The sequence below is a fragment of the Phalacrocorax aristotelis genome, chromosome W (genome assembly GCF_949628215.1).
Source record: "Phalacrocorax aristotelis chromosome W, bGulAri2.1, whole genome shotgun sequence".
In the NCBI taxonomy this organism is placed as follows: Eukaryota; Metazoa; Chordata; class Aves; order Suliformes; family Phalacrocoracidae; genus Phalacrocorax; species Phalacrocorax aristotelis.
Window position 1 is genome coordinate 7430242 of NC_134310.1, and position 71735 is coordinate 7501976.

At 48.7% G+C, this 71735-nt stretch overlaps 1 protein-coding gene across 1 annotated transcript; it reads right to left on the bottom strand.

The window, feature by feature from the left end:
• Positions 1-21699: 21699 nt before the first annotated feature.
• RFX2 (regulatory factor X2) lies at positions 21700-50813 on the bottom strand. Its single transcript, XM_075077000.1, has 18 exons — positions 50728-50813; positions 49891-50003; positions 47165-47254; positions 46091-46170; positions 45112-45376; positions 40722-40796; positions 35453-35634; positions 33001-33120; positions 31757-31872; positions 30727-30845; positions 30292-30404; positions 28670-28821; positions 27617-27714; positions 26810-26959; positions 26217-26425; positions 25737-25890; positions 24012-24054; positions 21700-23857 (listed from the first exon to the last, which is right to left on the bottom strand). The coding sequence occupies exons 1-18, from the start codon at positions 50732-50734 to the stop codon at positions 23748-23750; spliced, it is 2196 nt and encodes a 731-aa protein (XP_074933101.1). The 5' UTR covers positions 50735-50813; the 3' UTR covers positions 21700-23747.
• Between the last annotated feature and the right edge of the window lie 20922 nt (positions 50814-71735).

Sequence of the window (71735 nt, forward strand, 5' to 3'; positions counted from 1 at the left end):
CAAATGCCCTGTGGGGCTGGCTGCAGCAGTGGAATCAAAGCAACTGGCAGCGCAGAGGCAAAGCCATCTGGGCTGCCACATTGTGGCAAGATATTGCTGCCCGGGTAGAGAACCTGGCTGTAAAGGTACGGCATGTGGATGCTCACGTCCCCAAGAGTCGGGCCACTGAAGAACATCGGAACGACCAGCAGGTAGATCAGGCTGCCAAGATTGAAGTGGCTGAGGTGGATCTGGACTGGCAACATAAGGGTGAACTATTTCTAGCTCGGTGGGCCCATGACACGTCAGGACATCAAGGGAGAGATGCAACATACAGGTGGGCTTGTGATCGAGGGGTGGACTTGGCCATGGACGCTATTGCGCAGGTTATCCACAAATGTGACACGTGCGCTGCAATCAAGCAAGCGAAGCGGGTAAAGCCTCTGTGGTATGGGAGACGATGGCTGAAGTATAAATACGGGGAGGCCTGGCAGATTGACTATATCACACTCCCACAAACCCGCCAAGGCAAGCGCCATGCGCTCACCATGGTAGAAGCAACCACGGGCTGGCTGGAAACATCTCCTGTCCCCCACACCACTGCCCGGAACACTCTCCTGGCTCTCAGACAACAAGTCCTGTGGCGACATGGCACCCCAGAGAGAACTGAGTCAGACAAGGGGACTCATTTCCAGAATAGCCTCATAGACACCTGGGCCAAAGAGCACGGCATTGAGTGGGTGTGTCACATCCCCTGTCACACACCAGCCTCTGGGAAAATTGAACGGTACAATGGACTCTTAAAAACGACACTGAGAGCAATGCGGGGGTGGGACATTCAAGCACTGGGATACACATTCAGCAAAAGCCACGTGGTTAGTCAACACGAGGGGATCTGCCAACCGAGCTGGCCCTGCCCAGTCAGAAATCCTACATACTGTGGAAGGGGACAGAGTCCCTGCAGTGCACGCAAAAAGTATGCTGGGCAAAAGAGTCTGGGTCCTTCCTGCCTCAGGCAAAGGCAAACCCACGCGTGGGATTGCTTTTGCTCGAGGACCTGGGTGCACTTGGTGGGTGATGCGGGAGGATGGAGAAATCCGATGGGTGCCTCAAGGGGATTTGATTTTGGGCGAAAACAGGCAATGAACTGAATGCCACAATGTGAACTGCTATATAATATTGTGTGTCACCTCCGTGTTGTATCAATGACATCAGAGTACGAGCCTCCCAACCCATGGAAGATCAACTGTGAAACAAGCCGTGCAGCAGTGATGGAAGGATGACCGACTCGGTATGCAGCAACCCAACGCCACACACACCACCTCTCCCACCCCCAAAGACTGATACGGCGGATGGAGCCCAGAGTCATGGACTGGGTGAACTCCATGGACGTTTAAATGGACATCTTACAGGGAAGGTCCATGAAGTAAGGGAATGATGTCGGTGTATTATGTTAAAGGATGGGGAGGGGAAGGGTGGTGGTTGGTACGGTTGTATTGCATCGTATGGGACCTGGGCATGGTGTAAATGGTATGGAATAAGGGGTGGAGAATGTGCTGGTTTTGGCTGAGAAGGGGTTAATTCTCCTCACTGTGGGGGGGCGGCTACCCTTCCAGCTTCCCATGCTCTGCCGCAGGGCGGGGGGCTGGGAGGGGCAGGGCCATGGTGGGGGCGGGTGACCCCGACTGGCCAACGGCATGTTCATGCCATACCATGTGACACCAGGAGCAGTATATGAAGGGGGAGCAGTTGGCGGCTCAGGAGCGGCGTGGCGTTGGGTCGGTGGGCAGTGAGCGGCTGCGGCACGTGCGGTTCGTTTGAGCGGTTCGTTCCCCCTCTCCCCTCCCCTCCCCCCTCCCCCGGGGCTTTGCGCCTCTCGTTGTTCTCCTTTACATTGCATTTCTGTTGTTGTTTCTTTGAATTTTCATTATTAAACTGCTCTTATCCCAACCCACGAGCGTTACCCTTCTGATTCTCTCCCCCATCTACCGGTGGGGGAGTGAGCGAGCGACTGGGTGGGGTTGAGCTGCCGGCTAAACCACGACACCCCTGCAAACCGGCCGCTGTGCTGTGGTGAACCTGCCTCCCTGCAGACACCGGATCCCTGGCCAAAAGTGCTTTAACTGGACTGCAGTGGGCAGATCCTGCACCTCCCCCGGACACTGTGAGGCTGCAGCATCTGCCTGACACCTCCTTTCAATGACTAAAGAAGAAATGGGACCACAACAATTATTGTACAGGCCTGAGCATTTGATACGTGTTTATTGCTCTTCCCAGCTAAAGCTGGGAATTCTGTGCATGTCGGGTTTAGGTGGTTATCCAAGCTCCTTGCACGGTGCTGCAGAGCTCCATAGCATCTCATTTGCCTGTCCGTGGTAAGCAGAAGGTCACCGGGTTCGGTCGGTAGCGGCTGCAAAGAAGAGCCAATGCGCCAGCTGAAGTTAAGATCACGCTCAGTGGGAGCAGGGGAGTTTAAGGCTTGATTGCTCCGTTGTTTTTTTAGACCATCTAATCTCAACGGCAGGATCTGAAGTGCAGACTCTGACCCAGGGTGTATTCCTAGTCGTTATTTACAGATAAAACCAGCTTTCTCACTTGTCTCCTGCTACTTCGATATGAGACATTTACAGACAAACATCACCCCGACAGACAACAGCACGGGACAGTAAGAGGGAAAGATGTGCCACTACACACACCTTCTTTTCACTTTCCACTAGCAATATTTTTCCAAGTGTCACAGCTACCTTAGTACCATTTGGAACGAGTAAATAATATCTTTGGATAGAATATGCTCTGCTATGCAAATGTACACGAGGCCCCTGGAAAAGCTCACATCAAATACTTCATCATTAGAAACAATAATCATAATAATAATAATCATAATAATAAAAGCTATTTATGACACGGCCTTTATTCACAGAAAGATTTGTCGCAGGGCTTTGTTTTTGCAGTTTGGCTCGGTGACAGATACCCCCCCACCCCTCTGCCCTGTAGTCCGCATCAGCCCACACCCCCAGGGCACAGAAAGGGAGAATAAAGCCCTGCTGGGGCAGAAGCTCCACCAGCTCAGCCCCGTCGGAGCCGCCACCTCAATGACCCTGCAGGAGAAGGCGATGCAATACAGCAAGGGGAAACGCCACCGTAGTGTTGAGCATACCCGGGGCCCGCGAGAGCCCCTCGCTGCTACATGGGATGGGCTGGTTTATTTCATCCGAGTCTGCGCAACAGGCACGGCTGTGCCGGCTGGCCCCGAGCGGGGGGGAAGCGGGCACGCCGGCCCACCCTAAGGCACTGCAGCCGCACACCCTCACCCACCTCCGGGCGCAGCCCCGCAGGCCGCTGCACCCTACCTTTAGCAGGACATCAAGCAAGAATTTGACAAAACCCAGGACGCAGGACCAGTTCCCCTCTGCCTGGCTATCCTGGTGAGGGTGGGGGTTGCCCGGGCAATTGCCCAAGGGCATCAGAGCGCAGGGGTGCAACGAACACGCTTTGCGACCAGCCGCCGCTTCCTCGGAGCGCTTTGGTACCTTGTGTTGGCCTGACGGTGTCCCAGGAGCATTTGTGGTTCGGCAACGAAAAAACCCAGCGGGGGAGACACGGGAGCAGGTGGGAACACTGGTCCCGTAGTCCCAGAGCGAGCACGTGTCAGTCCCAGAGCACGTACGTGTCAGTCCCGAAGCGTGCGCGTGCACCGCTGCGCTGGGACCAGAGGGATGTGCAGCCCGGAGCCCTCTCCCAGGCGGGTACAAGAGAGACCAACTGTCCCGCGCTCCCTGGCATGAGTGCTCTGGCAAAGTCAGAGCCAGGACAGCTTGTCTTGAAAGGCTGGAGGAGAAGGGTCAGGTATTTTTCCTTCTTCTTGGGCACTGATTGGTTCAAGTTTGTATCACAGTGAAGTCTGAGCAGTGGGGAAGAAACCCAAACCACCTTCCCTGAGAGAGAAAGCGTTGATTGCCCGCCTCGCTCAGGCTGGAGAGGACAGCCGCTCACAGCCAGGCACGTCCGATCCGCTGCTGACCACGGAGGTGTCCATCGCTCGGTAGCAGACTCTGGACCTTTGCCGTCCAGCCAGCAGTCATGCCACAGGAAAGCAGGCGGACAAACCAGCCCCGTCCCACCGCCCGCCCGCGACACCACCAGAGCCCATCCCCAAACACAAGTAAACAGAAGGAGAAACTAAGAGGCACTAATAACGCAGATATGGGGAGACTCAGGCTTGCGACCATCAAGCCTGGCTCCAGACGACTTCGTCCAGCTGGAGAAAAGCCGAGTCCCTGTTTCAGATCTCCTGCAGCGAGTAGCCAGGGTCGCTGCGTTCCCGTTTCACCAGCGGCTCCCCCATGCTCCGGGATTCTGTGTCCACCTCGCTGCCCAGGTCACTCATGTCATCTGTAAGGGACAGGTCTCGGCATGAGAACGGCGACCGGAGGGGAAGAGGTCCTTTCTCCTAACAGAGCAGGGTGGAGGGGCCAGCACGAGGTTCCCCCTCCCACAGTGATTCAACCCTGACCCAGCAGGATTCCCCTTGAGGGAGAGGAGGTACCTTTGTCCAGCGGTGTTGGAGACAGAGGTGTGAGGTCACCAAACTGAAAGACAAAGGCATTACAAGGTGAGTGAGGCTTATGGAGACCAGACCTGAAGTTGGCATCTATTTCCAAGCAATTTTAACAAGCAGCCTAAGTGCTCCAGAGGAAGCACGAGCATCAGCAGTGCCGGCGGTGAAAAGCAGAAAGCAAAACCAACCACATATTTTGGGGAAAAGTCTGCCGCTGGCATTGAAGCCTCTGGGCAAACACCACACGCAACAATCCAAGGCAGGATGGAGCTGTGGAATGAAGGGAGAAATGTTTCTGTCTGCCATGTCAGGGCCAAGTGCTGCCACAGACTGAAGGATGGTGCCTTTTCTCCAGCCCTCTGCATCTCTCCGGCAGCTGCTCAGGCATGCCAGCTATTCCCCTCTCCTGGGGCTCTACCATCGCTCCACCCTGTGCAACTCTGTGCAAAGCCTTCGCATTTGCGTCACGGAAGTGCTTTGCCTTGCAAGGCCGCCGTGTCAATTGTAACCAGAGAGCTGGGGATATATTGGGTTCTGGAGACGTGTTGTCTCCCTCTGTGACGAGGTCTGAAACACTAAATTGCTATAACAGTAGTGTTGAAAAGTCATGCAAAGTTGGGCAGTGGAAGGCACTGAGGAGAGCAGGAGTTTAAAAGTGAGCAATGGAAATGGAAGGACACGATTCATCCTCTCTTGCTGGGAAGATCCAGCCTCCTCCTGGAGAACAGAAATATTGCAAGAGTTGAAAGAAGGCAAAACCTGACGGATGAAAGCCTGCCACAGCTGGGTCTTGCTGGAAGCCACTCTCTGCCTTTCATGTTCCTTGAATATCAATAAAGACAGAGGTTTAGCAGGGAATAGCGGGAACTTACAGCGCTGCTGACTTGGGGCAACAGCATGGGCCTAAAGGGGGTGGGGGGGAAGCGACAGGCAGGCAGTTGATTTGCCTGGCTCCCCTACATGAGCTCCAGGGAAGGAAGAAAACAGGTATGAGCTTCAAGGAGCAAATGAGATCAGTTTCAAACTAACAGTAGTTTCTATATTGCTATCACAAGTTGATGAGGGCCTTTTAAATCTAGGCATTTTTCAGAGGGAAAGAGTAGAAGTGACCTCAGCTAGGCAGGACAGGACCTGCCTGCAAGCCAGGCACCGGATTTACTGGCTGATTGGTTAAAAGAAAACTCCAATCCCCACACACCCCCCAACACAAACAACCCACCGTTTCTCTTCTTCAAGTCAAAGACAGAGAGAGGGGCTGACTGTGCGTGTAACTGGAGCTTGCAGAGGCCTGAGCAAGTTCCGTGAACAGTACCACCGAAAGCTGCAGGGAAAGTACCTTTTGGACCTTTCTTTGCTTGGTTTAGTTTTTTTGATGGGTCTTTGCCCTGGCAGGAATCCCGCCGTCAGGGTTGGTGCCCACAGGTAATGGAGAGAAGTAGGGAGATCCTTTTCCTCCCTCCTCCAGGCCGCCAAAGGCCAGCCGATGCTCAACTGCCCCCAAACCCACCAGCTCAGCTATTAGCAAGCCAGGATGGAAGGGGCTCAAGGAGCTGGATTCTTGTGCCAGGCACTCAAAAAGCTCCGTACCTGCTTTGGCAATGATGGCTACAAAAACACGTTCAGGGCACAGCGCTGTTTGTGAAACACACGTGTTCCAACCTCTTAAAGAGCTGCGTAGTGTGGGTTTGTTTCTAGGGAATTAACAATTCTCACCTCTCCCATTAGAGCAGTCGGCCTCTCCCCTGTTGCCTGCGCAACACGATGCTCTACCAGATAAAACATATATTCATCATAGAGCAGGCGAATCAGGTGGAAGGAACCAAAGCTGGCAGCACTGCGCAAGGTGAGGTCCCGGATAACCATGGAGCTGGAAAACGGCCGGAAAACAAAATATTTGGGTTGTGTTTTATACGTGCATCACGGCTGATGTGAATTCTGGACCCTGAAGGCACTGTGGGACACAGTGCTCTGTTCCTACCTCGAACCCAAGAGTATCAAAGCACTTTCAGAAATTAGTCCTATCCCCATCCTGAAAGGATGCAGGAGACACAACGCTCTGTTCAGATACCAGAGCAGAGCAATAATTAACCAGAGTTGCACGGGAATAAAGAACTTGGCCTTGGCTTTCCAAGGAGCTATTGACGTGCCCTGAGCCCGATGCAGAAATATCTCCAAAGTGAGAAAGAAAATGTACCTATAGAAAGACCATTTCAGCAAGACCTGTCTGGCTGCCTTGGGGAAGCTGGGAGTGCCCTTGTGATGCTTCAGGACTTGAGTAACAACATTATCCAGCCAGCTAGCCCACTGGTCCAGAGAACTCTGCTGCTGCAGAGTGAGCTTGAAATCCCGCTCCAGCTTCTGTACCATGCCTTCCTCGCACTGGCACACCCACGAGGCTTGCTCCTGCTCGGGAAGAAGGGCTGACAGTTACTCACGCCAAGCCTGCACGGTTGGTCCATCCCAACCTAGGAATTCAGCTGCATTTCTAGTAGACAAGGACCCCAGACCAGCTCTGAATCATGTCTCCTCCGAGCTGCCCTGACCACAATATTATTATGAGAACTATATTTTTGTTGGTAGCACTGCTTCTTACAGAAGCTCCTTAGTACCTTCTCCACTACTCACAGTGAGATGGCAGACTTACCCGGGAAAGTAACACCCAAACTGTTCAATTGTCCATTTAATTGCCTTTTAGTTCTGGCAATAAGATGCTGGTTACCAGCAGACAACCTCATTAGAGACTCCCAGTTCTAGACAACACGACCGAGGAGCAGATACCGTAAGTTACCTGCACGTTGGTGAAGTCGACCCGATTGAGATCGCCGAGCATCTGGTTTATCTGGGAAGTGTTCTGCAGCACCGCACGGGCGGCCTGAGCCAGGCGGTTCAGCGATGCGTAGCTCTGTAACGTCTGCGCAAAGGCACTCACTACCCCCACCTGCAACACAGCAACGCAGGGCTCCGCGAGCAGGAGGCCACGGGGCTGGAAGGCAAACTCTTCTCAATGCTGAGCTCAAGCACACCGTGCGCATCAGCTGGGATCACCTGCACAGTCCCACCCACGCTGCTGCCCAAAGCATAGCCGAGTGCTCCAGAGCACCACTTTTGCACCACCTATCGTGTCTCGCAAAGCAGCCTCTGCATTTCTTTTCTTTAAACTAAGAGGTTTCCCCACTCTGCCCCCAGCACAGACCGGCAAGGTGAGAACCGGCTGCAAGAACCCATGGCTTCAGGAGAGGGGCAGTAGGAGCCTTAGGTCCAATCTCTGCAACGCCATTCAGTCCATGGGGTGTCCTGCAATTTTTAGTAGGACAGCTTCATGCCATGCAGAGATTTTCTTCCAGAAAGCTTATCTGCAATCCCGGGACATGGGAACGGCTCAACGGACAGAGCACCATCAGCCTCTGGTACAAAGGGATTGCCCTGCCTGTCCTCCCACTCCTTGCCGATTTGCGTGGATAATTATTCATTATATGGTGCTAGTCTGGAGTACATGTGGCCAAACCCCAGCAGTGATTTCCAGTCCCTGCGGAAAACTGCAACGCGCACACACTCAGTTCCTACCCCGGACCTGCCCCGTGCTCCCTCTGCTTACCTTGGCCCGGACAATCTCGGGGGGAAGTTCACTCATTGCGTTCATCAGCCACCCTTCCAAACTCTTGGCAAAATTACCAACTGCTTGTGTAAGCGTGCCTGCAAAGAAGTCTGCAGAGTTAGAAAAGCTGCTCCATGTCGTCTTGGGACACCACTTTCTAGCTGAGAGCTGCTGTGGAAAGCACAGCCGCTGATCTGGGTAGCTGCGAGCTCAAGTTAGCGTCAGGGAAACCAGCTGCGTCCTGAGATGCACTCAAACTTTTCTTCTTATTCTCTAATGTTGTAACTCAAACTTTTCTTACCCTTACTCTTCTGCTCATTTTTATTCTTACTCTGACTCTCATTTTCTTAGTCTTCTTCTTTCTTATCCTTTTCTTATCCATATTGCTCTCAGCGTTTTCCAAAGCACTCCTCAAGACAGAATGAAAGGGGTTCGGAAGTTTGCCCAACGTGACACCAATTAAAGAAGAAACTGAGAAGCAGAGCTGGAGTGGGTGCCGGAGCGCAGGCTCTCCGTCTCGGGAGCCGACTTTTGCATTTACTCTCTGGTTGGGAGCTGAAGAAATAAGTTCTTCTGCTCCTTCTTCACTCCAGCAAGAACCAGAAGTGTCTGTGCTTCCAGGAGACAATTCCAAATTCCTTTGCACGTTGTGTTTTTATATTCAGAATTACTCAGACGTAAGACAAACCACAGCACTACTTAACTTGCACTGTGGCACCAAAAAAAAAAAAAAAACCACCAAAAACCCCAGACAAAAGCCCAAAGCCACCCAAGCACAACACAAGCCCCCAAGTTTTTTACACTGATTTGGCAGAACAAGTCCATAGCTGAGGTCCTAGGACAGTTTGGTCAGAGGGAGGCAGTGAAAAGCGGCACATACGGTGGCATTCTCTCTAGCAGCGGGCTGGATCAAGCCGCTGGCAAACAGAACAGGCAGATAAACGCTGTTTCATAGAATCATAGAATAGTTTGGCTTGGAAAGGACTTTTAGAGGCCACCTAGTCCAACCCCCCCTGCCATGAGCAGGGACACCTTCCACCCGATCAGGTGGGAGGGAGGGGAGACGAGGTATTGGGGGAGTGGCAGGGCGGTGTTGGTGGGTGGCAGTGGGGGTATGGCAGGGATGTGGAGGAGATGGGGGGAGTGGGTGGTGGTTGAGTAGGGGTGGTGTGCTTTCGGGGTTGGTTGGGGCAGAAGGGGATGTCGTAGGTTTGCTGGTATCTGTTGTGTTGGTTTCTGTTTCCATGAAAAGCTGTTCCTGCAAATGGCTGTGTGCCTGCGTGGGAGGGGGAGGGAGCACAGGGGCCACCGGGAAAGGGCACCCAAGGGGTACAGAAGCCCTGCTGAGCCCCAAATCACAGCCAGCCAGCCCCAAAGGGCACCAAGACACAGCCAGGGCCGACTCACTGCCCACAGGGCAGGCAATGGCAGGGGGGACAGCACGGACACAGGCTTCCCCGGGCAAAGCAGCCCTTTGGTGGGGGAGCCACGACAGACAGCTCCTTGCAGGACTCACGGACACAGCCCCACGCAGAAAGCAGCACGGGGACCCTGGGACAGGGACACAGCTCGGGGGCTGGGGAGGGCACAGACACGCCCCAACAAGGCCTGCAAGGCCTCCGTCTTGAGCACGACCAGCGTCCCCTCCAGCAGGGACAGGGCTCGCTGCAAAGGCCCTCAAAGCCAATCAAGGCAATCACACCCTTCCTCACTCCCACCTCACTCGGCTCCAGAGACTGGCTTTGCCTCCCTCACCCACCAAAATAACCCAAATCACCCCCAGAATGGGGAGGGAGGGAGCTGCAGGCCAGCCAGGGAACCCCCTCCCCTTCTCTGCCTCCACTGTGGGCAGCTGCAACACCAAATAGGATTGGGGGAGGTTTGGGGGTGAGAGGGTTTGGGAATAATAAAAAAAACACTCACTGCAGCAGCCAGAAAGTGCCTGGAAGATTCATCCCTCTTTATTGCCTATTTCCCATCCAAGAGCCACAACGTGGGCCAGTGCAGCCAACTACGACTTCGGGGAGCCACCTCAGCTTTGCGGGTAGGGCTTGCAGAAGGTGCGGGGTGAGGTCCCGTCAGAGCAGCCCCAGCACCGGTGGTCGTAGGGGATAAGCCCCTTCCTTCGGGCATTGCCGTGATGCCACTGGGGTGCTGGGAGCCCCTCTGGAGACTGCACAGGCGCGCTCTCGGTGACACCAGCATGGTATGGTGCAGCTCCCTGGGTCACTGCTGCTCAGCATCTCGTCTCACATGCTGACCTGCTCTGAGCATCGTCATCAACCGATAACTGCCGTCCCCTGCACCAGCTGCACCACCACTGCCCGCAGCTCTCAGGGCCCACACAGAGTTATTCTGATCGAGTGAAGTGGAAACGAAAAGAAAGAAAAATCCCCAAACGCAAAGGTAAATGAGCCTCAGTGCCGGAGGGTGAGCTTTCCTCTCCCCGTGCTGCTGCTGAAGCCCTTGGTGCCATCAGGGCCATTGGGAGGCGAAGCACCCCACCCCGCAGGCCAAGGGGCTCAGGCACCCGATTTCCTGCCAGGGAATTTCTGGGAGGAGGTGTGGCATGCAGAGCAGGCCTGCTGCCCCTGGGTGCCCACGTATCCACCCCGCTCCCCCAGCCGCAGCCATGGGGCCACTCCCTCCTGGAGCGGAAGCCGTGGCAGCCACCGGTGCCCAAGCCCATCCCGAGTGGGGGGAAGACTTTCCTGGTAAGGAGCGATCTTGTAAAGGTGTTGCTGAAGTCCCTGGGCTGGAAGGTGCTGCATGGGCAGGTGGGTGCCGAGGGTTCCGTGTTCAGGAGCAGGGACGGTGACACTGGAGCATTGCCTGACTCCGGAGAGCGGTAGAGCAGGGAGCCCCCAATGCCATAGGGGAAGATCGTGGCCGCCGCCTGCACCTTCCAATCGCACTGGTGAACCAGCTTCTTCGCCACCTCCCTCTTGTTCTGAGGTTCCTTCTTGGAGACCTTCCAGCAGAGCCAGACCACCCTGATGCTCTCACCGCACCGGTGGCTTCGGCGGCCGAGGTGCTCAAAGGCCCTGCGGGCGCTCCCCAGCCTATCGTACTCCACCAGGGCACAGCGCTTTCTCAGCAGCTCGGGGAAGAGCGACGTGTATTTCCGCACATCCGAGGGCAGCTTGCGGCCCGGCCGCAGGATGCGGATGGATACAATGGCACCATAGGGGCTGAACATACTCACGATGGTCCCCATGAAGTTATTCTGGATCGGCGGCAGCAGCTCCCAGGCCAGCAGCAGTTTGCTGGGGGAGAAGCTCCGCAGGCACTCGGGCAGGGGGACCCGCCGCCTCACTTTGGTGCCCTCCTTGTTCACTTCCAGCAGCTCCGAGAACTGCAGGGCGTAGAGTGTGAGCCGCCAGTCACGCGTCAGGTATTTCATCTGTGGGAGAAAGGGAGCCACTGCGTCCCCATGAGTGTCCCCAGGCAGGGACCACCCTCAATCCATCATCCAGGCAGGCTGAAGTCACGGCAAGGCACCATCCCCCTTTCACAGGAGCAGATGTGGGTCTGCAGCAGGTGGTCTCCAGTGCCCCTGGATTGCAGCAACAAGCTGCCGCTTCCCAGTACCTCACACCACCAGCACTTCACTGCGCTTCTTTGGTTAAGGGATGGTCTCTCCCAAAGCAGCGCGGGGGGACAACGGGCAGAAGAGGCAAATCCAGCACTGAGGACTGTTCACTGCTTCCCCAGCTACCCTCCCTGGTTGCAGAACTGCTGCAGCACATCGAGGGCAGGGAGCAGAGCCCAGCTCTGCACCACCAGCACTTCCCTGGGACACAGACAGCCTGAGGGGAGCCTGGACCTCCCCACACACCCCTCCAGAGACAGACAGAGCACACCCAGACACCCTCCACCCAAAGGCCCTTTCCCACCCCGGCTGGCAGGTGCCATGGACTGCCTACCTTCTTGAAGGATGTCAGCAGTTTGATGCTGACGAAGCCCATCTTCTTCTTTTGGACATGTTTCAGAAGGAAAGCATCCTTGGCCAGGTTCTCATCAGAAAGGTAGAACTCCACCTGGGACACAATCCTGCGGACCAGCTGCGGGTCGGGGGTGGAGGAGCTGCAGTCCAACAGATCAGCCCCCCAAACATCACTTACATCAGAGAAGCTCCTGGCAGAGCAGCAGAGACAGGGGTGTGAGCTGGTGGCCTTTGGGACGCACAGCACTGCCTGGTCTCAGCTACAACAGTGCAGATGGCAGAGACACCGCACAGACCCAGGGCCATCAGCTACAGGGGAGCAACGCCAGCCTGCACCCCGCGTGCCTCCCGATGCTGGGAGCACCAGTGCCAGACCGTGAACCCCAATCCATCCCAGACAAGGGACACATTCCCCTGGGGACAAACACGAGGCAAGAGCAGGGCTCAGCCCCCCCACTCATCCCAGCGGCCACGTACCCGTTGAAGCTTCTTAAGAAGTCCTCCTGGCTGAGCAGGGCGAGCGAGCGGCTCTGCGGTGGAAGGAGATGCCGCTCCGGGAAGGAACTCCTTTGTTCCAGCTGAGGGGTGCTGCAGCTGGGCTGGGAAGCGAGCCCTGAGGCCACCCCAGAACTACCTGATGACATTGCCCTTCACCTGGGATATTACAAAGGAGAAGCACAGTGCTAGGAGGCTTCCCAACTGCAGCCAGCCCCAGGGCAGAGCCCTGCTCTGGGCTGCAGCCCCCAGCCCAGGGATGGGGGAGCAGACGCAGCTCGTTGCTGTGCCCTTACCTGCTTAGCAGTGCTGAGAAAGGCAGAAAGAGCTGGCTTTACCTCCTAGAGACCTGCAAGCAGCAGGCCCCAAACCTCCCCTCCTCCAAACTAAGGCTCCTAAAAGACAAAGTGAAATGAAGAGAGGTAAAACCCTTAGAGCACCCAAGCTGCTGGCTTATAAAGGCAGCCACTCAGAATGAGCTGCAGCAGGCAGTTATGGGCCTGCCCCCTCTGAGACCCAGCAGGCTCCAGGTGAAACCTGTCTGCTGGTTAAACAGCCCCAGCTTAGCCCCGGGAGCAGCCATGATTGCTAAGCCAGGCCAGGTGGGCAGGGGAGGGGCAGAGCCACTGGCACTAGTACCGGTACCCAGTGGTGCCCGGTGGTGCCCAGCAGGGTGGTGAACTGCTGCCATGAGGCATCTTGATCTGTGCCTCAGTTTCTGTGTCTTGTGCAGAGGCAGTAAGAGTGACCTGGAGGTGGAAGGAGGGTTGATTCCAGGGCACTCTTTGGGCTCCTGGTGCTGCCAGAGTGACAGGCAAAGGTCTTTCTTCCTGCAGCAATGTTCCTCATCCCAAGGAGAGGGAGCAGAAGAGCCCCAAGAATGGGCTGAAGCCCAGGGAAGGGCACAGGCCCCCTGGGAGGGGGTGACACTGTGGGGCAGGATGGCCCATAGCTTCAGTATGAGATGGGGAAGGAGGCCCGCGATGAAACTCATCCTTGATGCTTGACCCACCACCATGGGCAGCGTGGAGATGGGGACATGGCTGTCAGAGCAGCGGGGGCTTGGACAGGCAGGGCGGCCGTGCCAGGTCGGGGGCGATGCCAGGGCATGGTGGGCTGCCCAGGCGGCCGAGAACCGGAGCTGCCCATCTGTGCAGGCATGGGCTTTAGCCGATGTTGCTCTGTGCCCTGTGGCCACAAGGACCAGCCAAGGGCTCGCCACGCGTCCACCCTGAGCTCTCAGAACAGCCTGTCACCAGACTGGCAGCACCTCCCATGCGGGCAGCCTGGTCCCCGGCTGCAGCACTGCAGTCTCCCCTGCCCAAACACCCTGCCCCAGCCATGCAGGGCTGCTGCCGATGAATCCCCGGGCTGTGCCGCACTCTCCAGCTCAAAGCTCGTCCTTCTGGGATGAGTCCCGGGGACCGGCAATGCCAAGCCTCTTCTGGGGTGTCACAAGCCCCCCGTTTTCCCTGGGGGCGGTGCACTTGCTGTCACTCCCGTACCACCTCCTGCCACTCTCTCCTGGTTGGGAAGCGTGTGTCGGTGAGACGGTGGGTGGAAGAGAATGTCCTGGGGTGAGAGGTGGCCTGCCTGGCAGGGGAGCTGCCAACAGCCACAGTCCCTGAAGGGTGGTGGCACTTGGTGGCAGGGGACAACGAGGGCACACCTCACCTGAACTTGCAAAGGGTGGCAGGACACTACAGGGCCGAACTCCACCCCACCCCCAACCACGTTGCCTCTAGACTGGAAGTACCTGCTGCTGCCAACCAGCCTTTGCCCACGCGCGGGCACGGCCTGTCCCTGGCAGGCAGCAAGGGGCCGCGCAGGCAGCCCCGCTTCCCCCGCCCTTCGCTGGGGTCCCATTGCCGAGCCCGGCAGCTCCCCGGCCTGCCAGCCCAGCCCCGCAGCAACGCTCGCGCCGGAGTCTCTGCAGGGATTTGCCCCCCGGGGAGGGGCGATGGAGCCAGCAGCGAGCCGAACGGGGCCGGGGGCGCCTTCTAACGGCAGCATTCTGAGCTGCGCTTCGCTTTCCACCTGCAGCCGGGTACGCTCGGGGTCAGGAGGGGCTGCTCTGCTCCCCAGGGGGAAATAAGGCCCTCGTTCCCGCCCTGAGAGCTGGTATCCGAAGGAAGGTTCAGGCTGGTCCAGCCGTCCCCGCAAGACGGGATAATCCAGAGGGGGAGTGAAGCGAGCAAGGACACAGAGGGAGAGGCTGACGGTAAAGCTTCCCATTCCCAGGGGGTGAGAGCAGGAATGACCTGTCAGCCGGCACACCCCTGTCTCGCTGCTCCCATCCTCCACACCTAGTCTGGAAGCATAATTAGAAAATGCTTCTTGTGGCCCCGTGCAGAGCAGCAGCCTGACCTTTCAGACGCTTCTCCCCTCCGTGAACTTTGGTGTAACGGGCATATTACCCCTTGTGCTGCTTTAGGCTGAGAAGGGGTTAATTCTCTCACTGTGGGGGGTTGGCTACCCTTCCAGCTTTCTGAGCTCTGCCTCGTGGCGGGGGACTGGGAGGGGCAGGGCCATGGTGGGGGTGGCTGACCCCAACTGGCCAACGGCACGTTCATGCCATACCATGTGACACCAGGAGCAGTATATGAAGGGGGAGCAGTTGGCGGCTCAGGAGCGGCGCGGCGTTGGGTCGGTGGGCAGTGAGCGGCTGCGGCACGTGCGGTTCGTTTGAGCGGTTCGTTCCCCCTCTCCCCTCCCTTCCCCCCTCCCCCGGGGCTTTGCGCCTCTCGTTGTTCTCCTTTACATTGCATTTCTGTTCTTGTTTCTTTGAATTTTCATTATTAAACTGCTCTTATCCCAACCCACGAGCGTTACCCTTCTGATTCTCTCCCCCATCTACCGGTGGGGGAGTGAGCGAGCGACTGGGTGGGGTTGAGCTGCCGGCTAAACCACAACAGTCTTTTTGGCGCCCAACGTGGGGCTCAAGGGTTAGAGATAATAACAGCTGCTGGTCACAGCACCATGTTGTTCTTTTTGCAGTTGGTGTTAAAGATCGGTGTTGGTTTGTTTAGTCTGCTGTGTTCTGCTGTGATTAGTAACATTTTTCCTATGAGATTTCTTACACAAACATTCATTTTCAGCTTTATCGGGTATTTGGGTGTTTTTTGCTGAAACGGTTACTGTACTTGGGATACCACCTTGTTGAGGCACTTAGCAATTATACCTCCTCCTCGGAGAGACTTTATATGGAGGAAATACAGAGCCGCACCTTTGCAACTTTGTGCTATGATGTCCGTGCCTTTGTTACAACAACCTTTTTGTATCTTGACCATCCTTGGGTGGTTAAGGTGCACTTATTGTTAGTTTTTGGGCACGTTGTTTTGGTTTGGACTAAGCAACTGAAGAATATCACCCAGAAATCTGCCCCAAGGCTTGATAGTTACGAGTGGCAGGGCGTGTGGGATAGCATGGGCAAATACCTAGGGCAGTGGGCACCCCCAGTGTTTTGGAGTTTCACCCCCGAGCAAGTGCAGAATCCTAAACAACTAGTAGAATATTTGGAGAAAGTATGTTGTTACGCTGGGAACTCCAGAGAGACACAGCTAACTGCAAGGTGCTGGGGCCTGGCCCATGCATACCGAGCCCTGCCCAACAGTAGTCAGTGCCCCCAGGGGGAAGAGAATGTCTCTGGGTTGAAATGCAAAGTGACTGGCACTGTAGTCACTCCAGCCCTGAGGACAGGCACTGCAGCCACTCAAACCCCCACGACAAGTACCGGAGCTGGCTCAGAGAATCAACCCGTACCAGTATCAGTTGCCCCCATACACAAGATGAAATATTGGAAGCGGACATCAACTCATTTAAAACGGGATGATGAAGAACCAGGGCCGTCACGGGGAGAGGAGGAAGAAGTCATAAATGAAATAGAGACCACCCGATCCCTGTCCTTCAGCCAGTTGCGAGATATGCAAAAAGATTATAGCCATCGTTGAGGTGAGCACATTGTCACCTGGCTGCTCCGATGCTGGCATAATGGGGCCAGTAGCCTGGAACTAGAGGCAAAAGAAGCCAGACAACTGGGATCCCTTTCTGGGGAAGGGGGCGTTGACAAAGCAACTGGGAAAAAACCACAAGCCCTCAGCCTCTGGAGGCGACTCCTGCCCGGAGTGAAGGAAAGGTATCCCTTTAAAGAAGATGTTACATATCGCCCAGGAAAATGGACAACTGTGGAGAAAGGCATCCAGTATCTAAGGGAATTAGCTGTGTTTGAGGTGATTTATGGTGACCTGGACGATCAACGGTCCTCCAAAGATCCAGATGAAGCCGAGTGCACACGACCCACGTGGCGCAAGTTTGTACGGAGCGCACCATCTTCGCATGCAAACTCATTGGCAGTGATGTCCTGGAAAGGTGACGAGACACCAACGGTGGCGGAGGTGATTGATAGACTCCGGAATTATGAAACAAATCTCTCTTCCTCGCTCGTCTCTGCTGTGGAGAAACTATCCCAAGAGGTCCAGCAACTCAAAGAAGATCTGTCCTACTCCCCACCTCGACAGGGTAGTGTCTCAGCTGTTAGGAATAAGCGTCCTTTGGCTCAAAGGAGGGGATACACACCACGGGCCACCCTATGGTTCTACCTGCGTGACCACGGAGAGGACATGATGAGGTGGGATGGCAAGCCTACCTCGACCCTACAGGCACGAGTGCGTGAACTGCAAGGAAGAACAGGCACTCAGGGAGGCTCTTCCAGGAAAGCTGCTGCTCCAGTTTCCATTGAGCAAGTCCCCAGACAGAGGAGTAGAAGCGCTGGTTTTACTTCTAAGCGTAATAGAGGGACTCCTGATTCACATTTGCAAGAGGTGAGTTGTGACTGCCACGATCAGGACCAGAGGGGCCCTGCCTCCTGCCGGGTGGAGGAAAGGGATAACTGGGCTTACTGGACTGTGTGGATGCGATGGCCTGGCACGTCCGACCCACAGGAGCATAAAGCTTTAGTGGACACCGGCACACAGTGCACCTTAAAGCCATCAAACTAGAAAGGGGCAGAACCCATCAGCATTGCTGGAGTGACAGGGGGATCCCAAGAGCTAACTGTATTGGAGGCCAAAGTGAGCCTAACTGGCAATGAGTGGCAGAAGCACCCCATTGTGACTGGCCCCGAGGCTCCGTGCATCCTTGGCATAGACCATCTCAGGAGAGGGTATGTCAAGGACCCAAAAGGGTACAGGTGGGCTTTTGGTGTAGCTGCCTTGGAGATGAAGGAAACTAAACAGCTGTCTACCTTGCCTGGCCTCTCAAAGGACCCTTCTGTTGTGGGGTTGCTGAAGGTTAAAGAACAACAGGTGCCAATCGCCACCACAGCAGTGCACCGGTGGCAATATCGCACCAACAAAGACTCTCTCATCCCCATCCATGAACTCATTCACCAACTGAGGAGCCAAGGAGTCATCAGTAAGACCCACTCACCCTTTAACAGTCCCATGTGGCCAGTGCAGAAGTCTAATGGAGAGTGGAGGTTAACAGTAGACTATCGTGGCCTGAATGAAGTCACTCCAGCGTTGAGTGCTGCTGTGCCAGACATGCTAGAACTTCAATACGAACTGGAGTCCAAGGCGGCCAAGTGGTATGCCACAACCGATATTGCTAACGCATTCTTCTCAATCCCTCTGGCAGCAGAGTGCAGGCCACAGTTTGCTTTCACATGGGCGGGCGTCCAGTACACCTGGAATCGACTGCCCCAGGGGTGGAAACACAGTCCTACCATTTGCCATGGACTGATTCAGACTGTACTGGAACAGGGAGAAGCCCCAGAACACCTTCAATACATTGATGACATCATTGTGTGGGGCAACACAGCGGAAGAAGTTTTTGAGAAAGGAGAGAAAATAGTCCAAATCCTTCTGAAAGCTGGTTTTGCCATAAAACAAAGTAAGGTGAAAGGGACCCGCACGAGAAATCCAGTTCTTAGGAATCAAATGGCAAGATGGTCGTCGTCAGATTCCAATGGACGTGATCAACAAAATAGCAGCCATGTCTCCACCAACTAGCAAAAAGGAGACGGAAGCTTTCTTGGGCGTTGTGGGTTTTTGGAGAATGCATATTCCACACTACAGTCTGATCGTAAGCCCTCTCTATCAAGTGACCCGGAAGAAGAATGATTTCAAATGGGGCCCTGAGCAACGACAAGCCTTTGAACAGATTAAACGAGAAATAGTTCATGCAGTAGCCCCTGGGCCAGTCTGGGCAGGACAAGATGTAAAAAATGTGCTCTACACTGCAGCCGGGGAGAATGGCCCTACCTGGAGCCTCTGGCAGAAAGCACATGGGGAGACCCGGGGTCGACCCCTAGGGTTTTGGAGTCGGGGATACAGAGGGTCCGAAGCCCGCTATACTCCAACTGAAAAAGAGATATTGGCAGCATATGAAGGGGTCCGAGCTGCTTCAGAAGTGGTTGGTACTGAGGCCCAGCTGCTCCTGGCACCCCGACTGCCAGTGCTGGGCTGGATGTTCAGAGGGAACCTCCCCTCTACACACCATGCAACTGATGCTACGCGGAGTAAATGGGTCGCGCTGATCACCCAGCGGGCTCGAGTAGGAAACCCCGGTCGCCCAGGAATCTTGGAAGTGATTATGGACTGGCCAGAAGGCAAAGACTTTGGAATATCACCAGAGGAGGAGGTGACACGTGCTGAAGAAGCCCCACTCTCTAACAAACTGCCAGATGAGGAGAGGCAGTATGCCCTGTTCACCGATGGGTCCTGTCACCATGTGGGAAAGCACTGGAGATGGAAGGCTGCTGTATGGAGTCCTACACGACAAGTAGCAGAAACTGCTGAAGGAGAAGGTGAATCGAGCCACTTTGCAGAGGTAAAGGCCATCCAGCTGGCCTTGGACATTGCTGAATGGGAAAAGTGGCCAGTGCTCTATCTTTATACTGTCTCCTGGATGGTGGCAAATGCCCTGTGGGGCTGGCTGCAGCAGTGGAATCAAAGCAACTGGCAGCGCAGAGGCAAAGCCATCTGGGCTGCCACATTGTGGCAAGATATTGCTGCCCGGGTAGAGAACCTGGCTGTAAAGGTACGGCATGTGGATGCTCACGTCCCCAAGAGTCGGGCCACTGAAGAACATCGGAACGACCAGCAGGTAGATCAGGCTGCCAAGATTGAAGTGGCTGAGGTGGATCTGGACTGGCAACATAAGGGTGAACTATTTCTAGCTTGGTGGGCCCATGACACGTCAGGACATCAAGGGAGAGATGCAACATACAGGTGGGCTTGTGATCGAGGGGTGGACTTGGCCATGGACGCTATTGCGCAGGTTATCCACAAATGTGACACGTGCGCTGCAATCAAGCAAGCGAAGCGGGTAAAGCCTCTGTGGTATGGGAGACGATGGCTGAAGTATAAATACGGGGAGGCCTGGCAGATTGACTATATCACACTCCCACAAACCCGCCAAGGCAAGTGCCATGCGCTCACCATGGTAGAAGCAACCACGGGCTGGCTGGAAACATCTCCTGTCCCCCACACCACTGCCCGGAACACTCTCCTGGCTCTCAGACAACAAGTCCTGTGGCGACATGGCACCCCAGAGAGAACTGAGTCAGACAAGGGGACTCATTTCCAGAATAGCCTCATAGACACCTGGGCCAAAGAGCACGGCATTGAGTGGGTGTGTCACATCCCCTGTCACACACCAGCCTCTGGGAAAATTGAACGGTACAATGGACTCTTAAAAACGACACTGAGAGCAATGCGGGGGTGGGACATTCAAGCACTGGGATACACATTCAGCAAAAGCCACGTGGTTAGTCAACACGAGGGGATCTGCCAACCGAGCTGGCCCTGCCCAGTCAGAAATCCTACATACTGTGGAAGGGGACAGAGTCCCTGCAGTGCACGCAAAAAGTATGCTGGGCAAAAGAGTCTGGGTCCTTCCTGCCTCAGGCAAAGGCAAACCCACGCGTGGGATTGCTTTTGCTCGAGGACCTGGGTGCACTTGGTGGGTGATGCGGGAGGATGGAGAAATCCGATGGGTGCCTCAAGGGGATTTGATTTTGGGCGAAAACAGGCAATGAACTGAATGCCACAATGTGAACTGCTATATAATATTGTGTGTCACCTCCGTGTTGTATCAATGACATCAGAGTACGAGCCTCCCAACCCATGGAAGATCAACTGTGAAACAAGCCGTGCAGCAGTGATGGAAGGATGACCGACTCGGTATGCAGCAACCCAACGCCACACACACCACCTCTCCCACCCCCAAAGACTGATACGGCGGATGGAGCCCAGAGTCATGGACTGGGTGAACTCCATGGACGTTTAAATGGACATCTTACAGGGAAGGTCCATGAAGTAAGGGAATGATGTCGGTGTATTATGTTAAAGGATGGGTAGGGGAAGGGTGGTGGTTGGTACGGTTGTATTGCATCGTATGGGACCTGGGCATGGTGTAAATGGTATGGAATAAGGGGTGGAGAATGTGCTGGTTTTGGCTGAGAAGGGGTTAATTCTCCTCACTGTGGGGGGGCGGCTACCCTTCCAGCTTCCCATGCTCTGCCGCAGGGCGGGGGGCTGGGAGGGGCAGGGCCATGGTGGGGGCGGGTGACCCCGACTGGCCAACGGCATGTTCATGCCATACCATGTGACACCAGGAGCAGTATATGAAGGGGGAGCAGTTGGCGGCTCAGGAGCGGCGTGGCGTTGGGTCGGTGGGCAGTGAGCGGCTGCGGCACGTGCGGTTCGTTTGAGCGGTTCGTTCCCCCTCTCCCCTCCCCTCCCCCCTCCCCCGGGGCTTTGCGCCTCTCGTTGTTCTCCTTTACATTGCATTTCTGTTGTTGTTTCTTTGAATTTTCATTATTAAACTGCTCTTATCCCAACCCACGAGCGTTACCCTTCTGATTCTCTCCCCCATCTACCGGTGGGGGAGTGAGCGAGCGACTGGGTGGGGTTGAGCTGCCGGCTAAACCACGACACCCCTGCAAACCGGCCGCTGTGCTGTGGTGAACCTGCCTCCCTGCAGACACCGGATCCCTGGCCAAAAGTGCTTTAACTGGACTGCAGTGGGCAGATCCTGCACCTCCCCCAGACACTGTGAGGCTGCAGCATCTGCCTGACACCTCCTTTCAATGACTAAAGAAGAAATGGGACCACAACAATTATTGTACAGGCCTGAGCATTTGATACGTGTTTATTGCTCTTCCCAGCTAAAGCTGGGAATTCTGTGCATGTCGGGTTTAGGTGGTTATCCAAGCTCCTTGCACGGTGCTGCAGAGCTCCAGAGCATCTCGTTTGCCTGTCCGTGGTAAGCAGAAGGTCACCGGGTTCGGTCGGTAGCGGCTGCAAAGAAGAGCCAATGCGCCAGCTGAAGTTAAGATCACGCTCAGTGGGAGCAGGGGAGTTTAAGGCTTGATTGCTCCGTTGTTTTTTTAGACCATCTAATCTCAACGGCAGGATCTGAAGTGCAGACTCTGACCCAGGGTGTATTCCTAGTCGTTATTTACAGATAAAACCAGCTTTCTCACTTGTCTCCTGCTACTTCGATATGAGACATTTACAGACAAACATCACCCCGACAGACAACAGCACGGGACAGTAAGAGGGAAAGATGTGCCACTACACACACCTTCTTTTCACTTTCCACTAGCAATATTTTTCCAAGTGTCACAGCTACCTTAGTACCATTTGGAACGAGTAAATAATATCTTTGGATAGAATATGCTCTGCTATGCAAATGTACACGAGGCCCCTGGAAAAGCTCACATCAAATACTTCATCATTAGAAACAATAATCATAATAATAATAATCATAATAATAAAAGCTATTTATGACACGGCCTTTATTCACAGAAAGATTTGTCGCAGGGCTTTGTTTTTGCAGTTTGGCTCGGTGACAGATACCCCCCCACCCCTCTGCCCTGTAGTCCGCATCAGCCCACACCCCCAGGGCACAGAAAGGGAGAATAAAGCCCTGCTGGGGCAGAAGCTCCACCAGCTCAGCCCCGTCGGAGCCGCCACCTCAATGACCCTGCAGGAGAAGGCGATGCAATACAGCAAGGGGAAACGCCACCGTAGTGTTGAGCATACCCGGGGCCCGCGAGAGCCCCTCGCTGCTACATGGGATGGGCTGGTTTATTTCATCCGAGTCTGCGCAACAGGCACGGCTGTGCCGGCTGGCCCCGAGCGGGGGGGAAGCGGGCACGCCGGCCCACCCTAAGGCACTGCAGCCGCACACCCTCACCCACCTCCGGGCGCAGCCCCGCAGGCCGCTGCACCCTACCTTTAGCAGGACATCAAGCAAGAATTTGACAAAACCCAGGACGCAGGACCAGTTCCCCTCTGCCTGGCTATCCTGGTGAGGGTGGGGGTTGCCCGGGCAATTGCCCAAGGGCATCAGAGCGCAGGGGTGCAACGAACACGCTTTGCGACCAGCCGCCGCTTCCTCGGAGCGCTTTGGTACCTTGTGTTGGCCTGACGGTGTCCCAGGAGCATTTGTGGTTCGGCAACGAAAAAACCCAGCGGGGGAGACACGGGAGCAGGTGGGAACACTGGTCCCGTAGTCCCAGAGCGAGCACGTGTCAGTCCCAGAGCACGTACGTGTCAGTCCCGAAGCGTGCGCGTGCACCGCTGCGCTGGGACCAGAGGGATGTGCAGCCCGGAGCCCTCTCCCAGGCGGGTACAAGAGAGACCAACTGTCCCGTGCTCCCTGGCATGAGTGCTCTGGCAAAGTCAGAGCCAGGACAGCTTGTCTTGAAAGGCTGGAGGAGAAGGGTCAGGTATTTTTCCTTCTTCTTGGGCACTGATTGGTTCAAGTTTGTATCACAGTGAAGTCTGAGCAGTGGGGAAGAAACCCAAACCACCTTCCCTGAGAGAGAAAGCGTTGATTGCCCGCCTCGCTCAGGCTGGAGAGGACAGCCGCTCACAGCCAGGCACGTCCGATCCGCTGCTGACCACGGAGGTGTCCATCGCTCGGTAGCAGACTCTGGACCTTTGCCGTCCAGCCAGCAGTCATGCCACAGGAAAGCAGGCGGACAAACCAGCCCCGTCCCACCGCCCGCCCGCGACACCACCAGAGCCCATCCCCAAACACAAGTAAACAGAAGGAGAAACTAAGAGGCACTAATAACGCAGATATGGGGAGACTCAGGCTTGCGACCATCAAGCCTGGCTCCAGACGACTTCGTCCAGCTGGAGAAAAGCCGAGTCCCTGTTTCAGATCTCCTGCAGCGAGTAGCCAGGGTCGCTGCGTTCCCGTTTCACCAGCGGCTCCCCCATGCTCCGGGATTCTGTGTCCACCTCGCTGCCCAGGTCACTCATGTCATCTGTAAGGGACAGGTCTCGGCATGAGAACGGCGACCGGAGGGGAAGAGGTCCTTTCTCCTAACAGAGCAGGGTGGAGGGGCCAGCACGAGGTTCCCCCTCCCACAGTGATTCAACCCTGACCCAGCAGGATTCCCCTTGAGGGAGAGGAGGTACCTTTGTCCAGCGGTGTTGGAGACAGAGGTGTGAGGTCACCAAACTGAAAGACAAAGGCATTACAAGGTGAGTGAGGCTTATGGAGACCAGACCTGAAGTTGGCATCTATTTCCAAGCAATTTTAACAAGCAGCCTAAGTGCTCCAGAGGAAGCACGAGCATCAGCAGTGCCGGCGGTGAAAAGCAGAAAGCAAAACCAACCACATATTTTGGGGAAAAGTCTGCCGCTGGCATTGAAGCCTCTGGGCAAACACCACACGCAACAATCCAAGGCAGGATGGAGCTGTGGAATGAAGGGAGAAATGTTTCTGTCTGCCATGTCAGGGCCAAGTGCTGCCACAGACTGAAGGATGGTGCCTTTTCTCCAGCCCTCTGCATCTCTCGGGCAGCTGCTCAGGCATGCCAGCTATTCCCCTCTCCTGGGGCTCTACCATCGCTCCACCCTGTGCAACTCTGTGCAAAGCCTTCGCATTTGCGTCACGGAAGTGCTTTGCCTTGCAAGGCTGCCGTGTCAATTGTAACCAGAGAGCTGGGGATATATTGGGTTCTGGAGACGTGTTGTCTCCCTCTGTGACGAGGTCTGAAACACTAAATTGCTATAACAGTAGTGTTGAAAAGTCATGCAAAGTTGGGCAGTGGAAGGCACTGAGGAGAGCAGGAGTTTAAAAGTGAGCAATGGAAATGGAAGGACACGATTCATCCTCTCTTGCTGGGAAGATCCAGCCTCCTCCTGGAGAACAGAAATATTGCAAGAGTTGAAAGAAGGCAAAACCTGACGGATGAAAGCCTGCCACAGCTGGGTCTTGCTGGAAGCCACTCTCTGCCTTTCATGTTCCTTGAATACCAATAAAGACAGAGGTTTAGCAGGGAATAGCGGGAACTTACAGCGCTGCTGACTTGGGGCAACAGCATGGGCCTAAAGGGGGTGGGGGGGAAGGGACAGGCAGGCAGTTGATTTGCCTGGCTCCCCTACATGAGCTCCAGGGAAGGAAGAAAACAGGTATGAGCTTCAAGGAGCAAATGAGATCAGTTTCAAACTAACAGTAGTTTCTATATTGCTATCACAAGTTGATGAGGGCCTTTTAAATCTAGGCATTTTTCAGAGGGAAAGAGTAGAAGTGACCTCAGCTAGGCAGGACAGGACCTGCCTGCAAGCCAGGCACCGGATTTACTGGCTGATTGGTTAAAAGAAAACTCCAATCCCCACACACCCCCCAACACAAACAACCCACCGTTTCTCTTCTTCAAGTCAAAGACAGAGAGAGGGGCTGACTGTGCGTGAAACTGGAGCTTGCAGAGGCCTGAGCATGTTCCGTGAACAGTACCACCGAAAGCTGCAGGGAAAGTACCTTTTGGACCTTTCTTTGCTTGGTTTAGTTTTTTTGATGGGTCTTTGCCCTGGCAGGAATCCCGCCATCAGGGTTGGTGCCCACAGGTAACGGAGAGAAGTAGGGAGATCCTTTTCCTCCCTCCTCCAGGCCGCCAAAGGCCAGCTGATGCTCAACTGCCCCCAAACCCACCAGCTCAGCTATTAGCAAGCCAGGATGGAAGGGGCTCAAGGAGCTGGATTCTTGTGCCAGGCACTCAAAAAGCTCAGTACCTGCTTCGGCAATGATGGCTACAAAAACACGTTCAGGGCACAGCGCTGTTTGTGAAACACACGAGTTCCAACCTCTTAAAGAGCTGCGTAGTGTGGGTTTGTTTCTAGGGAATTAACAATTCTCACCTCTCCCATTACAGCAATCGGCGTCTCCCCTGTTGCCTGCGCAACACGATGCTCTACCAGATAAAACATATATTCATCATAGAGCAGGCGAATCAGGTGGAAGGAACCAAAGCTGGCAGCACTGCGCAAGGTGAGGTCCCGGATAACCATGGAGCTGGAAAACGGCCGGAAAACAAAATATTTGGGTTGTGTTTTATACGTGCATCACGGCTGATGTGAATTCTGGACCCTGAAGGCACTGTGGGACACAGTGCTCTGTTCCTACCTCGAACCCAAGAGTATCAAAGCACTTTCAGAAATTAGTCCTATCCCCATCCTGAAAGGATGCAGGAGACACAACGCTCCCTTCTGTACCAGGGCAGAGCAATAATTAACCAGAGTTGCACAGGAGTAAAGAACTTGGCCTTGGCTTTCCAAGGAGCTATTGACGTGCCCTGAGCCCAATGCAGAAATATCTCCAAAGTGAGAAAGAAAATGTACCTATAGAAAGACCATTTCAGCAAGAACTGTCTGGCTGCCTTGGGGAAGCTGGGAGTGCCCTCGTGATGCTTCAGGACTTGAGTAACAACATTATCCAGCCAGCTAGCCCACTGGTCCAGAGAACTCTGCTGCTGCAGAGTGAGCTTGAAATCCCGCTCCAGCTTCTGTACCATGCCTTCCTCGCACTGGCACACCCACGAGGCTTGCTCCTGCTCGGGAAGAAGGGCTGACAGTTACTCACGCCAAGCCTGCACGGTTGGTCCATCCCAACCTAGGAATTCAGCTGCATTTCTAGTAGACAAGGACCCCAGACCAGCTCTGAATCATGTCTCCTCCGAGCTGCCCTGACCACAATATTATTATGAGAACTATATTATTGTTGGTAGCACTGCTTCTTACAGAAGCTCCTTAGTACCTTCTCCACTACTCACAGTGAGATGGCAGACTTACCGGGAAAGTAACACCCAAACTGTGCAATTGTCCATTTAATTGCCTTTTAGTTCTGGCAATAAGATGCTGGTTACCAGCAGACAACCTCATTAGAGACACCCAGTTCTAGACAACACGACCGAGGAGCAGATACCGTAAGTTACCTGCACGTTGGTGAAGTCGACCCGATTGAGATCGCTGAGCATCTGGTTTATCTGGGAAGTGTTCTGCAGCACCGCACGGGCGGCCTGAGCCAGGTGATTCAGTGATGTGTATCTCCGTAACGTCTGCGCAAAGGCACTCACTACCCCCACCTGCAACACAGCAACGCAGGGCTCCGCGAGCAGGAGGCCACGGGGCTGGAAGGCAAACTCTTCTCAATGCTGAGCTCAAGCACACCGTGCGCATCAGCTGGGATCACCTGCACAGTCCCACCCACGCTGCTGCCCAAAGCATACCCGAGTGCTCCAGAGCACCACTTTTGCACCACCTATCGTGTCTCGCAAAGCAGCCTCTGCATTTCTTTTCTTTAAACTAAGAGGTTTCCCCACTCTGCCCCCAGCACAGACCGGCAAGGTGAGAACCGGCTGCAAGAACCCATGGCTTCAGGAGAGGGGCAGTAGGAGCCTTAGGTCCAATCTCTGCAACGCCATTCAGTCCATGGGGTGTCCTGCAATTTTTAGTAGGACAGCTTCATGCCATGCAGAGATTTTCTTCCAGAGAGCTTATCTGCAATCCCGGGACATGGGAACGGCTCAACGGACAGAGCACCATCAGCCTCTGGTACAAAGGGATTGCCCTGCCTGTCCTCCCACTCCTTGCCGATTTGCGTGGATAATTATTCATTATATGGTGCTAGTCTGGAGTACATGTGGCCAAACCCCAGCAGTGATTTCCAGTCCCTGCGGAAAACTGCAACGCGCACACACTCAGTTCCTACCCCGGACCTGCCCCGTGCTCCCTCTGCTTACCTTGGCCCGGACAATCTCGGGGGGAAATTCACTCATTGCGTTCATCAGCCACCCTTCCAAACTCTTGGCAAAATTACGAATTGCTTGTGTAAGCGTGCCTGCAAAGAAGTCTGCAGAGTTAGAAAAGCTGCTCCATGTCATCTTGGGACACCACTTTCTAGCTGAGAGCTGCTGTGGAAAGCACAGCCGCTGATCTGGGTAGCTGTGAGCTCAACTTAGCGTCAGGGAAACCAGCTGCGTCCTGAGATGCACTCAAACTTTTCTTCTTATTCTCTAATGTTGTTACTCAAACTTTTCTTACCCTTACTCTTCTTCTCATTTTTATTCTTACTCTGATTCTCATTTTCTTATTCTTATTCTTTCTTATCCTTTTCTTATCCATAGTCCTTCTGAGCATTTTTTAAAGGGTGAAATATGCTCTGTAAAGATACCCATGTGCCCCAGCATGGAGAATGACAACAGCAGCCCAGAGGGACGTGGCTTTCCAGAGCTGTCGTGGAGGCCTCGGGGAGGCTGACGCACGCGCTTCGCTGAGGAGGAGCCCAATGAGACAGAAAACCCTCAGTATCCCATCGCTAAACTCCCAAACAAAAGTTGACCCCAGATTTCCAGGAGGTGCAGTAGGGGACAGGATGGTTCTACACAAACAAAGATACGATCTCCAAGGAAACACCTCGCAAGGATTAGCCGCGCTTCACTGTGCATTAAGCTTATGCCTTTACCTTGACTCCGAGCCAACGTCAGAAGTGATACGCAATCAACCAAACTTTAAAAAGCATGGAATTTCCAGGGGTCACAAAGTACCATTGACGTAGAGCAACGCGGCAGGAGAACTTCTGCTGTTGCCATCATATTTTAGCTTGCATTCAAACCAAAACCCTCTACTTCAGCTTTTACAATGGAAACCCTCGTGGCAAGCGGTAGCCAGACCGAGTGAGTCACGGATCGCTGCTTCTCACACGCAACATCCCGTGACTCAGCCCAGCGAGGAGCAGGAGCCGAGCCGAGGTTGGGACCACCCGTGTCCTCCCAGCCACGCCGCAGGGTACTCACTGGGCACCGGCCTGAGCACGTCTGGGATGAGAATCTCCACCAGGGCCTGGTACAGGATGTGATCACAGTCTCTCATCCATTTGAGGATGGGTTCGTATTTGCACAGAGTGATCAGCTTATCTCCTGGGAGGGTCCCTTCGTGTTCTTCGTTGCTGTGGGAGGATGAGGAGGGAGGCAGCGTTAGCAGCAGGTTTGCCTTCAGGGCATTCACCCTTCCTCTTGATTTCTAACCCCGGTTTTCAGCAGAAAAAAAAATAGCCTTAAGCACTGCCAGAGCATCAAAGCAGAGCTGCTATGACACTATGGTGGGAACTGGGAATTTGCACTGGACTTTCCCCTTGCGTTACATCAAAACCATTAAAGCCAAGCCTTGGACACAGTATAAAGCGACACTTACAGCCTCTGCCCAAGTGGTTTTTGTAAATGAACCCCACAAGCATACTCCTCGGACACTCACACAGAGAAACCGGTCACCAAGTACCTAAACTTTCTCTTAAGTGGAACCATATTCTGCACTTTATCATGCTTTCAGTTTGCCACTTGCATAATACTTCGGGTTTATATTTGTAGATAAATAAATCAGGGGGAGGGAGTGCTTTGTTTACCTATCGGGATTATTGGCAGTGGTATGGAGAGGAATTAGAGTGCACAGCCTTAGCAAGAGAGGCTAGTTCAGACAGAGCCCTGCAGAAATGCTGCCTCCAGTATCCAGCGAGCCTCTCAGTACCTAGCACGGCTCTCTCTGTGGTGTTCAAATTTGCTTTGGAGATCTGCCCGTAAGTAAAAGAGATTTTGAAACAATTAAACCAAGGTACAGTGATTCGTTGTGGGAAGACATCCATTGGGTAACATCTACTGAGGACAACAGGGCCATATTCTACAGATTATTACGGGGTATTTGCTTATTACTCAAATTGTTCCCATTTTGCTTCTGAAAATGTCAGTATCAGAAGCCCTTATATAATCTGTAGAAGTGGACCGTTCAGACTTTTAATACGCATTTTAACAAGAAACCTTCACCTTTCTATTTGCACTTATTTCCATCCCCCTGTCTCTCGGCAGCAGATTCCCAACGTGCAAACGATGACCAAAAGGCAGGAACAACAAGCCAGGCAGGAGTACCAAGATCAGAGCAGCTTCGCCTGCCATTACCTGCCTCAAAACATGGGGCACTTGAAAGATTTGGATAGCCATCCAAAGAAGTGAGTCAGTTGAGGTGTCACTAAAGCCTCCGAGTCCGAGATGTCACGGAGACCGATACCTAATGACATGGGACCGCTACTGTTGGCTCCTGCTGGCCATTTACGAAAGCATCATCCCGTTCTCATCCGTCCAAACGCTCTCTGCGTTTCTGATCAGCACTTGTTACAGGAGGTATAAGGCACAGAGAGGTACCTAATCGGAGCAGATGCTTTCCTCAGAGGTCTGAGCTTTGGGCGGTCAGTACAATATTGAACACTTCTGACACTCCTTGTAACGCCTCTGCAGGGAAGTGAATACTTTCGACTCCTACAAAGCACTCAGAATGCCTAACGGGGCAGAAAAGGCTTCAGGCACTTTTAACAGATAAATTACCACCAAAAAAAGGATCATTCAAAAATAATCAAAGCACAGCAGTGTACCTGGATGGCAGGGCGGTGGAGCCATCGCTAGATGGTGTTTTAGGACTCCAGAAGGATTGCCACAGTTTCTCAATATAATGAAATTGAAGATTCATTACAACATCCAAAGTCGCCTAACAACAAAGAACGCAACTCATTAGCTGCCCTCCTAGCACCTTGACACACAGTGTAGGCATAGATTTCATGTGCTGCCATTTAGATTAAATAATTTACAAGAAGAATAACAGAAAGGGCATTGTTTTAATAATCAACATAACATAAAACAGATCCCACAATGAAAGAATAACATAGGCACAGTATTTCAGCTGTAATACCTAGCAAATCAAGCATCCCCTATTATAGTCTAGCTTTTCCCAAGAGCAGGATACGAGATGAGCACATGAATTACCTCCCACATCGATTAATAAAGCAATTAGAAATATTCTAAAGAATCACCTCACAGTGTCGCCTGTAAAGAAGCTGCAGGATTTTCACATCATTCACGGTGACCCCTTCTTGTAAGAGGGTGTTACCTAGATCAGGGGCCGGGAACTCAGGAAAGGCATGGGTTACATCTAGGGGATAAAAAAAGGTGGGGAAACACAGTGAGAGTTAGGCAGGACTCAGTGACGCTGGACTACTGATGAGTGCAAGGCGCTGCTGTCTTTCATGTTTCAGCTGGGGATGAAACAGGAGAAAAGAGGCCAATAATCTAGTGCTTTCCCCATTCACGCTGCTATGCTGGGCAAAAAGCAAACAATCGCAGCCTGCTTTATTTACTGTTGAAAGGAAAATGTTTTCTTTCTCTTTGTAATGAAAGAAACAAGAATACGTTGTCCTCATCTACTGCGCCTCCCATTATATTTTCTCTGGAGCCTGAAAAATGTCTCCCTGGTATTTTGAGCATACAATGGAAAATATAATTGGACAGAGACATATCAGCAGCAGTTGTACTTCAGGGGAGGCTCGGAGCTGGCCAGGGTTTGGTACCTCTGCTGGAGAGGACGGAGACACATAGATCCACGACCAGCAAAGCCAGAGAGCCTGTCTCCTAAGGAGAAGATCCCTATGGATCATCTGCATCGGATACATATTGCAGCCTTTGCAATGAAGAGACTCGCTCTTCTCCCTCCGGCTGCCTGCCTTAGCAAGGCTCTTCAGGACCTCCACGCCTTCCATCCAACTGGGACAAAACCTGATGGATTTTAATTTTAAACATACTTAGAGGGAACCAACAGGCCTGAGGGCACAAGGGAAAAGTCTTCCTGTGGGTGTGGGAGTCAGTAAATAAACTTAGCAAGTGTGATGTTACAAGAGCTTATTTCAATATATCCTATATAGTATCTATATCATATACAATACTGTAGACTTATTAGCCAAGCAAACAAATGCAGAACAGCTGGAGCTTGCTGGGCAAGACCTTCCTTCCTCTTAAAGTTATAAGCCTAGACGTGAGGTATCTAACACATGAAAGCAGCCTCCTCACCTATGAATTGCTGATGATGTTGACTTTGAGCAGCAACCGATTGCTCCGGCGTAGTGTGCGGGTTACCATTGGACCCACTGTCTGCCGTGCCATCCGTCTTCTGCACTGGTCTATACCTAAATTTAGAGCGTGGCTTGGGATTTACAGAGGCACAAGCAAACACGTAGACATTATTTGCAACACAGTCATGCAGACTTTTGCGTTTCTCATGTCATACAGGAGGTTAACATTCAAGGGCAGCATTTTGAGGGTTGACTCTTTATAGCATCTAGTCAAGTGGAGGGGCAAAATGAGAAACTCCTTTTGGAAAGCACTCCTCAAGACAGAATGAAAGGGGTTCGGAAGTTTGCCCAACGTGACACCAATTAAAGAAGAAACTGAGAAGCAGAGCTGGAGTGGGTGCCGGAGCGCAGGCTCTCCGTCTCGGGAGCCGACTTTTGCATTTACTCTCTGGTTGGGAGCTGAAGAAATAAGTTCTTCTGCTCCTTCTTCACTCCAGCAAGAACCAGAAGTGTCTGTGCTTCCAGGAGACAATTCCAAATTCCTTTGCACATGGTGTTTTTATATTCAGAATTGCTCAGACGTAAGACAAACCACAGCACTACTTAACTTGCACTGTGGCACAAAAAAAAAAAAAAAAAAAAAAAAACCAAACAAAACCCCAAAGCCACCCAAGCACAACACAAGCCCCCAAGTTCTTCACACTGATTTGGCAGAACAAGTCCATAGCTGAGGTCCTAGGACAGTTTGGTCAGAGGGAGGCAGTGAAAAGCGGCACATACGGTGGCATTCTCTCTAGCAGCGGGCTGGATCGAGCCGCTGGCAAACAGAACAGGCAGATAAACGCTGTTTCATAGATCATAGAATAGTTTGGCTTGAAAAGGACATTTAGGGGCCCCCTAGTCCAACCCCACTCCCATAAGCAGGGGCATCTTCCACCTGATCAGGTTCCTCAGAGCCCTGTCTAACCTGCCCTGGAATGCTTGCAGAGATGGGGCATCTCTGAGAATTGTTTTTGCACCCTTCCACGACTCAGAGCAGCCAGTGACTTGCAGCCCCCTCTTCCACAGCTCAGCTCTGGCACTTCAGCAGCACTTGGCTCTTAACAGTCCCGACACGCTCCCTTTGCTCCCAAGCCAAGCCACCTCCCAAGACAGGGTCTGCAGCTTTCTTTGGGGAGGACCCTTGCCAGCAGCAGTGTCAGGGGCAGCGCTAGCAAGCTCCAAGACGCTGGGAGCACCTACCTTTGCTTCTGATGGATGGGCTGCTGCCTCATTGCCATGTACTGGGTGTCCTCCTGCAAACGGTTCAGCGGAGACTCTGGTTTTAGACGGATCCCGTAATAATGATATTTGGAGTTTCCCCTGGAAGTATTAGCATTGAAATTGCTCAGTGTAAGCCAGTCAATGGAAGGGACATCGTAGCCCTGCAATTTACTCTTAGGCTTGTTTTGACAATACACCCTACTTCTTACAGCACACGTCGGTTTGCTGCCAAGCACTATTTGAATGGCTGAATTAATGAACTACGGAATGCCATCATCCCCTATAAAATTTAAAACCACATGTCGCAAAGTTCAGTGACATCTACATTTAAAACCCAGCAAGGTTTGTTCCAAGTAACCCATGGTAATTGGAGAAAAAGAGACAAGTGTCACAATACAAACTGTTACTAAACAGAATGACAGAAAGACCTCAGGGGGCACTTTGCTGTTTGATCAGGGCTTAAGGATTTGTTTTTTCCATAAAAACAAGCTTCCATCTTTATGTAGACTTGAATAAAACAAGCCTGACTGAATAGTCAAATGTGATAAGAAAAATGTCTTTCTGTCTCCAGCACTTTCACAGCAATGGCAACAGGCTTTGATGTGGCTTTGGTCTTGGAATTGCTTATTTCTGTAGTTTTGTGAAAACGAAAAGCTTTCTGCAAGCAGAAGAGGCTGTAATTCTTTTTCCTTTGGTGGTGAGCAAAGCTGCTGTGATGCTCCTTAGGTGAATACTGTTCCCTCACATGAGACAGATGTGTCAGTTCAAGTTTTTCCACCAAACTGGAATTTTTTAATCCCCAAACATCTGCATTTGGGAGCGAGAAGGACAATTATGCAGCCACGGATACATGACGACAGCACGTCCAGCTTGGCTTTAGCCAGTTTGCTGCTAACAACGCCTGAGCTGAGTCCTCAGTGGGAGGGGAGACTGAGCTAGGGGAGCAGCACCAGCGCCTCTAGGGCCCTCTTATGGGGGCTGCGTAAAATTCATTTGCTGTGTCACTATGACAGGGTCTGGAGGCACCTTATATCCAATAATGCTTCCCATTGGAAAATTCCATAAAGAAATTTAAGAGAGGAATATTTGTCAAAGAATTAACCCGTTCTTCCTCAATGGGGGAATTTTCTCTTTTCAAGGGGACGGTTGAATCGTTCAGCCTTTTGCACTGTACCAAAGGGGTTTTACACACACTGAGCGCTCAGGGATGACGTACGTGTTGGCCACGTCTTAAGTGATTTTAAATGCCTGCAAATTAAATAACAGCTGCATTTATAATTTAAATGAATTAATAAGAAAATAATGGTGGACAGCTATTTCCATATTTATTGAGGTTTCCTGTATCCTTCCCAGCCTGCACATTTGCAATTATAAATGGGGTTTTTGCTTGTTGGTTTTTTTTTCTTTAATACTTGGTGGGATCAAATAATTTCTCTCCTCCAAAGAAATTACTTCAGAGGTCTTGCACTTGAACCAATCTACAGAAATCCAAACTGTCCCCTGCTCTTCCTGTGACCGTTGCCTCCACATTCCAGCTGTGGAATGCCCAGGACACATCTGGTTTTGTTCTCGTTTAGAAGCCAAAATATCTAAGCTTGAATTTTATGATAAAATCTTACACAATCAGAGCAATCACTGTTTCTCTAGTGTATTAGCTACTTTTTTAAAAAATAGAAGCCTGGATAAAATGCAAACTCAGCTATGCAAGCTGTGCAGATACTTCAGATGCTCCCTTGAAGGACACGTATGTAATTACAGCAAGTACACTTTCTTATGTTATGCTTTTCTTGTAACATCCCATGGATCTTTGAAGTTTTAAAAGAAAAAAAACCTGTCACAAGATTCAGCCTGCCATTTCGGGAATTTAAGAAATAAGCCATTTACATCAGTACAGCTTGTCTGCATCAAAGATGTGGGCACAGGTTCTGCTCTCAGCCGTGTTGGAAGAACTGTACTAGACCCAAAGGGAGAAACTGTTTCACTGCAGCAGAATTCTGGGCTCTGCAGCTGACAGCAGCAATCACGAAGACGAGTTACTTCATCTTTTTGAGATAGTGATGGAATGAGAAGAAGCCTAGGTTCAAATAAAATATTCTTAGACTCCTTAGGAAATGGACTTAGACCAAATTCCGCTGTGTGGCTGGAGAAGGCACTGTCACCAGAGACCTGGAGCGTGTCTGGAATTAACTGTATTGTCAAGCCTCTCACACCACCAATTCATGGTGAGAAAGCAGCTTTGCCTCACAACACATGGAAATTATTTCTCTACCTCAGAACAGCAATTTTTTTTCTCCACAAGGTCACGGTTGGTTGTTTCTGTAGATCTCGGAAGACCCGTCCCTGCTAAATGAAGCTCGGCAGGTCTCGGTACATGTGAGAGGAGTTGTTGGAGCTTTTTTGTTTTTTTTTTAAAAAATCAATTCATACAGACCTGGTTCCCAAGCGGCGAGTCCTCAGCCCCATGAACACCGACCGGATCAGTTTTCCAAAGGAAGCGGCATTCACTGGATCCAGTTTGTGATCCTGGCAGTGCCGCAGGTAATGGTTGTAGAGAGAGCTCCTGGGAAGGCTGACGCCTTCCGCCGTCTCATAGTTGTCCAACAACCACTGGAGCTTTACGTATGGAAAACATAAATAAATAAAGAACACATGAAAGTCTAAAGAGGGCTGGAACGGGATGCGTAGGACAACGTCAACGCTTAAATGCCAGGAGAGACCATCTGACATTAAGAGTTTAAGAGAACTTAATGCTGGGTGTTTAATTTATATAAGTTAATTTATATAACTTATGCCAGTTGCATTTTTATAAAAGTTAAAGGACCCCCAGCCCAAAGGTAATAACCCAACAAAAATGCTGTCAGATTTTGCAAGAGCATTAAGACACAGTCCGCCTGCCATCTCAGTGTCCGCCTTGGATTCAGATTAATTCCTGCAGAGCCAAAATAAAGCTGTACGAACTCATGTTTTCCAAGAATAAAGATGTTAAGATGCTGTCTAAGAGAGATAAATTTTAGGGGAACCAAATATGCTGCAAAGTCTTTATTAATTTGAAGATTGGTGTGTCTGCAACTGTTCCCTTAACAATAAAACTAATGGTCACCAAAGCAACCTTAAAAATCTGAGGAGTTCCATCTATTTTTCAAAATTTACTGTCTGAACTTCTGACATTTCTGTTGATTAAAGTTTGAAATTAGATATAAATTAGTTATACCTAGCTGGTCTGAAAGGGCAGGCCCGGCACACAATGTCAGCACAGGAATTAAAATGCAAAAAGACAAAACCCCCAGTCTCCTTTAACTGCCTAAATGACTTCGGCATCAATAACGTAAGTGTTACATTAAGTGAATTTCTGAAGGAACCAGATGTACAATTGGACGAATATCAATAGCTTTGGTAAGAGCCCTTTCATTGTCATTACAGACATTTGGGATTAACATTTTCAAGACCACCCTCTCCACCAAGAGCTCCATCCCCACATGCACAGGAGGCACAGCTCCACCAGAAGCAGCTGCATTCACACAAGATCAGAGGCAAAGCAGACTCAGGTTGTGAATGCCAAAATATTAGCCACACCATCTCCTTACAACAAAGAGTTCAAGCACATATTGTAATTAAGCACAGGCTTAGTCTAGAAATCAGCAGGATTTAACCGTGCACATGGATGTATGAGTTGGCCTATGCTTAGGTCCTCTCCACTCGTACTCCAGTATCTGGCTCTTTTCTGTTTTCTCTTGGTGAAACTTTGGGGTCCCAATTCACCACTGTACTCGAGTTTTTTATCAGTAACTCTGTGAAAATACAACCTGAAATGTGCAGTGACATCTCTGACACCTCACTCCATTGAGTTATTTTCTGTTTATGTATTTCACATCCAACTTTGCTCTCACACAAAGGCTTTTCAGCACCTATGAATGCATCATTGGATATGTATCATTCACATATCCAAATTTAAACTTCTGCTACATAAAATGAGCTGAATCCAAAGCTGTAGAGTTAAAACTCTTTCATTCATTTGAAATTCATTCAGGTTTGATCCAAAGCAACCACAAGTTCAAATGACTGGACCCATCAGTTTTGGTGGCCTCTGTATCAGAGCAAGGGCTGCTACAGCTGGAAGAAGAAAAACCTCCTGGCCATTTTCCCCTCTGTCCCGCTTTTCACAGAGCTGCTTGTCACCTTCCCACCTCCCTGCAGTTACACATCACCTAGGGAGGAACCAGGAGCTCCCTGCTCAACCCCACAGATCTTTTGCAATTAAAGTTTCATCAAAACCTATGTATTGTCTTGAAAAGTCTCTCTTCTAGAGCGAGTGCCTGTCGGTTCTGGTCCCTCGCATAGTTAAGTCCTGAGCCATTGTGTGTGGTGAGTACATGCTCCTCCACCTCCCGCCTTTCTCCACGAGCAGGAGATTCATCTTTCATTAGGTCATTACATTCCTCCCCTGGCCCAGGGAGAATTACTCCCTTTAACAGTTTTTCTACTTTTCTGTTCAGTCTTGTTTCAGGTGTTTCCACCTAAACACCATTGGGGGTTAGATCTTTGCCTCGGGGGAAAAGCTCCATCAGCACCTTCACCCACAGGGAAGAAGTCCAATGGTTTCGGGGGGGGGGGGGGGGGGGGGAGGTGTTATTTGGGGTGGGGTTTTTGTTTCTTTTTTGTTTTACAGGCAGTGAGGAAAGAATACATTTTCCCCCTACTCCTGTGAGTGCTGTGGATATCTAGGAGCCGCAGGGCCTCAGGCAGGTTATAGCATCCAAGTACTTCCTTACATGCCTAGCTCTAGGCGTTCGTGCACAAAAATCGTAGTTATTTTCCTCCAATTTCTTTGCATCATCTGCAAGCTCATAATTGGCAAAGAAGTAACGCTCTGACCCAGCGACTCTGGAGTACACTTGTGAGCCGAGCTTTTTAAGTAACAGTAATAGATTGACATGGTTTCATTAGAACCACCACGTGTCGCTGGGGTATTAACGCAGCTTAGGCTTCCAAATTTCATGTTTCAAGTGCACTTAAATAACCTTTCAGAGTTTTTGAAACTAAATTAAGTTGTCAAGTGTGGCTCCATTTCACATTGACTTTGTTTAAACAGCATTATGTAAAAAATTCCCTCTTGACTGAGGTACCTTTAGTTGTTGGTTTTTTTCTTTAAAAAAAAAAAAAAGAAGATCCCTGGCATGGCACATCTGCTGATGGCAAGAAAACAAACCGTTATCCTAAGAATTTACAGATTTGCAAAATGTGAAATTCAAAACAAGGGACAGAACACTTAATAATAAACTCTGCAACCTTAAGACTAAAAGCAATTCAGTCACAACTAAGTGCAATCAGCATTATCTCACAACTTCCTCAGCTGCAAGCTTTTGTCAAGCTCATATTTTGCTTTCAGCCTTGACAAATCACAGTCACCTGATGCTTCACTTTCTGGTTCTCATGTGCCAGCCTGACACTATCATGTGTCAGTCACACAGCATTTGGGATAGCTAATCCTCTGTCTGGGTTTTTGTTTTGGTTTTAACATAAGGAGGTGGGAACTGCAACCTTGCGGAGAGCGGAAACCCTTGTAACAGAGCACATGCATTGGGCTGCCTTGTACACTGTGGTTGGGAGCAACCTCTGGCAGTCTCCCGACTCCAGGTGGGAGATGCCCCATCCCTGGAACCATTCCAGGCCAGGCTGGACGGGGCTCTGAGCAACCTGACCTAGCGGAAGATGTCCCTGATCACTGCAGGGGGGCTGGACTAGGTGACTTTTAAAGCTCCCTTCCAAGTCAAACCATCTGATGATGATTCTATGATTCCAGTCCAGCCTCCTACTCAAATGAGAGCTCACTTCCACAGGAGGTCAGGTGCCTCAGCCCAGTTGAATGGCTCATTCAGTCAAATCCTGAGGACCTCCCTGGGCAGAGGCAGCACAGCCTCCCTGGGCAACGGCACCAACTCTCGTCCAGCTCTGGAACAAGATTGCCTGATCCGGCTCTGCAACGTGCTACATTTCCTAAAGGCACTGCTTGTACCACCACCTCGTCGTTATTCCCATACGTCTGTAGACATCGCTCCACGCTCCGGGAAGGCAGAGCATGAACACTGGAGGTGCACGGGGCAGCAAGGGTTCCACAAGTTTCCTTGGCTCAGCTCATGCTCTGAACCTTGGCAGAGGGAATTACCCACCCCGGCCCTGGAGCTGCCCAGGGCAGCACATTACTCGTGCCTGGACCGACATCTTCAGCAGAGACAAGTGGGGAGCTGATGTGAACACAAATACTCAGGAAGTAGTTCTATTGCTTTAGAATTTGTAAGAGAACTTAGGCCTTATGACAAATGATGAACCCTGATCTGAGAAGAGAGATGTTCTTTACTTCTACCCTGCAAGACAAGGGCAGGGAAGATCAGATCAGAGGCTGGATCGGGCCCCAACTCCATCCTGCACAGCCTGTGGTCAGATGAAATCTCTTTTCTATCTTTGCTTTCTTTCCTCTGCCCTTTTCCTGCCTTGTTTTGAACTTCCTTCAATACCACACCATAACCCACCCCCTCCTGCTCTGCTCTGTCCCTTTCTCCACTGAAACAAGAAAAATTCTGCAGGGCAACATTATCCCTAGACAAATCTTCATGGCACTCGGGGCGCAGCATGGGTGCGGGAGCACGGCCACAGCCTGGGATGGGGCGGATGCACAGAGATGCTCAGAACAGGAACTACCAGCCTGATTCTGCAGGTTTGTGTTTCCCCAACTCCAACAAGGAACCTTCAATTTCTGGAAGCTGAAATAAGGATCAAACTCATCCAGGAGACCTGGCTTAGAGTTCGACATCAGCTTAAGAGAATCAGACCATGAGGTTTAATGTTCTTTTCATTTTCTCAGACTATTTCTCTAGAGTGAAGAGGACAAAGATTTTTTTGCAGAACCCGAGAATGACAAAAGATCTGCCCCTTAAATACAAAGCAAAAGGAAATCTGTTAGAATAAAGAAGTACCACTTTGAGCACTGCTGCTTCTCAGTGCAGAACATGCTTCAGCCTAATCCAAAACATGATGAAGTCAAGGTGAGTCCAATGACTTCAACAGGACTTGAATTAGACCCTTCAAATCCCACACACATGTGCTCACTGTGAAGCGTTACTGCACGGGAGCCATAAACCATGATGCCAAAGGCCCAGTAGAATAGCAGGAACTTCACACAAAGCAGGGAAATCGTTGGCATAGTGAGGAGAGAGAGGTCTAGCAAGTGGATTTAGCATAACATTGTAACAGGAATGGTCTTCCTGAGGCACAGAAAGAGGCAATAAAGGCATTCACAAGAGCAGGGTTTTGGCACATGCTATCTAAGGGATATCTGTCATGATTCAGGCCAAGTTATTGCTGTAGAAATGCAAGACATTTTCCAGTCATCTTTCAGTTCCAGTGAAAGGAAAGAACTTCCTCAAATGTGTTTATCTAATTTCCAGCAATATCCATTGCCAGGCAGAAGAAATAAATAAACACAGGGTAGAGGCAGTTAACAGAATCCAGAGCATCTCATAAACAAACATTAACATCATGGCACTTTTTTGCAGATTCTTGTTTCTTGGGAATGGGCTGCTTTGGGCAGCACAGCTGAATCACAGGCTGCATGGAGTGGCTCGTGCTATCGAATACACCAAAGGGCTACAAATAATGCCCCTACCAAAGCAGGAAAAAGGTTGTAAATTCCAATTGTAACTTACATGGCTGTTGAGCAAACTGCTTTTGTGTGATGTAATCCCTTCATTTTTTTGTAGGTTTTCAATCGCCATTTCAAGCTAAATAAAATGTACAGGGCGGGGGGGGGGGGGGGGGGGGGGAGAAAAAAAAATAAAAAAGAAAAAGAAAGGAAATCAGATAGTTAGCAACAGCCACGATTATTATTTCTTTATTAATCTTTGAATGATTAATGCTTTACATCAACAGGCTTGTGAAAAAGAGGCAAACAGATGAGGCACAGTCCTTATAGGATGAAGCTGCAGAGATGTTACTGTATGGCATGCAAACTACCACCACAGCAAGAAACCCTATTAGGGTGAAAGAGTGAGACCAGGGAGCCCTTAATCTTTTGCTATATGCATTGCCCATTTATAAAAGAGGAGCACTTTTCCTTCTCCTTTCCCCTTCACGCCCAGACCAAAACACCAGACAGATACGCTGGAGCAGGTCAAAAGAGATTTGCTACAGAGAAGGTGCATTTTACCTAGATTTTTCAAGGAAAACTGGAAGTAATGACTTCGGTTATTATTACTTCTTAACATTTCGACAAAAAACTAATGGCAACTAAATAAAACGGGCACAAGGAGGGTTGCCACACAGAATGCATAAGCTGGAATAGGTAAGAGCTCTTTGCTACTGAAGAGAACTGCAAAGGGACTCTGAAGGAAGGAGACAGGTTTCAATTAAGTGAGCTTCTTCCCACGACGACAGGCCAGCACATCCTGATGCTACTTGTGCTCGTTTCCATTGACCTCAGAGCTTCTCCAAGAGGAGTCATGGTGAGGTGTTCTGGCCCCTGAAGAGCCCCCTTGCTTCCCTCTGTCTAGCTTCTGTCCTCCTTGTGGCCCACCTATGGCTGCTGCCATGCGCCTGGACACTCTCCTGCACCCTGCTTGTCTTCTCCTTTCTGCTGCTGGAGCTCCCTTGGCAATCTCTGGGAAACTACTTAGCAGAGGGCTGCTGGTCCCAGAGCTCTGGTGCCCCTGAGCACAAGCTTTTTGCAAGTGAGGAAGGGAAAAAAAACCAAAAACAAAAACCCTGCCACATTAAGGGACTGGCAGGAGCAGAACCTGCTGTTTCTCTCCAGTAGAGGTTCTCAAACCCCTGTTATCTGTGACCTGTTAGCGCAGGCAGGACAAGGCAGCACAGATCAGGCAGTAAAACTTGCAGTCAGCAGCTATCTCTAGCATCTGTCCTCATCTGTAGGCACATGCACAAAGCATCTGCACAACAGTCTGCCCATGGCCTCCTTCACAGCTAGCTACCTCCCTGAACCCTGGTTTGCACTGACTCATAGCATGGGGAAGATAAAGGCTGGGATAAAACCAGCCATTTACAAAACCGAGCTCTGTCAGAAAGGTGGGACAACAGAACAAATCAGATCAAATTTCTGAGGTAACATTCAACAGCCAAAGCCACAGCCTGGGCCATATCCATGTCCGAACATGATACTCTGTTCAAGCACCTCCAGCACACATCCCCGCGTTTCCATCCAAAAGTGCCATCACGGTGGCACTTCTCAAGAAGTTATCAGTGAATTCAGAAAAGGGTCAGTCTAAAACTATGTGTCAGTGGGTTTTTTTAGGAAACCCATCTAGCACACCATGATGTACCATGAGGAACCAAAGACTGATTGCTGACGCAGCCTTCAGGAAATGAGTTGGTGTTAGAGGGAGACACTATTTCCTTCCTCTGTTCAAGGAGCAGCGCAGTGCGTTGAGCAACACCTCTTACGCAAGCACAGAAACACTGCCTGTCCTTTTGGTAAGCGTGCTGATTTGAATGGACACCTTGCATCTGCAGAAAAAGACATTACGGGGGAAAGACTAAAAGCTCTTAAACTGCCCTGCATGAAGGTGAGGAGCTCTGAGGACCCACTTATGGGGGGTCTCAAGGATTTCTGCTCTTGGTATAGCCTAATTTAAATGAAGATTGACAGTGCTTTATTGGCACATACACTGAATGGGCCTGCTTTCATGTGTTCAGCCCATTCAATGGAGCAGAACATCATTACTCCAGCAGATATGAAAGATGGATTTCTTTAAATATCTTAAGATTTTATTTTAATGTACATAAAGTCTTCACCAAACATCCCTCAACCTCCTGAGGCAGCTCTTACACCATTGCTAATTCTGAAGCACTGTCTTGTTCCCGGCCTCCTCTGAAGACACTCTCTTTGCTTTCAAGGTCTCGGTGCTGGCTCTGCCTCAAGAATTCAACACCCTTCAAGTCCTCTCGCTTCTCCAGTCCTTGCAGCTGCCTCTCATGTTGCCAAGCCCTCACATTGCTGGCCACTTTGACATCCATCCCCTTTGCACTGCACCCCCAAGGCCACACACAAACACTACAGCTTCCTTGTCTACATCTGCATGGACCGTACTTTTCTTTCTCTCTACAAAGCCCTTAATCCTGCCCCAAATCTATTTTGCCAGGACTACAGCCTCTCTGGCCTCTTTAACACCAGCCTTTCTTATTCTGTTTAAGCAAGATACTGCAATGAAAAACAATGTTCCCACCCGTTGATTTGATTTAGTCATTGCTCTCTTTAAGCCCTCCACTATCAGTTCACCCATTATTATGTGAAATTGAAATCAGTTATCATGGCTCTCTCTATCCCTCTCCAGTTTTGGTCTGTGCTGCAAGAACTGAAAGCCACACAGACACATCCCTACAGTGTCTTCCGGACAAGCATCTATACACTATTTGACCCCCTTGAGCCCCTCCACAAGAGCCACGGCCATTTTGCGTTAAAATACCTTCTGAAAGTTCATTCCTACATGCAACAGAGTGAATTTATTTCAGATGCATTTTCATAAAGGTCGCTTCCTAAATTCTTTTTTCCTGAACAGCTTTATCCCATGTGATAGACAGCTAGAAATTAAATCTGTTCATGGGACATTTCTATTGACACATATTCTACTCATGCTTTTTCACATTATGCCCATCACCACGGAAATTTAAAAAAAAAAAAAAAAAAAAAAACCAAAACCCACACCAAACCAAAAACCAAGAGTAATGCTGTTCAGTGTTGCAAGATGCCATCTCACGCAGGTGACAAGATCAGCAGCTACTTCCTTCAAAATAAGAAGCTTGAGCAAAAATCAGAGGATGGTCCAATGCTAGTTCATAACTACAGTTAAAATACACGCATACACAAAATTCTCACACCAGACATGAATCCCAGCTAATCCAGACACATCTGTCATTTTCTCTTCCACCCAAAGCTGAGTACTTTTCCCCACAGATAGCTACTTCTACTAAACAGAGAGCACATTTACTCCAGGATCAAAGGCAACCTTTCAAAGTACAAAGATTAAAAAAAATGTGAAGTTCGTATTAGAAAACTGTGGAAAAAGAAAGAACAACCTGACCGGCCAGATTTTCACGAGTACTCGGTGGCCAACCACTCATGTTTTTCTCCCTTGGTGGTGCTGTTCACATTTTAAAATCTGGCCACATACACTGAATTACACCTACATCTGTAATTATGCTTACATACAAATGTATAAACACACATAAGCCAGTCTGGAAAGGAAGGCGAGCAGAGCTCCAACCTACTCCTGGCCACAGCTGCTACTTAAGGGCTGGTAGATTCTCAGATGAAAGCCCTGGCAGCTTCTAGCTGCAGAAAGCCTGGGTTGGGTTTGTATTTGTATCGCCCCCCCCGCCAAGTCCCACACACCTGTACAGCTGTGCTTCAGGCAACCTGGCACCTCCAGTGACAGTTGGAGGGACGTGATTAAAAAAATTAGAGCGTTAAAACATTTCTGTTTGATCAGTATTATCCCTAAAATACATTTTCTGTAACACATGGCATGGACAGAATACACAATGGTGTGGGAGATGTATAAAAAGGCTTTTCAATCACTGTGCATTTGGCATAAGCAGCTTGGCATACCTTATGTGCTAATTATTGACTGTGTTAATAATGGATTTTTCAGGTCTCTTCATAATTAAAAATGTATTTATATATTTCTTTATTTTGGGTAAGCCAAGCCCCATGCTCAGATGTTATATTTATTAGAAAATGTAAATATAGAAAATTCTTTTGAATTGGAAAGTCAAAACATTTTGCTCAGGGGAAAAAAAAAAACAAACCTCTGAGAATTTCCTCTTATCTCCACGCTGCATAATTTCAGTGATCCACTCAGAAAGTTTGACAAGCCTCTGCCCACCAGCAACAGAGACATCCCAAACTCCTGTTGAAAAATATGTGTACCACACCAGTGTCTATTCTCTCACTTGCAATTGCATGGCATGTTATACAGACATATACACAGTAATAACGATAGGAAGTTTTATTTTCTGAAGGTTTTTCAGTTCCCTTGGAATAATTCCTGGCCCCCGAGCTGCAACATCTGCAGGGCTACATACCGTTGCTGGAGAGGAGCGTGAAGTATGTGACAGAGAATGTCTAGTGTTTTCCATCCCCCCATGAATGAGATAGGCTCCCGAGCCGGAGAGGATCGGACTTCCCCCAATGTCCATGGTGATGCCCACCATGTTGTGAGAGGGAATGGCTGTAGGAGAGGATGCCGCTGTAGTCACCTGAGCTCCACCTCCCTGCGGTTCGAAATAGGATGCTGCACTGCTGGGGGCGTAAATCTGAGCTTCGCTGTTGTAGGAGTAGGCGGCTCGTCTGTCAAAGGAACAATAGGGTCAGGAGGTGGAACACACCTGGTGTGGAGAGGAGCTTGCAGAGCTAATCTCATGGACAACAGCTTCCACCATCTGGACCACCTTTTTAAAAAAACTCGTCTCCATTGTCGGTGGGATTTGCTCTACTGAAATTGAACCCTGTGCTGTAAAAGTCACTCCTGACAATGTTAGTCAGTCCTGTAACAGCCCTGGAGCAAACGCCCACAGCCACAGCAAGAGCAGAGCCCCGGAGTCGTTCTGCAGCCATTACAGGCAACCTTGGTACCAAAGGCTGAGAGCATCCTGGAGGATGGCAGGGGCCGCAGGCCCAAAGCGGGGGGCACAGCAGAGAGGAGAAAGAGGAAACCTTACAAAACCCCTTTCTTCCTCTAGCTGTTATGCTCTGGTTCCCAAAGGTGCCCCGCCTCACCACACAATGGGGTGGGCAGAGTCAAATACCAGACCTTTTTATGTAGCAGGACTCCCTGGGGAACAGTCCTTCCATGAGGACAACGCCTCCCCCAAGGCTGGAGTCTGGCTGAAGCTACCCTCACGCACACAACGTAGCATGTGAAATGGTTCCTCTTCTTCCTCCTTTTACCGGCGGGCAATGCCAGCAGCAGCGCCGTGTGGAAGGAGCCTGGGAGGTCCGAAGGGCTCAACCCAGCTGGGAGGGGAAAAGGGGGCTCTGCTACAGCCAACAAGAGACTCTTACATGGTTCCATTGGTATAAACAGCTTCTCCTCCTTCCACGTACTGGACCTGGGATGGATATACGTGCTGCACAGACTGCACCTGAAACAGGCATAATAAACTCAAGTTATGGATGGGTTATTGCCTAGGAACAGCAGGAGAAATTGCATATTACATCCTTAAATGACTTTCAACCTTACCGTGACATTTAGGCTTTCTTTTTAAAAGAAAAACAAAAAAAACCCCCACATGCTTAGGAATCCCAAATGATGTATTTATTTCAAAAGGTCAAATCAAAATAAATAAATAAGTATTTGCTCCATGAGCAGTGGAAACAATGGAGCTGGGTTTCCTCTGCACACATGTCTCAGGGCTGATTCTCCGCTGACTAATAAGGGTGAGATCATGCTGCAGCCTTTCCTTCAGAGAGGAGGTTGGCAGCATCCATCTGCACCCCAGCCCCCTTTTTCATTGGTCTGGGAGGGACGCAGTTGCCTCTGTCAAGTTGGATTGTTTTTTTTTCCTGCAACTGAGCAACCAAATAAAAAATTGCTAGAGGAAAAAGTCAAGAAAGTCAGACTCACTGTCCACATGAAGCAGCACCACATATGCCTGGTTTCTTAGGAAACAAGGACTGCAAAAGGCAAAGTTCAGATAAATAAAAGCACTTGCACGGCCCTCTGTCACCTAACCTTTCTAGGAAGCCACATGCAGTCAGTATATTTATTTGTGTAATTAAAAAAAATCCCTAACACTTTGCCTCTAAAAAAATCTTTACAGAGGAGGACTGCTTTTAAATGGCAATGAAAAGCATCCAACAAATCTTCAAATGTACGAAAGACAACTGCTACAGTAAAGGTTCTTTCTAAACTTTAAATATCTTGAGAGTTTCTTTTGCCATCAGTCTAAGAAAGGAGGAGAGAGATGGAGAAAGCTGCTCTCTCAGTAATCTCCAGCTCTCTAATTGCACAACTCTTTAATTAAGAGCAGGGTTTTTTTCTAAGCAGCTATCTGGCACAGTTTCAAATGCCGTGTGGGACATGGGGTCCTGTTGACATGGGGGTCCCTGCGTGGAGTCTCAACCCAGAGGTATTACCTGTTGTGGAACCTGCTGAACTCTGGGAACAGAGATTTGCTGCATCTGCGCTCCTTTGGGAGCGGAGCCTGCTGCTTGGACCAAAACCCTCTGAAAGAAGAAGATATAGTAACATACACTTACTTTCAGTCTGTAACACAGGTGAGTTAGGTATTCTCTTTCAAAATGCCATGGAAAGCTTCCTCCCACTCTAGAGGCAGCAGCACCCCTTACTTAGTGTCCCTGCAGTTCCCATCCCTCCAATGCAATCTGCATCGGACACCAGCCGGAACTCGCTACCCTAAACCTGGGCAAAGCAGAGAGCTGAATCCACATTTTCTGACATGAACCATCTTTAGGACTCCACACAAGCAAATAAGAGCAAACAGCTGATTGACAAGAGGAGCGCAACATGAGGCTCAGTTGCAGCTAAACAAGAACCAGTCCTCACACATTCACATTTTCCTCCCAGGGCTGCAAATTTTCTTCTCTTACGGCTGCCATACCAAACCACGCTCTGCCTCCTATGACACGAAATCGCACTCTCCAAGGTGCCACAGCCCTTATGGTTTCTACCAGCAACAAGGCTCAGATGGTTCTGTATCTCCCTTCAGTGCCACCAAGGGCAGAGAAATGCTTTGTGTTGCCTTGCGGCGGTCACCCTGTCCTCCACCTCTCCACTCTCATTTCCACCGCCCCCCTCCTCTCTGTTATGCTCGGCATTCAGTTTGAGGTTGAACATGTGTCTCGTAAAGTGCTAAGCACCTTGCAGATGCAGCAAAACCAGCATGGGGACGTGGTGGATGGAAAGAAAAGATTCAGCATTCAAGCCAAATATCAGTATGGCCTTTTACTGATGAGGACCTTCTCCAAGAAGCCAGTCATCCTCTGTGCCCTGAGGCTTTAAAAATACCCAGCAGACTGGGCCAACTGAACAAAAAGCTGCAAAACTAGAACAGACCGTGAAAATTACTGACTACCTTATATGTATATATTTACGATTTTTAGCCCTCTGACACCCTCCAGCATGCCCTTTGCAACCAGACAATAATTCTGTTCTAGCAGAATTACAGGAATACGATAATTGCCCAGATTTCTATGCAGCCTCTCCATCACCAGTCCCCAGGCTCATCTTCAGTAAGTGGATACCTTGAAGATCTTGCAGCTGAGCTGGTGATAAGGACACTTACACCACCCATCACTTAGTCCATTTTCTCTCCAAAAGAGCTGTAAGGAGGGCACGATGGGTACATTAAAAGCCCATTTTCAAGTCAGGCCTTGGCAATGCCACCTACATCAAAGTCTCAGAAAGATCTGTTCTTTTCTCCTGCTTTTCACCCACTGTCATTGTTTTTACCAAAGGACAAGTTTCCTCCTTTGGCACAGCTGCCCAGCTCAGCTACTTGTGTAATTTGTTACTGCCTGTCCAGTTGCTCCTACTACCTTCCAACCAAAAAAATGAATCATCCCCAACCTGTAAGATGAGGCCATCCTGTTCATACAGCCTTCTCTCACACTGAAAGGCAGACCAGTGATCAACACCACCAAAGGCTGCAGCCTCACACCAGTCATGCTGCCAGTAGCTCATTCCTAGTATTTTCCTTGTGCCGCTGTGAGAAGGGAAGGCTCTGGATGCTCCTCCTCTTCAGCAATCTTCCACGATCCCCTGGGTCTTCCTTAATCCATGGGGTTCCACTCCTTACCCTGTGTCATGAGGACAGCACCAGCAAAGGCTGGATGCGTAATTTCATAGTCCAAAGCCAACAGGTTGTCAGAGTCAAATTCACACTAATGACTGATGATTCCCAAGATCCTTGACACTACAGATTAGTGATATCCACTTCGTTACAATACGACAAGAAACGTCACCCAGAGAAATCAAAGATGGGAAGGCTGAAAGATGGCAGAGCTGGCCAGCCACAGGCTGAATCACACGATGTGAATGTCCACGTCTCCTGGTGAATCAAATGCTCCTACCAATTCACATTTTTTAATTGTTTCTTTTCAACAGCATCCAATGGCAGCTACTTCTGCTCACTTGGGAGTTGGAGCAGGGTGTAGCCAAGTTATACCCACCCATCCTCTTATCCCTCCAGCTTCCTGCAACAGAAGCTTCTTTTGATGGTTCCCCAAATGGCATAAAAAGGAACCAGTTTTACTTAACCCTTCCCATTTTCCATTAGGTAGTTTTCATTCATCAGCTGAAGTTATAATTTCTCTCATATCAGGAGGCCTCCCAAGTGCATCGTATTCATGCATATGAATCATGAATCCCCACTCTCCAATTTAAAATGTCAGGATCCACCTACCAAAGGAGGAGACCAAGATGTGGCTCCACCACCCTCTCCCCGCAGTAGCGCTCCCTCCACCTCTCCTCTGTTGAGCTCGGTGCCCTATTTGCAGAGGTGCCTTTAAGGACAGTTTCATTTTCTCCTGCTTTTATTGACACACCAAATAATGACAACAGGATATTATACTGAAGCAAACACCAAACTGGCATGGAATTACTTCCTTGGGTAGCTAAGTTAAAAAACCCCATATTTTAACGCTTGCGTATTCGTTGGGCTAATGCATGAAATATCTATGGCCTTTAACGACACAAAGTACAGGAACAGGTTCTCCCCACTACCTCAATGAGCTGATTAACAATCCTCTCCCCCATATAAAAGCCCTGGATTAAAATACATCTGCCAGTAAAACTGGTCTCTTCTCCATGGAAACGGCATTCCCAGGTGTGCATACATTACCTGCTGAGACGCTGGCACTGGCTGCACTACCGGAGCCTGGGCTGATGCAGAGGTGTGAAGCGCCACAGAAGCTGCTGAGTCTGATCCACCCTCTGAATTCTGCATGCTCACTGCTGGGGAGAGCAGAGGGAGATCAGCCAGGGAAAGCACAGCTACACACCGCAGCAAACGCCCGAGGAACCCGCGTCCAACGGGAACAAAATCCCAGTGGAAGATCCAGGGGAAGTGCTGGGAAGGAAGGTGGCTATCTTCCTACACAGAGGACTCTTTTTAGTCTTTGAGCTAATTTTAATACAGTATTATATTAAGAAGAAAGAAAGTTGCACAATTGTTCCACAGTAAGGAGAGGGAAGGAACAGAAAATGCACTTCTAAATATAACTGAAAAGTAGTGTTGGAGAATTATTGTGTCATAGTGAGGACAACTTCAGATCTGGAAGAGTAAGAACATATTTTAAAAATTTTTTTCTCTCCCCCTCTGCCTTATCATTTTTAACTACTGCAAAAAAATATTTAATCAAAAATTTAATCAAAGTACATGGCTGGAGCTTTGCTAATGCTTTCATTTGGGAAGTGGGGTGGTCAGTTTGGGTTTATAATCACAGCTGATAATCAAACACAAATAGCAGAAGAACAGCAATTGACCATCATTTTAAAAGCCCCAAACCACCCCCACAAAGAACCACCTCCAGCCTCCCATCCGTGCCCGTGGCCCAAAATCCCATCAGCCTCACGGAGGTTCCCAAACATTGGCATGCCATCGCCCCGGCCCTGCTCTCACGCTGCTGCCTGCCAGGGCCGATGCCCTCAGCATCTTCCAGTCACCCCGGGCGCTCACCCAGCATTGCTCAGCCACCTTGGGAAGCATCCCAAGGGCCGCACAGGAATGTCCTGGGGATGGAGAGGCGGCACAAGAGCAGGGCTGAGCACCTAGCTCGCAGCACAGGCTCTCCTCCATCCCCTGGGTCTCCTTGTTCCTTCTCACACTGTCCCGGCACCCTGTGTCTGTCACCCGCAGGCCACAGGGCACGTTAGAGCCCAACCAGCCAAGGGACACCGAGGGTTGCTGCAATGGTGCTTCCCAAGAGCAGACAATGTAATTTTGGGGGTTTTGATGTAATGGGCTGGGGGGGGAGGGGGGGAAGCCTTTTTTCTCAGTTCTTGTGAAAGTTCCAGTTTAAAAACCTATTTTAAGAGGGTTTCTGCTGTCACTTCAAAACCAAAATATTCTGAAACATCCCGATTTTGAGCAGAGTCATTTCTCCTTTCTCAGCCTCGCTGCTGAGCGTAATGTAGCCTCCAAATAACAGAGTGAAATCTTTTGTTTTATTCCCCTTCTCCATCCAATATCTAAGCTTTTCCCTCAACTTTGTACAAGTTAAGAGGCAAAAGGAAAAATGAGAAATGAGGGACACTGGACCCTGCTCATTTGATAGCTCTTTGTGGTAAAAAGAAACGTAAGGGGGAGGTGAAGTTATAGAAGTTACCTTTTTCAGCTACTGAAAAAAAAGCCCAAATATTTAGATTCTTCACAAAGCAGGTTTTTAAGATTTTTTTTCCAGTCAGTGCTGACTCCATGTTCCCATGCTACCTATTAACAAATGACACCAATTACTCTCCTGATTTCCCCGAAACCCCACACCTTGCAAGTAAATTTCTCTTTCACATCTTTCTGCATCCAGGAGAAAAAGGAGATACAGAACCCACATAGTCACTGCTCCAAATACAGCTGCCAGATCAATTTAATGATCCAGAAACAAAGTACGGCAATTTAGGCACTATTAATCACCATCCGTGTCCCTTCGTAGCCCTCAGGTCTGTCCGTAGCAGACGTGCACAACCCCATTCCCTGCAGCTCCACTATATAAAGGCAGCCCCTGCTTCTCCCCATCACTGCCTCTGCGTGGCTTTTAGCCAAAACCTCTTTGTCAGAAAAAAGGACTTGCAATAGCGCTGTGGGATCATGAAAATAATAATTCTCACAGTAAATTCACAAAATAGCCTCCCACCTGTTCCAGCCCCAAATAATTTGCAACTAAACATTTGGCCAGTGCTGCTGGCAAAGGAGGCAGGTTTATAACGCTCACATGAAGATGCTCGGGCAGAAGAGAGGGGTCACTTTTAGCATACGTATTCCCCTTACTTTTGCAAGGGTGTTTTATTGTCTATCACTTGGTCACAGTTTTCTAGGGTTTTGCGAGTGGAAAATATAGCATGGTGAGGTTACAGAAGAAAGTTGGGTAAGTTGCCAAATATATTTTAATGATCTATTTGAGAATGGTTCTGGCAGGGCCAGGTCTCGGCATTTCAGGTCTACAGGTCTCTTTTCAGGTGTAGTTATAATCAGAAGAGGACACTCAGAAGCGATGCTATCTCAAAATTACTACCTACTCATTTCTGCTGATAAATTTTGTCCTCTGGTTTCCCTCAGAGACCAAAAAAGACCAGAGGGAGGCAGGCAGGATAGAAGATTGTCTGCTGCCAAAATAAATCATAGACATTATTTTCAGATTTGTTACAAAATGCAGACTCTGTTAATGATGACAACCAAGCCAGACACAAAGACCCCGATTAAATCAGCAGCTGGTACTTGCAGACAAGGTAGACAGACACAAAAGTACTGGACAACCAAGGCACACGTACAGGACTTCTTATTATTTTGTTTATCAGTGAAATATCCTGGATAAAGAATAATTCGTTTTCCATTAAAGCCATCCTGCGCTTCCTGAGAATTGGAGAGACAGCTACGTGTACACCATCTGCTAACATTAATTTGCACTGATGAAAAGCTGACAATGTAAACAGAATTCCTACACTCTGAGAAACCATCACAAGGTGCTACAAAGCTTTGCCGACATCCTGGGAGCACAGCTACCAACTGAGCCGGCGCCTGAGCCAAGACTCGAGAGAATGGATAAAGCATTGGCTTTCAAGGGGGAGAGGAAACGCAGCATCCGAAACCTTGCTCTTCCCTATTCTTGGGATTTGTGCCTGTGAAGTAAGGAACACTCTTGGAGCTCCTTAATGAGCATCGGCTGCTGGAGCCCAGCCGTCTGCTTGTGCAGCTTTTTGGCACTTCTGCCACATCCCGAAAGCAAATGCCCATGAAAGGACTCACTGCTCTCCTTCGATCTCATTTTTCACCTCCCAAAGGGGAAGAAGTTTTACAGTGTTCTTGATCATCCTAACAGAGACTTGGTGGCTCAAAAGCGAGCCCTCTTGTTTCCCAAAGATCTAAGATTTGCTGCCTTCCTCTTAGATCTGGTCTAAGAAAGAGGGATTCATCCCAGTCACGCTTGCTTCCCGCTCCTGGCTGGGGGAGAACACTGTAGCTCTCTTGTAGCAGGAGTGACCAACAGAAGCTATTAAAAGATGTCTTGTGGCTTCTGACAGCTGGTGAAAGCCTGACAGCTTGGCAGCCCCCCGGTACTGAGGAGGTTGCACTAACTGAGAACCTAATTAGTAGTCAACAAAGGCGCTGGTGGGTCACAAAGAGGATTGGCATCCACGGTTGACTTTCTCTGCTCCAGGGCTCCTTACCGGGTTAAGAACAGCAAAAAGACAAGTCAATTATTTTACCAGAGGGATGAGCAGACAGGACCTGACCATGCATAAGGAATAAAACTTCGGTGAGAAGGGCCTTACTCAGATGTTGGCATTTCATGTAGGGACAAAGTTAAAGCCCTGGTTGCTCAATGTGGCCGGTGATGTCACATGCAGCATCACAGCTGTGGGAGGCATTGCAGAAATCTGGATTCCAGGTTGCATCATCACTGAATGAATCAGGCAGATAACAAGGCTGCTGCGCTCTGGAAACCTTCTGTTTACACACAGCTATCTCAGTATCCAGGCAAACAGCGCTGACAGGAAAGGAAATACAGAAAAAACTAATAACTTCTGGGTGCTATTTCTGGTTCTGCCACCAACTTGCTCTGTGACCTTGAACAGGACACTTCCCCTTCCCTGTGCTTCAATTTTCCCACTCCTAAAAAAGCCACAATACTCCCCTAGGTAAGGTATTTTTCGAGCACTAGTCTCAGAGGGCCGCCAAAGTCTGAATGCATTTGAGAAAGACAAGTAGTAAAATTATAAGCCTTGAGGGTTGATAAAAACTCCAACTGTCACTGCTTCATTCATAAGCCACATTGCCTTCATGTAAATAGCCTTGCCTTTGTTAATCTCTCCTGCCTAAACCAGCTCAAAAATGCTGGGAAAACAGAGATAAGAGGAGTATTTCAAAATATTATTCACATTCAAGTTTACAGCGAGAGGGGGAGAAAAGGAGGGGGCAGCAGAAGGATATCTCACAGCTTTCTCCTGTGAGTCACCTTCGAGTGCCGAGAAGAAAAAGCATCATCATCCTCTGCACCAGTTCCCAAGCTCCCAAAAAGAGCTCAGGAAAGGACGGGGGCTGATGCAAGAGCCCCCAGTAGCGAGGAGGGTGCCCCTGGGCGCTCGGTCTGTGCTGCAGCCCACAAGCTCTGCCATCCAGGAGATGAGGAGGAACTGCAAGTATTTTTCCACAGAATGGTTGAGTATAAACTATCAGCTTCTGAACACTCAAACAAAAATGTTTCAGAGCTAAAAGCCGAGACCTCAGAAGTCTAACAACTGCTGCAGATTAGAGCCAGAGCAGGGAGACTGCCCCAGGGAAATATGTGGTTTATTTTTCGGTGCTCTGCTCCTTGCTCCACGGGACATGCAAGCACAGGGCAAGCTGAGCACCAGCAGCCACCCCGGGCGCCTCCAAGACTTCAAATCAAAGAGGATTTAAGTCCCTGCCTTCCTTGGGCCCCGGGTCGCTTCTGTTGTAATTGCGGCCCAACTTACTTGGTGTTTTTATACCAGAAGAAAACATCACCATTTGAAGTGAATATAACTCCCCCCCGCCCTTATTTTTATTTTTTAAGAGCAGCCTCGCATAAATCAGGGCTGGGACTGGCACAGTCTTGGCTCTCGTAGGGTATTTAGGTCTTGTACATATCTTAAAATTTTTAAGGTGCAAACAAAAAACGTATTAGCTACCCCACACCAGCAACCAGTGGATGCTTTTTTAAATCCAGAATAATCATACAATCACACTAGTGTTGCTTTCAAAATCCCAAAAATGTTACTGTTTCAGTGAATTGCTTACTCATTTGAAGACAAAGCATGAACAACTTTATTTCATTTGCTTTTCAAAGCTTACTTGGTCATCCTTTGATCTTATTTAAACTTTTTAAATTCCTTTACTAAATCTTCTTTTTTCTGGCAGAACCTTTGAAATAGAATATAATACTGGGACATAAATGAGGGAAAGGAAAATGTCTTTGATGTTTTTTTGTTGTTGTTTTTAAAAGAACAGTCAATTATTCTACCTCCGGGACAGAGTTTCTGACAGCTACTTGTATTTAAGCTTCCCAGTAAACCCTGGTGGGTGTTATTACCTCTACTGGGTAAGTAATTCCCTCCATTTGCCATTTGCAAATGGGCTTAACAACTTCTCAAAGAGGATTCAAACATGGGGCATAAAAATCCACCAGGTAAATGACTGCCCTGAAGTACAGGAATCAATGGTAAATCGGATTTTTGATGACTGAAGGATGTATTTCATGGCTTTCATTTCAAATTAAGATATAAACCAAAAAAGTTTATTCTTCCAGGTGAACCTGCTATAATTATGCTTGCCTTTTTATTAGTGAGGTTTAGTATACCCAAGAGGCAGGACGCTCAGCTGTGCACAGGTTGTGCTCCAGGTTTTCTTTCTGTTCAACGGATCTCGGGCTGACCAGGGGGTAAAATAACCAGGGAATCATGTAGGGTCACATTTCCATATACAAGTTTACAATACAGCTATGAATATTTTATAGAAATCTCCTGATACCTGGTATTTTACTGAAACTAATGGGAAGGCTGCAGTTAAATTAAAAAAAAGAATTCTTTCTCATCTGTAGCATTGGCCTGCTAGCATCAAAATTCAAACCCAAGTTTTTGCTTCTTTTTTGTTTGGTTTTGTGCATTTTTTGCATGCTTTGAAAGGAAGGCTTACATATAAAAATAGTTATTTGGTTTCTGGAACTTTTTTTCAGGTTTAGTTCACTTGGAGCTTAGAGAAATAGGAAAACCAGAACAGCAATAACTGAATTCAGAAGAAATAAAAATGCTATTTAACCACCACGTTCTATATGGGCTCTAAGTGGTATTTTCTCCCCTGACTACAGAAGAAGGAACTATGGTTTTTACAGTTTATAGATTCACTACTGAGAATCCTCAACGCTCTCAAAAGTGACTGAAAATAATAAAAGGAATGCAGGGAATAGCAGATTTTGACTTTCTTTTCTAGCAGATGCACACTATCCATCAACTTGATCCACCACTCTATGCCACATTCGTTTTACTAAAGAAAACCTTAAATATTTTCCATTTCATTCAACATTTTTGGCTTAGTCTGTATTTAATAATTTGCCCTGAAAAGGCATTAGTTGTGTTTTAACCAGAGCATAGAAAGGAGGTGTTTCGTTCTTTGGAAGAATATTTTTTCTTTTATTTTATGTGACTGAAAATGCAGTCGAGTGAATTATACCACCTTAGAGCAGAACTAAGGCAAATACTTGTATCAAAGCCAGCTTGCCTCCTGCCTCCACATGCATCCTTCATCCCCGCTGTGCATGTCTCCAAAGCCTGATATCTCCAAGAAACAACAGGCGTTCCCCTGAAATTCCAATCAGGAAAATAGTAATTTTTTTCCCCATTGCCCATAAAACTCAGAAGCCAAAGGAGCACATGAGCAGGCACTTGAGGATGGCCAGCACGTGGCTCAGAACCAAGACCAAGGGCCAAGTATGACCCCACCTTTGCACCCTGTTTGGAAAAACATGATTCCAGCTCACCCATCTGTGAAACCAAAATAAATTCTTTGCTTTTGGATGGCTGAGCCAGAAAGAACCTGCTCTACCAGCACCTACATTTAGGAGTTATCTTTTCCTTCAGACCATACAAGCTCAGAGAACAAAGCTCCCAACGTGGCTCTTTGCAGCGGCGGCAGCTCGAAGCACTTGGAAGTCTGGCTGCTTAGCACCTGAACTTAATCCTTGTCCAAAATGTACAGCTGGCAATCATACCAGCTTGACTTAGGACAGCTACAGTATTTCCTGGTTTTTTAACTGCTCTAAGAGCCTTGGAAAAAGAGCCTGCTATTCTGGCGGGAGTGAGTTAGGACTGGACAGTCTTGGCTCGTTAAAACCTCTGCCTCCGCACCAAACCCCCTCACCCCACACCAAGGACAGTCAGTAACACCTGCAGCCACGCAACACTGAGCCACCCCACAGAGCCTGCAACACTGCAGGATGGTGCCTGGCATCCCCACGAGCAGCAACAAGCACTCATGCACCGTTTGCACCCTGAGGGCTGGAGCAGCATTTGCTTTTAGTAACCAGCCCCTCCTAAAGCAGCATCCCCTTCCAGCAGAGGATGGAGGAGAGGTTGGGGCCATCTCTGTGTTCTGAGCAGCGTGAACATGCCCTCACCCCCATCGCAGCTGAAAGCAAGCTCTTACAGACTAAAAGGAGCTGGTACTTGACATCTAAAGAGTGTCCTGAATTGCATGTCATAACCTTTGGCCTTTTAGTAAGTGCTGGTAAGTGGAGGGGATGGCAGGGGGAAGGAAACATGACAAGGAACTTGATAATAAGCCCATTCTGGAGAGGTTGCTTATTACATTGCTTCAAAATGTTATAAACAGAGAAGGCACCAGAGCCTTTCCCTGATTAGGTTAAATTAATTTAAAACAGAAGCAAACACTGCTTGTCTAAGAGCTCTAGTTACCTGGAAACACAGATAAACCCAAAACATGCGTTTCAAGGGCAGCAGGCAGTATAGCTGGTTTTTTTCAGAAACCTGGTTCTCATGGAAAAATACAAATTTGGAAATGGCTTTTATTAGCAATAGTTAATAATATACCAAAATACAAATATACGCTCAATCTTTAATCAGATTTCCTGATGCCATGAAATAGGTATACACACAAGTCAAGTAACAGGTATACGCACACACACCCCTAATTGTTGTGTAACAGCAGTTCACTGATCTTTGCTGTTTCTTTAAATGTAACTTTTAGAGAGGCAGAGGAGAGAGAGGAATGTATCTGTGCTGGCCGTATAATTTGGAGTTTCCTTAAGAGTCAGCTGAGACTGAATAGCAGAAGCTGCAATGGTTTAAGGTTGCTGGCAGCAGCCTCTGGACAAATCCCACGTGCATGGATCTCAGACCTGAACACCGGCAAAGTAACATTACAAACCTACCCCCAAAAAACAAAAAAAACCACCCTGCCCTGTTTTTGTTCTGGGTTAATAATGCAAACACTCTCCAAGTGTCAAAAGCCAGGACTGGACTCCTGCGGACCTGAATGCATCCCTTCTGGTGCTCAGAAACGCAGGGCCCAGCATACGCCCTATCACTGCCACGCTGCATTTCACCCTCTGCCGCACACAGACTTACCTGCACGAGTCCCAGCTGTTCACTCTTAAGAAAAAATCCAACAGCTTCCAGATTTTTAGCCTAGGACAACCCTGTCAACAAATGCTTGCAACTCCTTGTTTCCTTCCTGTTAACTCACTAAATCAAGACTTCAGAAAAGTTTTGCTGCAATGGTGGCCAATAATGCTGCCCCGTCTTGATATCCGCCGAGCAGTGAGGAAGCTTTCACATCTGGAAGGAGGAATTAAGAGTCACACACTACACTGTACTCCACGTCCAGGCCTTTCAGGTACTGGCTGCAACACAGGCATTGGTGCTGTCTGGTGAAAGCAAGCTCAAGTTCTGGGCTTGAATTAATAATTTTCCCATATTTTTAATATGTGCACTGTAGGGGTTTCCCAGGTCTGTGATTCAATGGGGGAAATACAGTGTGTCAAGCAAATATCTGGCACCAAAGCATTTCAAAGGTGCCTTTCTAGGACAAATCTTAAAGTTTCAGTCATCAACCAAACCAGAACATCTGGTTACTTGACCCTGCAGTCTGGAGCTCTGCTCCTGCATCCTCCCAGGTCGATCCCCGGTACCTGGGTACAGCTAAACCTCCCCCGACTGAACTGGGCTCATTTTGGAACAAGGACCTGCAAACCTTGGTATTCGACTGCGTTTTTGCAAGACCCGCATTTATATCTTGTCCTAAAGCAGAAAACAATGGACTATGTCACTTATTTTAAATTAATTCCAAGAGATCACCTTAATTTAAACCTGTGTGTCCATCAGCCATCCCTTTTTACTTGTTTAATTTAGACAATCCTTTCAATGGTCTTAAGGCTAGCCAGCCTTTCGAAAATTTATGTGTGAAGTAGGAGATTTGCTGCAGTATTTCATTTAGTTGTGGGGCGGCAGCAGCAGCTGTTTCCATCATGCCTATCCAGCAAACACAGAAGTAATCACTGCCAACAGAGTCCAGCATATTGTTATTTATTTATATAGCACCATTCGCAAGCATTGTGGTACTTAACAAAGCTAAGCAGAACAAGCCACAAACATAAACTGTGGCCATTCAGAGAAGAGACAGCTTCATCTCAGATTTTATAGCAGCAGCTGAGTCAGTGCCCCAGAGGTCTCTGGGAGAGATTCCACCCTGGAGTGGACTGAAACGTGACATGAGGGGATAAACATGTGGTGACGCGCAGTAGTGTTGCTGTGGGTTTGTACTGGGTAGTTTGAGAAGCCAGAAGGGAGAGTTGGAGCAAGGAGAGGAAGAAGAAGTGGTCACTTTTCCCTCTAAAAGGCAGGTAGTGCCTGGGCGGGCATGAGAAGGAGGAGGAGGAGGAGGAGGGCTTGTTTGCTTTCTCCTGACACTAAGGTCAAGTTTCTTTGTCTCTCTCAAACACCTGCATGAGCTCTGACTCCACCATCCTTCTGCCTGCACACAAGATGCTCTCCCAGGCTGTGCTAACTTGGCACGCTCCAGAGGAGCATTGCCCTGACCAAGGACTGGTGATACTGGGGAGGTGCCACCACTGAGGTCTGGGCTTTGCTCCTGCACTCACAGAAAATGGGGTCTTGCCCTTTTTACGTGATAGTGGCACACCACAACGTCCTCGTGGGGATGCGCAAACTTTTCTCACAAGAGTTTGGGAGTTGCTTATTGGTGATTCTGCTTCTACACGTGCAGTAAAACCACCCCAAGTTCAAAGCCCGCACTGCCCAAGTGCAAGTGAGCTGGCTCGGGGGGTCCCAAAACTAAACTCACAGTTGTTATTCAACTGTTCCATCGCAGCGTTCAGTGCACGTTTCAGCAAGTAACAGGACAGAAGTAATTGCTTTCCAAACCAGTGCGCTGCTACCAGTGAAGGGGGGGAATGAGCTGGGTTTTTCCCCCTGTGGAAATTTAAGGTTCATACAGCTATTGGTGACTGGTACTGCAAAGCCCAGCACTAAACGAGACCCCAAATAGAAGACACAAACTATCTAGAGCAGGCAATTCTTCCTGGAAGGGCAAAGGAATGAGAAGGCTGCTTTAGGTGCCCTAGAAACGGTTTGGGAATATGTATTTGAATATTCTGCACTTGGGGAAAGGCACTGCTGTATTTTGGTGAGGACAGTAATAGGACAGACCATATTCTGGATAAATGGGAGAAGACAAAGGCTTGCAACAACTGCACACTGCCCTAACAGTTTGCACTCTCCCACAGAAAGGGAATTGACTGTTACTGAACTAGAATTAACCGAGTTATATCTTTTATCCAGGCAACAAATTCCTGCGGGCAGTATTTTTGGCCTGGAGACATGAGTGGGTGGCTTTCCGACAGACCTCTCAGCCCAGTATGGTTTCTGTCTGTAGTCTGGCCAGAGAGGGGTTCAGGTAACACCCAGAAACTTTTTTTTTATCCATTCAGTGAGCAGACAAGGCAAAGCTGCAGTTGTAAAAGCTCATCCTCTGGCGCTGTGCTGACAGGTCAGGATTGTGCTCAGACTCTACCAAGCCGAGCAGGAAGATTTAAGTCCTTTTGGATCGTAAACTAATGAGGGGGCAGGCTGTCTTTAGCCCCGAGGCTGATTTGAGGGGTTACGGGAGCCCTGCACGGCGCAGCCGACGAGCCCGAGCAAAGCATGGCAGAGGCGTTGGAAGAGGCCGATGCCGGGGGAGGATGCGGGGCCCGGGCTGTTTGGGGAGCAACAGCGGTTGCCAGGAGCGACGCGGTCTGCTCCCGGTCCAGGGCGCGTTGCTGGGCAACGCAGGGAGTGCTTCCCAAACTAAACATCCCCATCCCTGCTCCCCGCCCGCCCCAACACACACCAAATACGCCAGCGGGTATTTTCAGAAGCCCGGGAGGACTGACAAATAATTTCTTTGCTATAGTAACTGGGGTAGGGGGGTTGGGGGGCGGGGGGGGTGTGGAGGGGAGGGGATTGCAGGATTTGGTGCTTTGTTTTGGTTTTATTTTATTGTTAGTTCAGAATAAACAGATTAACAGGGCGGACAGTGTTCTTCAAAGCAGACACCCAGAAAAGGAACCTTTTTTTTTTCTCTTTTGTTTTGAAATCTTTGTTTATTCTTTAATAATTCTTTAATATTCTATTATTCTTTAATCCTTGTTTATTAAGGAGTTAACCTCTTCCGGAGGCAGTAGTAACCAGTCATTACCAAAGCCTGGTAACCCCAGCTCGCTGCCCAGGGAAGCACAGCACAGGCACCAGCACCGCACGGCCAGAGCTACCTGCAAACACACAAGCCCCTGAGCAAGTACTCTTTCCATTTTTTTTTTCCCACCTATTTGCAGATTCCTAGAAGTTTCCCAGCAGAATTGTAGGTGCCTTTAAAGCAGGATTTAAGCTTACTTAAACCAGGTTTGCTTCTCTTGGTAATATCTATGAGTCTGGGGAAAGGTTGTCTGGCTGGGAAATAAGGTCTCAGGACAGGGCGTGTGTGGTTTTTGACTGTCCTCAGATTTGGTGAAGATGAGAAACTCCCCAGAAAGACGTTTTGTTCTAGTTCCACAAACACGTGAAACTAATTTAAATTCTCTACTTTGCATTTTTTTACATTAAAATTTGAGGCAACTAATCTTAAGTGATGTCCGTAAGACAATGGAATTTTTTGAACTGCCTGCTAAAGCAAAGAACTCTGGGAGCCTGGCAAAACATAAGTAGAGGGCCAGAGACAGAAACTGAGATAAGGAAGTACTTGTTTCACGACTATATCCTTGAGGAGAGCTGAGAAACTCATCAAAGCAAACATCCCACCTTAGAAGATGCCCCGAACAGGGTGATAAATGGTGTAGTCAAGGAGAACTGCTAACTGGGATGTGGTAAGAACTAAAACAAAGTGCCCAGTAGGGGAACTATCCTCATTATAATACTAAAAATCAGGGCCATAGACCAGGAACTGCCCCCCCTCTACTAAGTCCCTTAATCTACAAGGATGCGTGGTAAATTAAAAGTGAGCTGTACTGTTACATCAAAGCGAGAAAGAAATTAGCTGAGGGGTGTGAATATTAGCTGTGACCAACGCATTTAACTGTATAAGTGCCTTGTAGTTTCTCAGTGCGGGGTGCATCTTTGTGGATTACCACCTAGCACCCATCTTGGCACAAAAATGACTTGAGTAAAATACCTCCACTGTGTGTAGTTTGGCGTTTTGCACACTGGGCGAACAAACTCGCTTTATGGGATAACATAAGCAAAGATTTATAAACACTCAGAGGATTTTAAGGAAGAGTTTGCTCTCTGTGGAAATAAAGAATAGGGATAGGCTTTTGCTGGGCTGGTGCAAATGGATCATTGTCCTGGGCGCAGCCGTACGATCTAAAACATAAAAGTCCTGCTGAGCTTGCTGATCATCATTAAGGCCACATGCTGCTCTCAGAGGCTCCCAAATTCAATAGGAGCAGAATCTGGGCAGAATTCACCCCTCCAAATTTTAAATCTAAGCTTAGGCATTGGCATCACATCAGTTCACCTTCACAATGATTAACCATATAGCTTATTACTGAAGTTGCTCATTTCCAAGTGCGGGTGCATTTAGCTTCATTTGTAGCCCATTTCTCTGGTGTGCATCTCCTAATGGCACAGTCCTCCAGAGCACAGCAACAGGATGGCAGCAAGGCATTCGCTGCCCTGAGGCACGTGCCATGGAAAGCAGAAATCACTCACCCACTGGGTAAAAAAATAAGAAGTCACAGCACTGGGCACTTGTAAAATAAGGTCTTTTAAAAAAATCTGTTCTTTATTTAAGGATTTTTTGTCCTTCAAACTATTGCTGACCTCAGCTCCCAAACTACTCCCTGGCCTTCTAGCATTTGATTGCATTTATCTCCTCCTCAGGTGGACTCGCATACCTCTTGCGTGAGGATGGTAGGCCCAGGAACATTTTCGAAGGAGGCAGGGGATCTTTTTCTTGCGATGTTCAGAGTGGCATTCAACAGAGAGCAGACACTCGTGCAAGACAGCCAAGAGTCTGGCATAGCTTGGCAACTTAAAAATGACAACTAAAAATGAAGAAATGTCATAACTTGAAAGATCTGCCCAGCAAAAGGATAAAATACACACTATTTGCAGCTATTTGAGGTAATCTGGTAGCATCTGCACTCAGTACAGGAAAATGTAAACTGCAAATAAGCTCCTTTAGTTAACAGTATCCTTGCCCATCCTGCCTATTGCCTTACGGCAGGCTTCAGCATTGAAATCTCCAAGCTGCGTGAATTCCGGTTAAAAGATGCTTTAACATTGCAACCTTTGGCCAAGCAAAAGACTTCAGGAGATAATTCTGGCTAAGAGGAACGTGACAGCAGAAGCATAGATGAACATGACCAGCCTCTTGATAACTGGTCTCACCCAAGTGCCAGCCTTCAAGAAAAGACAGAACTCTGTCTAGACTCCCTCGCTCCTTGGTCCTTCTGCCAAAATTACTAGAGTGGTATCTCTGCTGGCATTGGCCCAAGGCCCATCAACTCATTTCAGAGTGTAAGAGAGGCTAGCTGCCCTGAAAAAGCCACAATTCTTAGTCCTTATTAAGATCGGCAAATTAAGTCCAAGATTCTTCTCATTCAATTCCCTTCTGCTAAGTGCCCTCATCCTGCTTTAATATGCTAAAAAGTTACCACTGGGATGAGGAAAACGCTTTAAAATTGAGAGCTGACACCTCTCATCTCAAGTGAGGATGCTTGGGGTGGGGTTTAGGGTTCCAGTTGCCGGAGTCCTGTCACTCCCACAGAGCTACGCCTGACAAGAAAAAGGGTTTCAAGCTTTCCAACTTTTACTGAAAAAGTAAAAAGAATTTGAGAAAGTCACTCTTTTAAACAGTCAGCCTTCCTTATTTTTATCTCCCAGTGGTTTTCAATCCAACCTTATACTTTGAGGAATTTCTGGCCTCATGGGAGAAGGAGCAGTTTATTTGCAATCATGCAGCAACTCAAGCCCCTCATTATTTTTTTTTCAAAGTATCTTTTTACTTTTGCTTTCCAGAAAATGAAACATACATCCACTTCTTGCAAGAATGACCAATGTTATAAGCACTAAGTGTGACTGCAGGAGCTATTTCCACTCTGTACAGCATTTATTGCATGTGCTGAGCATGTATTGAAGAGACCATGAAATGCTAATGATCTCCAGACTGCTAGAGATACAGCGCTAAATAGAAGGAAAAAGTCACTCTGAAAGATATTTTTTTTTGCCCATTCCATCTCCAGAAACCATACAAAACTTTAACACCTCCCTTTGGCTAAAGCTTTCCAACTTACACTTGAAAAACTGAAAAGGAAAAACAGATGGGGATGGGGGAGCAGACAGAGATGATCTGACAGAGCTAAAATATCCATTAGTGGTAAGTTCCACCATCTCCTCCCCCTCCCAAAAAAAAAAAAAACGGGACTGCATGGGTCAGATTCCACCCGCAAAACCCAGAAACCAGCTCCAACCACATTCACTCAGACAGCCTTTTTATTCTTTTGCTTGTCTAACTGGCTGCTAGGCAACCTGAGCAGCATTGCTGCTCATATGCATCAAGTATTAACTATTATTTCATTCCTTCCCCCGTTTCTACAGAAAGGCAGCAACCTCAATTCATAGCAGACAGATCTTTTCCTAAAAGCAAATGCTGGTTAAACTAAGCTGGAAATAGAGTTAAAGACATGTAAGGGTTGAAAATACCCAGTTTGGCTATAGGATGCTCGTGATGCAGGCGCTATGGGATACATAGTATTTCCAGCACCCAGCATTAGCCACCTACCTCAAGCACCCTCACTAGGGGCCGATGCCCTCGGTTTTGGTATACCAGGAGATGCAGCTGCTCTGAACCAACCTCTGGAGGTAAGTGCCTCTGCGTCGCCTATGCAGGGAGTCTAAAATCCTGATTTAAGTTTAGTGCCCGGAGTGAAGCAATGCAGACGTTCCCACCGCTTGCTGCACCCAGGCCTTGAGCGGTGAGAGGCGTCCCTTCGGAGGGGGTGACTCTCCCGGGATAATAAAGCCCCAATTTTGCCAGGATGGGTCACAGAGCTGTAAAGCAGGGGAGACGGACAGCAGAAAGGATGCAGTTGCTCTGCCCAAGGGCAAGCTAAAGTAGGATTTGAGATACTGCACAGCGTGCAAGGCTTTCTGCTCCACTCCCTCTGGTGAGCCGGTTCTGCCAGCAGCATCTCCACCTTTGCCAAAGGCAACTCTTCCAGCAATTTCAGCAGACTTTTTGCCTGAAGAAACAAAAATCAAAATTGGGATAGGACAAAAGAAAGCAGCAGCTGCCATTGTTTAGAGATGGCAAGGATATTTCAGCTCAGCAAAGAAATTCAGCAACATATTCAGCTGCCCTTGAGAGCCTGGTCCCAAACTTTGGCGACACTCCTGTATCCAAAATACAAACCTTTAGAACGCAGGAGGAAGGTGCTGAGGACTATAAGGCCTCGGGACAACAAATTTTTCACCGGCAGAAGGCCTCGGAAGGCAGAAGGAAGTGGCTGCACACCAGTGCCCCGGGAGGAAAGGCTGCTGATAGGCAGAGCCCAGCGCTCTTCCAGCCCGGTGACATTTTTGAGTAATTACAAAACCTTAAGATCTATTATAATGTTAATTTGCTGGCTAGTTGTTGTAGAGAAGTGTAATTAGGTGTTGTGTAGCTACGATGCAAACTGGGAGGAATGCTAAGAATGCCTCCAACTGCAAACTGAACAACAGCAGGAAGACCAGGAGCTGGAGCATTGAGGAGCATCCCCACACCTCCAGAGCCTGGGAAGGAGTCTAGATACTGAGAGGTCCTGGCATTGGAAGGTCCTGGTATCAGACCCTCTCTTCAGATGCAGAAGGCTCCACTGCAGTCACAACACGAGCTGCCAAGCAATGGCAATGTTGAGCCAAGACACCAGGTAGCAGGCAATGAGAGGAGCAGGCATGCTTTGCTTTCCATCTTTGCACTCCTAGAGGAGCGTGTATCGATCGGACCAGGGACTAGAAGGGCCTCACTCTGTATCACACCTCATGTCGCCACGCTCCAAACAAAGAAATTAGTACCTGCCTCAACTGAGAGCATCCTATTGATTTATGTCACCATCTTAATTCAAGTTTTCAGGCTAAATGTTTTCTCCAATACGGGTCAGACAGAAAATGTTTGTTTTTCAAATTATAAGACATTTCCTGGGTTGAGGCTGCACTGGTAAGCAATGATAGTGGGCTACAGCTGAGGATAACAAAAGCTTTCAAAAAATCAAAACAGATCTCTTTTTACACAATGGCTCTGCCCATTTCACAATTAAGAGAAGCAATAATTGCGGTTTTTTTGTTTGTTTGGGTTTTTTTTTTTCCCAAACGCTAATCTCACAGCACATTTTGAACCAGAATCAGACATCGTTTCATTTCTGAAACATACGTATTAAAAGGACTGGCAGATTTGATACAAATTTTCCTCTACAAAATAAATTGATTAAATGAAAACTAACTTGGAGTCCCTAAGCTTTGTAACAGTAAACTTCATGTAGCAGTTTTGTAATTTGCAGGTGAAAATATGGAAGAGTATTCATGTGCAGTCTAACGCAAGTACCTAGTTACTCTGCAAAATAATATTTTTAAGCTATTAATAGAATCTAAATTATTCAGGGATGGAAAAAAACAAATCCATCTCTTCTAGAAAGGAAAGCCATCGGCTGCTGAGAACAAAGTAACTACCCTCCTAAGGGCAAATAATCAGCAAACCAAATACTGGTAGAAAATGCAGCAACATTAGCAAGGAGAGAAGTTTTCTAGGAAAACTCCAGCAGTCAAGAAGTATTTTGTAACAGAGCACATTTTATGGGAGCATGTTACAAAGGAGCAGAAAAGGTAGAGCGAGAAGCAACGTCCTAAGCATCACCGTCTTCTCCCAGGTGACTGCAGGGGACAGTGAATTAACCTGACAAATAAAGCGAGTGACCGCAAGGCTCAGGCCGGGACACCTGCTTATTCTCTTCTTCATAGATAGATCAAATGGCAACAGCCCGCCACACTCGTCCGCTCAGGCAGAGTTTAGATGGCGAGAGACCCCCCCAGACGGGGCAGAGGGTCTCTCCTGTGCTACTCCATCACCACAATGGCACGCAGTACACTCATGTTCAGCTCACTGTGACGACCTGCATGCTCTCGGTCCCTCATCAGAGTTGCACAGATTAAAATTCTTAAATCATACGGATGAGATGGCAGTGCGGGAAGAATCGGGCCTCTTCTGCTGGGTTCCTGGAGGAATGTGGAACTCCCTTGGCCACCCAGATGTTTGGAAATTCACACAGAGCCTAATTAACAGTGCAAGGATTAACAAAACTTGTTATAAGGAAGGTCAGCCTCCCTCACAGTGACAAAAGAGCTGACTTGAGACTTCTGTATCAAAGCTGCAAAAACCAGGAAAAGCTATTTTCTTTCTGGAACAACTACAGAGGTGCAAGGATCTTGGCTGAGCTCTAGCAGCCGGACGCCTGTGCCTCCAGGAGCACCGTCTGAACGCTGCAGTTTTAAGCATCCTCCAGAACTGCCTGAAGCATCGACCCATTCTGGTTCTTGCAAAAAGCACAGTGCAAGAAACACGGAATTGCTCTGAACCGTCAGCAGCAACGTTTCCCCTTATCCTGCTGCAAAGAACAATGAAGATTTGTCATTATATGAAGCAGAGGGAGCTCAGTCTGAGACATGAAGAGCCAAGACAGCGCTCCTCTGCGTGGGCTGTGACACTTTCAATGGATTTTTTCCGTAAGAGAGATTGCACGGGTGCCTTGATTAAATCACCTCAAACTGATTCTCCTGTCTGAGCTGTGCAGCTTCAAAAGCAGCAGAGGAATCAGTCAGCATTCCTATCTTCCAGTGGTATTGGGGATTCACTTTTTCTTTTTAAATTATCAATTGTTTAGCTATTGACCCATTACTTAATTTTCCTTTCATTGACTGAATTGCATAAACCTGTGTTTAAAAAGAAGGCCAGAGGTACAAGCTAACACTAGTCTCACCATTCCTTAGGGTAAATCCCCTGTTTGCAGCATTATTCCCCAAACAGACAGAGAAGGCAAAAAAGGCATTTATGAAGGGGAGAGAGGACAGGACGAGGACCATTAATTATGGAGGGGTTTTGGCACTGTCAAATGAAACACCAGTTTATTCTGTTACTTAAAGCATGAGGACTGGGGTTTCTAAAACATCCATACCCAACCCTTCCCTACTCCCTGACTCACAGGTCTCTCAGGAGCTATGAGCTGTAGGCATTTATGAGCCAAACGTGCCTCAAACAACTTGAAGCATTTTAGAAAAAGCTTCCAATACCTCTGGAGAGCCTCAGTTCAGCAGGTAGCCAGTAAAGACGGTTGCACTGCCAATTTTAAAGGCAGAATTATTTGCTCTCTTAAAAAACAATTAACCTTTTCAGTGACTCCTTTATTTACTGAGAAGAGATTTGGGCGGGGAATAGAGGGAAGAGTTTTTTCAGTGCAGCCAGATGGAATCCCAAATCCAGACAGTTTAGGCAGGGAGCTAAGGGGAAGATGTCAAAACATGCTTTCCATTAACGTAATAGCAGAAAACACAACTGGTTTAAAATACTATACGAAAACAACTACTGTTCTGCTAACAGAACCTTTGCCAATACAAGTGATTTTATAACCATAGTTAGTTTAAACCAACAGCAACAGAGTTGCAAGTCAGCAATATGGCATCTTATTCTTAAATATTTGCTTGGGATGCTACTTGACATCAGACTTCATTCAAAATAAACTTTAGCAAATGATAAGTTAAATGATCCCATCTGCCTGTTTCAAAGGCAAAAAAAGTAGGTTTTGTTAATCCTGAATTTCCAGTTCAATCTTCCAAAACAGAAGGGTCAGCCTCTGTTCTTATTTAGCAGGTTGTGAATCAAAAGTGAATGGGTTTAGTTCAGTGGTATAGGTCAGAGGAGCACATACAATCAATACATTAACAGCAGTTTTTAAAACTGAAGGATGATATTAATTTTCTTAGTGGAGAAATTCTACCTTCAGCACGTGGAAGGAAAAAAGAAAACACCATCTTTTCTGCACCTGCACTTACGTTGCTCAGGCAAAAAGCACTCCAGCAGAAATAATGCACATTGTTCAGCTGATCATTCACGTAGGATTTTTTTTTTCCTCCCTCAATCAATCACTAAAGAAGTGATAGCTCACCCTCCAACACTGACACGAAGCTAGAGGGATCTTTCAAAGATACGAGTCGAAAAATGGACTCAAAGGTACCACAAGCAGTTTATATTAAGTTCACAGAAGACACTGCTGTCTGTAGGGAAGAGGCGCTTACAGCAGGGATGGCAGAAGCCATTTGCAAAGAGGGAAAACAAACAAAAAAAAAAAGATTAAAAACTGTGTTTGCAGCCTTGATTTCTAGTTCCGCAAGTGTGTGCACACACATGTCCAAGGGAGAACATTGTTTGTGCTTCTGCATAGGAAAACACCCACTGTTGTTGTAAACTCATAAAATGGCACCCGTACAGAGATTAGTTTACCTTTGAAAACAGATTTTCAGCACACTGTTGTCTCAGAGCAACAATGCAGTCAATCCGCTGTACCCAGCTGAGCATGATTTCTGCGGGGCACAGAAGGGGGCAGACTTTGAAAATTAAAATCCTCTGTTGTTATATTATTGGATCGTATTATTGCATAACTTCTTTAACTGATCAGCGTATGCTCCTGCTTATTTGGGGGAAAAACGTACTTCCAGGGAACAGACAGTAGCTCAACCCTTATCTTAACTTTCTGATGCAAGAAAATTAGTAAAATTTTCATAAACCTGATAAAGACAAAAATATATAAATTATTGCATGAAGGCCACAGGCTATCGGTTCCCACCAACTTTCTACTCACTATCAGCCTAGGATGGCCAGAAGCATAAAGCAGAAATTAAATCATAGATAATTCACTTTTCTCCAGCAGAAATATTGCATAATGTTCTGGGTAATCATGTAATTCAACCATCATATATGAAGAAAGCAGTTAGGAATCAGGAGATACATTCAAAGTGTTCACTGTAGAACATTTTGTTGTCCAACATCAGAATGTAAATTCAACCAAGTAGCTGCCAAAATGAAAGCTATCACAAAAATTCCGTAATGATAGACTAAGAGACGACTCATCACCAAAGTATTAAGTAATTCTTTGGGGAACATGAACAAGAATTGCAGTGTATGATGTATTAATTTAGTTATGTGGTGGCATTTAAGAAAAAAAGCTTGAGTTTTAAGGACATGAGGTTTGAACACAGCTGGAAAAATTCAATCCATGACACAAACTGTCTCTTGAAATGTGCAGAGAGGGAGTGTCACCGAAACTGTCCCATGTTTGTCATCGGGTGCTGCAAACAGAGCAACGTGGAACAACAGAGTTTAGCTCATCTACTGTTCATCTTTCCAAATATTTTTGTTCCAAAATTCACTTTTTGAGACCCTCTGCATGTGCATTCACTCGGATTGTAAACCAGCCTGAAGAATGATATTGCAGTTACTTCAGCAAGAAATCCCTCAGTCACTCTTTTCCCCAAAAGCATTTCTCTAATGAAATAATTTCTCCAGGACTTGGGTGGCTGTTTTCCCTCTCCCAATTTTTTAGGGCTCTGAGCGTGGTTTCTGCATCTTGACCAGGTGGCATCCTGCAAGACTGCCATTCCTCTGAAGAAGAGAAGAGCAAGCGGGGACAAAACCCTACCAATTTCCATTGCAATTCCCATGCACATCCAGGGGAGCACAGAGAGGCCAGCAACTGCATCGAGTGCTTCTCTTAAGAGGACACAGAGCAGCCAGAGCCATGCAGCATGCATCCCTGTTATCAGTGTCCAGAGGTTAAAAGCAAGTGTCCCTGCACAAAATATTCTGAGGGCAGAGCAATAATCATTTGGTTAGAAAAGGCCTTTAACAATGACACTACCCAAAAACGTGCATACGTGATTTTGACCAGTGAGTAAAGCAGCAATCACTTGAGGATTTCCAAGCACCTTACAAATATTAATCCTTACAAGTCTACCCATCTCAACTTTCTGGTTCCTGGAAAAAAGGCACATATTTAATTTTTCCCTAATGGAAAATGGAAAAGTGAAAGCACAGAGCAAATAAAGCAGGGTTTCCCAAACAGACTCAGAAGTACCAATAGATGTGGATTTTGGATCATAAAAAGATGGGACTTGCTAGATCAGAGACTAATTTATGCCTCAGAGCACAGTCCTGCAGGAGAGTCTGAGGTGGCACAGAAACCCCAGTGAGGACTGGGTCCAGAGGCGAGAGGGTGCACCAGAAATGTGGAATAAACGTCCTTCAGCATGGTGTACTTTGGAACTACACTCTGTCATAACATGTATATATGTATATACATATATATGTATGTATATATGTTTTTAAATATATATGTGCGTTTGTGTATATATAAAAAA

Excerpts from the sequence above, each read along its gene's own strand:
- RFX2 (XM_075077000.1), bottom strand. Across the intron at positions 30,846-31,756 it reads ACATCATCAGCAATTCATAG|ATGTAACCCATGCCTTTCCT; the intron begins GTGAGGAGGCTG and ends TTTATCCCCTAG. Across the intron at positions 30,405-30,726 it reads TTTACAGGCGACACTGTGAG|GCGACTTTGGATGTTGTAAT; the intron begins GTGATTCTTTAG and ends CTTTGTTGTTAG.